Raw genomic sequence first — 71025 nt, forward strand, 5'->3', positions numbered from 1 at the left:
TTTAGAACTTGGGGCCAGGCTCTGTAAAAGGGCTGGTAAGAGGCAAAGCAAGAACCCCGGCCAGTCAGAAGGAGCCCTCTGAGGCAGGGAAGAGGGATTTCTGTGGCTGCCTGGGCACAAAGCCCAACCTCATCACCTAGAGAGAGAGAGAGAGAAAGGGAGAGGGAGAGAGAGAAGGAGAGACTTGGTGTGTCTGTACCTAAGAGCTGGTTTGCCTGGTGGGAATTGTCTTTGCACATATCTGCCTCTCTGCCTACTGACCTGCTCATAGCAAGGACCCTGGGCAGAATGCTGCCTCCGCTGACACATCCCAGGTTGCTGGTCCCCACTGCCATGGCCTTTGGAAGGGGCTGGCAAGCTGAGCAGCCCTGGGTGCTAGGCCATGCCCGGAGGATTACCTGGCACTGCACTTTGCACCCAGTTTCTGGCATTTACTGCAGATAATGTACTGGGAGCAGAGGGTAGAAGGGCGACCCAGCAGAGGCAGGTGGAAGGGGCTGCTTAGACGCTCAGCCTCTCCTGGGGCCAGTGCTAGGAGGTCAAAAGGCCAAGGGCCCCAGATCTGGGACCAGTCACTTCTCTTGCAGGCTTAGCTCAGGAAGTCACCAAGACACTGCCCTGTGAAGTTATGTTCCACTCTGGGCCAGAACCTGATTGCTGCTCCACAGGAGCCACTCTTCCTCCTTGTGTGTTGTAGGGGGGTGCTTACTCTACCCGAACAGGCTCGAGCCCCTGACAGATGTCTGTGGGATGGAGAAAGACCCAGCCCAGAGGGCAGATCATTTGGCTGCCCCGACTTGGGAGAAGAATCAGGCCTGGGGCTATGGCTAGTCAAGGAGTGCAAAGGAAAAAGAATTAGGAACTCAGTGAATGAAGGTGGAGAGAGCAGGGGCTAGGAGCAAGAAAAAGCCCAGGCAGGAAGAGAAGAGAAAGAGCCACCTGGTGGCCAGGCTTTGGAACTGCAGGGTGTCCCTTTGGCTGGGCCAATCGACTTTTTTTTTTTTTAGTTCCCCATGCTCCTCGGGTGCTGTGCTCATAGGATGCGGTGACCTTTTGAAATGGCCCTGATCTCTTAGCCTACTACAGTCAGGGACATCCAGCAGGCACCAGGGAGAGTTGATCCAGGTTTGCAAAGGAAGGGGAGTGTGAAATCAGGTAGGGCAAGGGGCTCTGAATGGAGAGGGCCATATGGATGGCAGGAGCCGGGCAGGCCGGGGTCTGTCCTCAGATCAGCGATTTTGAGCCAGGGCTTCGGTGGGCTGAGAGTCCTGGGATGGTGAGGGTGAGCTGTGAGACAACACTGGGACTGGGAAGAAGGGGTCCTAGGTTACCGTAGCAGTAACCAAGTTCTTAGCCCTCCATTCCGATCCCGAGCTCAGGCAGAGTGCTTGGAGCCCAGCAAACCCTCTCTTCACAGATTCTCTTGCTTCCCTTTCTCCCATGTGCTCACAGCCAGAGCTGCAGAAATGACCAGGTGTCATGGATTGAATTGTGTCCCCCCAAATTATCTGTCAACTTGGCTAGGCCGCGACTCCCAGTACTGTATGATTGTCTACCATTTTGTTATCTGATGTGATTTCCCTATGTGTTGTAAGTCCTATCATTATAACGTAATGGGATGGATTCCAAAACAAACCCAAACCCTATGAGATGGATAAGTGGCAGTTATATTGATGAGACCTACAAGATTAGACAGTGTCTTAAGCCAATCTCTTTTGAGATATAAAAGACAGAAGTGAGCAAAGAGACATGGGGACTTCATACCACCAAGAAAGGAGCACCCAGAGCAGAGTGTGTCCTTTGGACCTGGGTTCCTGCACAGAGAAGCTCCTAGTCCAGGGGAAGATTGATGAGAAGGACCTCCAGAGCCGACAGAGAGAGGAAGCCTTCTCCTGGAGCTGACACCCTGAATTTGGACTTGTAGCCTACTAGACTGTGAGGGAATAAATTTCTCTTTGTTAATGCCATCCACTTGTATTTCTGTTATAGCCGCACTAGATGACTAAGACACACCAGGAAACTGGGTTTTAATGAAGAGGCCTGATGCTGTGGATACTCTCCTGTACAGAGCAGCAGAGAAGGGATGTGGCAGGGGCTGAAGGGAGGGTGCTTGCTCAGCCTCCTCGTCAGGTGACTGTACCACAGGCTGTCCAGGAAGGCCTCCAGTGCCTCATGGGTAGTGGAAAAGCTGCTGGGATGAGGTCTTCAGACACTTGCATTTCTCTTCTCTCTCATGTGTCTGTTTAGTCTCAGCTCCAGACGAGGGCATGGCAGTCTGGAGGAGAGAGATGGGACGGGGGCAGGGGAGGGTGCTCCAGAAATGGGGCAGAAAGGTGGGTGGGTAGGGTTGGAAAAGGAACATTAAGCAGGAGCAGGGAGCACAGAGCAGAAGCCAGCTGTAGGGACAAAGAGGAGGTAGCTGTCAGTTCAGGAGACTGGTGTGCAATTTACAAATCCGGATTTATCCACAGTACTTGCAGTCTACACCAGCATACCCCGGCCTGGACCATTGTCCACAGGGGCTCCTAGGCAGCCTCAGCTTCTGTGCTCCAGGCCCCGAGCTCCCACATGCACCTTTCTGAGCCCGGCTCACTAGCCCTCCACACTGTCTGGTCTTGCCATCCTCTTCATGGCCAGCTAGTTCCCACCTCGATGCCTTTGTTGCACCATCAGCCCTTCTGCCACATCCTTTCCCTTTCCCTACTAACTTCCTCACTTCCTGTCACTTCCTCAGAGAGCTCATCTCCAGAAAGCCTTGTCTGCCCTACTCCACATTCCCTCAGCAGGCCCATAGGGAGAAAAATAAAAAGCCCATTGCCCTCAGGTCAATTCTGACTCACGGTGACCCTATGTGTGTCAGAGTAGGACTGTGCTCCATAGGGTTTTCAAGGCTGTGACCTTTTGGAAGCCTTTCTTCTGAGGTACATCTGGGTGGATTCAAACTGCCAACCTTCCAGTTAGTAGTCAAGCATTTAACTGTTTACACCACCCAGGGACTCTGAGGGCAACAAAAAGGGCCCCAGTTTGGAAATGAAGTATCCAAGGTCTCACGGTGCAGAAGCCAGGACTGAACCTTCTAATACGTACCCTGACCCAATGCTCTTTTCCCTGCACCACGTTGGGCACAACCCGCCTGCCCTTATCCTAGGGTCCCTAATTGTCCTTTGGGACTCTGATCAATCCCGGAGAAAAGTTACCTCTACTGTGTGGTTGGAGACTTGGCGGCATCAAACATTTTCTTCCGGCCTTCCATTCCAGACATGGCCTCCACGTTCTTCCGCCAGTCGCCCACCTCCACAGGCCGCTCCTGTAGGCAGGCAGCACACATGTCAAGACTTACCAGGCCCTCCCAGCACAAGAGAAAGTGGGTGCTAGAAAAGTCCACGTCTTCAAAAAAGTAAGATGTTGAAATACCAAATGCTTTGTTTTATATATGTACTTGTTGTGTGTTGTTTTTTGTCATCGAGTCATTTCCAACTCATGGCAACCCCATGTGTGAAAGAGTAGAACTGTGCTCCACAGGGTTTTCTTGGTTGTCATCTTTATGGAGGCAGATCACCAGGCCTTTTCTCCCGCAGCACGGATGGGTGGGTTCAAACCTCCAACCTTTTGGTTAGTAGTCAAACACAAACCATTTGCACCACCCAGGGACTATACAGAGATAGAGAGACACTATATATATGTGTGTGTGTGTATATACACTTATGTTTATATATACTTACCACAAAAAAATAATTAATTTAATTGAATTAAAAAATAAATTATTTTTTTAAAGAGAAAATCTTGGCCCCCCTACCAAGCTGGTGAGGTCCTAGGACTCAGCCAGGGAGGTGGACATGGGTCAAGCTGAAGCTCAGCAGGAAGGAGGACACTGAGTATGCTGGGAGTTCTGGATAACGGTTGTGGGGTTCCAGAGCAAGTCCACCCTATGCACCACACTCCGACCTTGTCCCCATGCCCTCCACCACTTTCCTGGGCTGCCACTCTGCAGCTCAAAGCCACCTTGTCCAAGAAGTCTTCCCCGTACTAATTGGACTCCTTTTCCATTTCATACTGCCCGGCCCAGGTCTTCTCTTCATGAAGCATCTTGGGCCAAAGACTATGTCTTTCACCCACACTTTTTACAGGGCCTGTCAGTTCTGGGCACACACATTATAAGCTCAGCCAATCTTGAGTGATTTGTTGCCGAGTGAGTGATTAAACTCAGTTCTCTAATTTCAGGGCTCAGGTGTACCGATAACCATGACAATGTGCTGTCTTCCTTCCCCTGTAGTGGCAGAGGGCAGTTGTCTCCACAGTCACCCTAAAGTTCCCACCCTCTTCATACTAGGTACTGGGTTCTCACTTATTCACTGCTCTGGATTTCTTTGTGTCCCAGTCTCCCCCTCAGACTGGGAGCTCAGTAGGGAAGAGAGTGAGTCTCTGTCCCCCAGGACAAAGTGATAAGACTTTATCTTTGGTCTCCCGGGGGTTCTAGAATGTTCTGACTGTCAAGCTGGCCTCTAATAGGAGCCCCTGGGCCTGCCCGAGGTTGTGTGAGGGGTGACAGGTGAAGGCTGGTGGGGTTAGGGGGTGAGAGGCTCTGAGGAGAGCCACCCTCACCTTCTCCGTGTCTTCCTTCTTCACAGACTTGAGGTTGGCCCGCAGATCCATGGACACCTTGTGCTTGGAGCCCAGCAGGGCCCGCAGCATGGCGTCGGCCGAGACACGGACCCGACGCAGGGGTGGGCGCTTGAACTTCCCTCGGAGGTCCAGGACCTTCAGCTTCAGGTCCTTAATCTGCAGGTGGGAAGGGACAAGGGGTTACAGGAGGAGGAACCAGCTACGGGGCAGCCTTTCTGGAAATCTCAGACTTCTAAGGTCCAACCAAAGACAGCCCCCAAGAGCTAAACCCAAATTCTCCAGCCTCTAGGCTAGACTCTCTAGGACACTCAGGCCCACCCATCGCCTTACACATAGCCACGCATTTGTTGATAAACCAGTAACTAAGTAAATGGACAGAGCACAGTGGTCATCCTGTCTCTGTAGCCAAGAATCACAGAGGCAGCCCCAACAGGCTCAGTGCATTTGTGGTTTAGAATCCCTGTTTGGAGCATGGGGCTGCTTCCCCTATGGCTGCAGCCCCGTTCCTGTCTCCGTCAGTCCCTCCTCAGTCAGCCCTTGGAGCAGCTCATTGCAGGCACAGCCTCGGTCCAGCTGGTAGGTAAAGCTCCAGGCCTAGACTTCTGGGTGAATTTCCAGGGTGTGATCTTTAGAGGGAATTCTGGGGAGATTTGTCATCCTAGACATCGTCATCCCTGATGAGAAGACGTGGGAAGGAAGGAAGTGGCTCTGGACCCTCCTAGCCCCTACTCACTGCTTGAACAAATGCCCAGAAGCAGCAGCAGCAGCCCTGCCCTGCTTTGCCCTGCTCTGCCCTGCCCTGAGCAGCCCCACCCTATAGGAGCGGGAGCCTGGATGCAGCTCCCAACCACTGGAGTAGGAGTCAGAAGACCAGTTCAGTCCCAGGACCGCCACTGTGTGACCCAGGCCAAGTTGCTTAGGCTCTCTGAACCTCAGTGCCCTCATCTGCGAACTGCAGATAACAGCAGGTAGAGAGCACACAGGTACGTAGGGAAGATCAAAGGGCATAATGCTCATGAAAGCACTTTGCCAAGGTAAGAAGTTATTAACAGGCTTATGATTATTTGTATGGGTGAATAAAGAAGGTGGCTTCTGTTAGACTGCAGAGCCCACGTGCTAGGTAGGGAGGAAGTCTGTGCTTTTCATCTGTGTGATTACACACTTTCTGCCCATCTCCAGTCCTACCAAAGCTCCCTGGTAATTGGCTGCTTCCCAGACCCAAGAGAAGGAGGGGACCTGGCTCCCAGCTGACATGTCACTGCCCACCCCCACCCCACCCAGACATCGCCCACCCATGTCCCTTCCCCTCCTTCAGGCTCACCTCCCTGGTATTGTGGAGGCATTTGGCCTCAATGTCGTATCTTTCCTCATCCACCACCTCCACCTTGGCGTGCAGCTCCCGGCACAGCTCCTATGGGGATTGATCAGGCAGGAGTGGAGAAGAGGGGAAGGGAGATACTCGGTGTCCAGCCTGCTGTTTCTGCCTCCAAGCCCACTGCCCTTGGCCCTCCTCCACCATCCCCTTTTCAAGACCTGTGCCCCTGAAAGGAGCTGACAAACTCATTCACTCTGCGGTTCACAACAGATAATAACTCAGAAAGTAAGCCTTTTCTTTTCCTTCTGAATGTACTTCTTTACTTTCTTTTCTTTTTTTGAAGTTTCTTTATGATAAAAGTAGTATAAGTTAAATGTAGAAATTTTGAGAATTATGTATTAAACAAAAATAATAGAATAAGAACCACTAGTAATGCCACGTTCTGGAGAGAACCGTGGGTGATATTTTGGTCTCTTTCCTACCAGTCTCTTCTCTCCGTAGCCACTGGCATTTAAACAGATGCCAGCGTCTTAAAACATTAAAGACCTGTCTCTAGAGAAGGCACGGGGCAAGGGTTTGGAAAAATGGGACCTCCCAAGTCCTTTGACTGGTCTGGTATGAAGCCAGGCCCCTGGCTCTGCCCCGCCCCAGACAAGCTGCTTCACCCCTCTGAAGCTCACGCCTTGCTCCTGCAAGGTGAGATCAAGCATCACCCACCTCACAGTCTGCTGTGAGGATTAAATGAGATCATGTGAGGAAAAAGGGGTGTTATGGGTTGAATTTTGTCTCCCCAAAATATGTGTTGTAAATCCTAACCCCTCTTCCTGTGGTTATAATCCCACTTGGGAATGGGTTTTCTCTGGTATGTTAATGAGGCCATATCAGTGTAGGGTGTGTTTTAAACCAGTCACCTCCGAGATCTAAAAAGTGTAGATTAGGCAGAGAGGCAAGCAGAGATGGGGGAAGAGACATGCCAGGCCCCATGAAGATCACCAAGAAGCCAAGGAACAGAGGCTGAAAAAAGACAGAGACCTTCCCCTAGAGCCAGCACCCTGAATTTGGACTTCCAGCTACCTAAACTGTGAGAATATAAATTTCTGTTTGTTAAAGGCCACCACTTGTGATGTTTCTGTAGAGCAGCACTAGGTAACTAAGACAAGCGCCTTGTAAATTACAAAGCATTGAGCAGTGTGAGTTCAGGCTCCTGCCACCTGGTCCCTGGGGTCACCATATGGAGCCCTCCCCTGCCCCAACCCAGCCTGCCAGCTCACCTGCAGGGCGCTGAGGGACAGGCCTCGGGTCTGCAGTGACGGGATGCGCTCAGCCAGGTAGCGCACCTTCTCAGCCTCCTGCTCTTCATGCTCCTGCTCCCAGCACTCCTTGGCCTTGGCCAGCATCAGGCTCTGGGCAGCACAGAGCCCTGTGAGAAGGGGCCCAGGGCTCTCGTGGGCCCCACCAGCACCAGGGAAGGAGGGGAAGGTGGGCCTAGGCTGGGCCGGCTCTGGCCTCAGCTGGCTGTGCTGCTCCATGTTCTCACATTCATCAGGGCCTAGACCAATGAGCCCTGGGAGCATGTGAATGAGCCGTTTGCTAAGTGTGGAAGCGCATACAGTGGCTGTGTGTGAACAGCCACTGAGCGGTCACATACGGCATTTCTCTGACCCTGAAGCTTTTTTTTAAACTCCTGGTCCTCCTCTTGCCCACTTTTTGTCTGTCTTATCCCCAAAAAGATCCAAAAAGGGAAACTCTTACCCAAATACAGCAAGTCCCTTGGCCACCACCACTCCTCTGAGTATCCCAGACAGGCACCAGGACCCCATAATTTGAGGTTCTTACCCACTGGCCACCTGTGCCTGGTCACTGGCTCCAAGCAACAGCTAGGCTCCCTCTTTTGGCTCCAGCCCCAAACTGGCATCCTTGCTCTGGTCTCCTTTGTCTTGTCTTCACCCTCCTATGCTCCCCTCTTCAGCCCCTCAGAGACTGCACTGCATCCCCTGTGCCTCCCACTGGACAGCCCCCCAAAGCCAGACCCTGGCCTCACCTTCAGCAGGAGTTTGCGGGAAGCAGTGATCTTGGGTTTTCTCTGAGGGTGAGAAGGGGAGAGGCATGGTTTACACACTGAGATGCAGATGCCCCATTGCAGTTTTGCTTTCCCCACGACTCTAGAGCTCATGAGCCACCTCACTGAACCATCAGTCAATGGGAACCCCCTTTAATATAAGCCCCAGCAAAACAGTTAGAAATCCACTGGTTATAGAAAAAGAGCACAATCAAGTCTCACTGGGAACCTCTGTGCCAAGTGTCCCCTCCAACAGGGCTGCTAATTCTCCCTGCCCTGTCATTCTTGCAGTCCCCAGTCTTGGGTGTGCACAGGCTGTGTTCTCAAAGCCCAACTAAAGCTGGAGTGTGTAGGATGGCCAGAATCAGGATTATCTAAGACCTGAAGGGAGTCTAAGAATGCCTCTGCTCCCCCCTCAATGTTCAGCCATTAAGCAAAATGGCCCAGTGGGTGGGATGGCCATCCCTTCTCACCTTTCAAGTATGGCTTTCCACAGGACTGGCTCGAAAATGGTCTCCCCAGTACAAGGGAAAGATTAGTCCAAAGGACTAATGGACCACATCTACCACGGCCTCCACCAGACTGAGTCCAGTACAACTAGATGGTGCCTGGCTACCACCACTGACTGCTCTGACAGAGGTAACCTTAGAGGGTCCTGGACAGTACTGGAAAAAAATGTAGAACAAAATTCTAACTCAAAAAGAAAGACTAGACTTGCTGGCCTGACCAGAGACCGGAGAACCCTGTGAGAGTATGCTCCCCAGACACCCTTTCAGCTCAGTAATGAGGTCACTGCTGAGGTTCACTCTTCAGCCAAAGATTGAACAGGCCCATGGAACAAAACAAGACTAAAAGGGCACACCAGTCCTGGGGCAGGGACTGGAAGGCAGGAGAGAACAGGAAAGCTGGCAATAGGGAACCCAGGTTTGAGAAGAAAGAATGTTGATGTGTCGTGGGGTTGTTAACCAATGTCATGGAACAACATGTGTACTGTTGGATGAGAAACTAGTTTGTTCTGTAAACCTTCATCTAAAGTACAATAAAAAAATTAAAAATTTAAAATGGTCCCCCCAGATCTGAAGAGCTTCTGGAGTAGGTGAGGGTGAACTGGCTCAGTGCTCAGCAAGGGTCAGAGTGAGGAGACGGGTGCAAAGTCATGCTCAACTCCACTATGGTCCCAGCTCCAAGACTGCCTTCACAGTGATGTCATGCACTGGGCACCAACTACCTGGACCCTGGGAAGCCCCACCTCTAGAATCTTCATGGGAGGTTTTTATTCTCCTGGGAAATTTGCTCAGCCACTGGGCATCTCCCTGGTCCCAATCCAAGTGCTGTCCTTTCTTCAGATGCCTATTCCACCTCCACCAGGCTGAAGACATACCCAAGGCAGGGGCACCCCAAATGTCACTTACCTCACTTCAGATGTCCATCACAGGAAGCATGGGAGGAAAGAGCAGAACACAGAGTGAGTATAAATGGTATTGTATATGTAGCAGAGGAGCCATGCAGACCAGCTTCTGGTGGGGAGGGGGGAGGAAAGTGCACAGGAAGGAAATCAGGCAGGGTAATGGGGGCAGGGGACAGGGGGCCAACTTGCCGGTTCTGGCAAAATAGAATAAAAACTCAACGGCCCTTTAGGCTTCTGGAAGTTGAGAGATACTGGTCATTTTACATGTGGAGAAGGGTGGCAGAAAGGTCAGGGAATCAGGGTTTTGTCAGCTCAATGTAGGGTTCAAAAAATCCAAAAGGTTCCATCGCAGGTTTATGGATAAATTTCCAAAGTCTCGTTCATCTATTGGGTCAGTGTTAAATCACAGCCTGGCAGCATGCAATTCATTGGATCAGTGCAAACTCCAAAACACGACCAAAAAGTTCTTCCCCAGGTAACCTGGAAGTGTGAGTTGGGCTCAAAGTCTGGGAGCGGTGTGGCAACATTGGGGAAACCACCAAGTGCAGACCCAAGCCCACAGGACTGTCCCTGTTTCAGGAACTGGCCTACTGGGGAACAGCTTCAGGGTTGAACAGAATGGTGCCTCCACTCTGGGGTGAAGTTCCTGGCAAAGAAACTTGTCTTCCATGAGTATTAGAAGGAGGGTAGAACTACTTACACTTCCGGCATGGTGGCGGTGGGGCAGCACCTAGAGGGCACAGAGGAAGCATTAAGTGGGAAAGTGATAACTCTGCCCCCCAGCCCCAACCAGTTTGGCCTAGGGGCTGTGTCGGCAGGCCAGCCTGGAAGAGAGAGTTAGACGGCAGAGAAGAAGAAATGAGATATAACAGATTCCAGCGGAACAGGATGGGATGTATACCTGTCCATTTATTCTTCCACTTATTCATTCACTCATTCCCTCATGGCCGAGAAAAATCCTATAAAGGCAAAGAAGCGATATAAGAGCCAAAATGGCTCTGCTGGGCAGGTGTGGAGAGCAGGGGTTGGCAAACTACAGCCAGCTGCTCTAATCTGGCCCACAGCCTGTTTTTGCTTCCAAAAATAAAAAACCTACTGCTGTCAAGTTGATTCTGACTCATGTAACCTTGATTGCCTGGTGTGCTCCCTGAGTGGTGCAGATGGTTTGCGCTCGACTATTAACCTAAAGGTTGGTGGTTCAAATCTACCCAGTGGCACTGCAAAAGAAAGGCCTGGAGATCTGCTTATGTAAAGACTACAGCCAAGAAAATCCTATGGTGCAGTCTACTCTGTAACACATGGGGTTGCCATGTTTTTGCTCAAAGCATTATTGAAAAGAGAGGGAAAGTGAGAATATACAACAGAAAACTTATGTGACCTGCAAAGCCTAAAATATTTACTATCTGGCCCTTTCCAAAAAATTTTGCAGGCCCCTGTTGGGAACAGGATGGAGTCCTAAGAAAATAAGATTGGAAAGTGAGGGTGGAGCCCACTCATGAGGGCCTAGAATGACAGGCTGAGTTTAGACTTTGTCCTGTGGCTAAAAATGTGTGGTCATTGCAGGTCTCAGAGAGAAGGACCTGGAAGATAAATGGAGCAAGGTGGAAAGTGGAATAGCATTGGCTGCCATATGGCACGACTTCAGGGGGCGCCATTCACATACCATGCACTGCAGTTGTGCCCAGGGGGCGTTATTCACATAGATGACAATGTGACTCGCACCTCCTAGGGTAAGGCAAGGGGGAGACTCTGGACAGAGGAGGTTAATAAGCCAGGAGGCAGGGCAAATCTGTGTTCAACTCTAGTCTTTACCTTCTCTGGGCCAATTGTTTCCTCTGCAAACCGAGGGGCTTGATAAGTGGTTTTCCACTTAATATTCAGCTCTTGAACCCTTTATTCAAGTCAAATTGTACTTGGAAACAAAATAAATTCAATCAATACGAGCAGACGGCACTGGTGGAAGGAGGTCACCATCAGATTCCTGTGGTCCACTGTGAAGACTCCTGGCCATGGAGGTTTTGGAGCATGTTTGAAACTCTCTGACCAGCTGATACTTGGGGCCCCTTCTACCTCTGACAGTCAGGGGCACAGGACAAGGAGGTGGCCCTGAGACTGCAGAGCAGACATGTTCCAAAGCCAGACCTGACTGGCCATCTGCCTGGGCCTGGGCAAACGACGTTCCAGTGGGGCGAAGGGATTGTGCAAAAGCCCAGGAAGGGAGGGGGATATGTGGGGTGGTGAGCAGGTGTGCGGAGAGTAGGACAGGAATCCTGAGCTGGCTCATGAATTGAGGGGTGGGGACACCAGTGTATGTGGGGGAGGGAGGAGTATGGAGCTCAGGGTCAAGAGTTTGACCTTGGTCCAAGACCCTGGTTCAGCACAGAATGTAAAGGACACTTGTAAAGTCCCTACCAATAATTTTATTCCAGAGCCACCCCCTTCCTCTTCTTTAATTCTCTCCTGACCTTTTGTGCCCACGAAGCATCCTCTCCCATCCCAATGAGTAAGCAGGGCTCTGGCCACCTCTCTGGAATCTCCCGCCCTGTCAGAAAGCCTTCCGGGCCATCACTCTGCCTCTGCTCCCAGGGAAGAGCGAGGCCTGGGGTGGGGAGGCAGAGGGGGGATGTGACCCCAGAGTCTCAGCTGTCACCCGGAGGCATAGAGGGAGAGGTATGGAGACAACTCATAAATTCCTGAGATGCTTGGCTGAAATTAGACTTTATAGCCAGCTGCTGGCTCTTCCAAAGACGCTGGAAAAATCTAAACAGAAACACTAGCTGGTGAAGAACCACCCCCAGGTCCGGCTGTCTCTCCCCCTCCTCCTCCCATAGTCCCCGTCTCCAGAGGGCACCTGGTCTCAGCCCAGTGGGTCTTCAGGCTGTTTCCCTGGGATGTATCCCACTCTTGCTGGGCATTGGCCACACTTACACCCCCTCAGACAGCCACCGTCACCAGTGCAGGACCCTGCCTGTGAGGCCAGTCCAGGTCCCCTGCCAAGCTCTGGGCCTGCTCTCCTGCCAGCCCCTCTGACAAATGCCAGGCCAAGGGGTCCCACACCAGGCAAGAGGCCCCAGTCTGTGCCCTGACACCCCCCAGACAGGTCCCCTTGACAGGTCTCTGGAAGACAAGCAGGGGCCTGATAAGAAGCCAGGAGGCAGATAGCAGCAAATCGGGGCTTGGAGAGCCAGGATTCCATCTCCCCCAGAAGCAGCAAGTAAGGAGATAATTAGAAAACCCACAGATGAAGGGACAGAGCAAAGAATGTCCTGTGGGTGATTCAGAGCTACACTCTCCGATCTGGGAGGCTCTGTGGGGTACAACAGGAATATAAACGAGACTATCAGACTGAGGCTGTATGTGTGTGAGTGATTGTGTGAGAGTGTGTGTACGTGTGAGAGACAGGATGTGTGTGAGAAACAGTGTGTGTGAGGAGCGTGTGTGAAAGAAAGCACGTGTGTGTGAGAGAGAAGAGAGTGTGTGCACACGCGTGTGTCTGCGTGTGTGTGTGTGCGTGCGTGTGTAAGGAAAGGAACAGATCTCTGCAAACCTAATGATCAGGAACACAAATTTCTAGTTAGGCTCATACTCTTCCCCCTGCTCCTCCCCGACCTTGAACCCCAGTCAATGGCATCCCTGTCCTCCTTGACTGTTAATGAGGCTGGACTCCTGAGAGGAGCCCCTGTGGCGCAGTAGTTAAAGTGCTCGACTGCTAGCAGAAAGGTTCAAACCCACTAGTCGTTCCACTGGTGGAGAAAGATGAAGCAGCCTGCTTCTGTGAAGATTTACAGCCTTGGAAACCCTATAGGGACGTTCTACTCCATTCTATAGGGTCGCTGAGTTGGAGTCAACTCAATGGCAGTGGGTTTGGGTTTATTTGGACTCCTGAGCCTGTGGGCTGGCTGCCACATCTATGCCTCCATGTTGAACTTTGAACAGGAAAGCCTAATCTCAGAACCTCTCTGGAGTTTTGGCTCCTGAACCTGGTGGCAGGTGCTACCTTTAGCCCCCAACACTGATGGAGACCCTGAGCCTCACCCCCACCCCCACCATGTATCACACTGCAGATGCTGCTCTAACTTAGGCGTTCACAGACTCTCAGGCTCCTAGTCCAAGTACTGGCCCCATCTGCTTCCCCATCTTCCTCCCCTGCAACAACTGCCCACCCCTCAGAGCCAGGGGCTGTGAAGAAGGGTCGGCCCCTCGCCAAGCGGAGCTGGCAGCCTGCCCTCCCCCACTCTTTTCCTGCTGTACGGATGGGTGATCAAGGAGAGTTAAAAGTGCCCCTCAAACACAAAGAACAAAGAAGCAAGATGGTCCCCTCCCTCAGCAGGGTGTCTGGTCCTGCCCCCAAAACTCCCCCAGAGCTGGGCACACTGGAGCTCTTCTCTTCCGGTGCATCATCGCTCTTTTCACGGCTCACCAGGCTCTTCCTAAACTTCCCAGTGCAGCCCTGCAGCCCTGCTCCCCAGTGCCGCCCCTCCCCCAGGGTCCCTCTCCCTCCTCGAACCCCGTGGGCAGCCTGGTGCAAAAACATAATCCGCTAGGCTCTACCTTGGGGCTCCTTGTGGAACTTTGTGGAAAATTCTGTTCCTGGCACCCCAGTCTTAAAATGGGAGACAGCCAGGATCTCTGTTGCCCATGTTTCCCGTCAACCCTGGCTTCTCTATCCATCTGGGTTGGGGGAGGTTCCACCACAACAGTTTTGCAGAAGGAGAGATACCACTGTGTGGGAACAAACACTTTGGGAGTATTTTAGGAACTCTCCAACGACAAACCCAATAGTACCAGCCAGCTATGTCTTTTTCCATCTCCAAGATCTCGCTCTCTCCAACTTAAACTCTAATCCCCTATCCCATCCCCTTGCCTGGGATTGGCCTGGGTCTGAAGGCCTGGCTGCAGACACTTACCTTGAGCAGTCGTGGTGGAGCTGGGCTGGCCTGTGTCTCGCAGTCGACTGTAGACTGAGGGGCAGCGCTCAGGGGAGGCTATGAAAACTATGGCCAACAGCAACTGGCCAGTAAAAATAGAACAGACCCGCTGCCCCCTCCACTGCCCCTCCTCCCCATCACCCCCCTCCCCCACACACACACCTCACAGTGCAGACACACACTGCCATGCTCATGATAGGCACACAGGCTTGAAGACACACGTCTATGTGGTCAGGAGCACGCACAGATCCTGTGCACACGGAGTTAAACCAGCTCCTGCCTGTTGTTGTTGTGCCATAGAATCCATTTCAACTCATAGTGACCTATAGGACAGGGTAGAACTGCCCCATAGGCTTTCCAAGGCTGTAATCTTTACGGGAGCAGACTGCCACATCTTTCTCCCACAGGGCCGCTCATGAGTTCAAACCGAGCATGGAATTATTGAGTCGCCAGGGCTCCTAGCACTCACCTAGGGAGGCTCAAAAGGCAAAGAGAGGGTGAGAATGAGGAGCCAGACCAGATGGGGGACTGAGCAATGATGGGACCCAGGGAAGGGGAATGAGGTCAAGCAAGAGGCTTTAGTGAGGGTATTAGGAGGTGTGGAAGGGGAAGGCAGGGACTGGGGGAACTGTCACGCTGACCTCCTACCTCTTACAGAGAAATATGGACATCAGGCTAACAGCTCATTGTGCACGGATTTGTGTGGCTCTGGTACCCTTTGGGGAGGAGGACGTCTGGCTTTGGGGAGTGATAGGAGCAGTGCTGTGGGCTGACTCCAGTGCGTGGTCCTGGGGCTGGGCTCAAGTTGGGGCAGCAGCAGAGCCCACCTTTCCACGGATGGAAGTCTGAGGGTCTGCAGACACTCTGCACCCCCTCCAGGTAGGTTTCAAACAATCCTGAGTCCCATGCCTGGAACTCAGTGAGACTGATTCACCTCCTTTGTCTCCAGCCATCCAGCCAGATGCCGATGAAGTCAGGAGGCTGGTGCCACTGGGGCTGCACCTGTTTACTGAGTATTTTTAGGATCATTGATGAACACATAATACCTACCTTGTAGTCAGAGAAAGACAATGCCTGCTATGTTAATCCTGTGGCTATTATAGTCAGTCATCTCATGGCCATGATCCCAGGCTGGGGCAGGACAGGCAGGACAATGACCCCTCTTGGAGGCCAGGAAAAGCCTTGTAAGCAATGGGGGGTCAGGGAGCTCTGGCCATGCTCCCATCTGATGGGGGAGAGGGTCAGTGGGCAAGGGTGTCCTATGGAGACACACCCCCAGCAGCCACAGAGCAATAAAGGCCCTACCCTCTGGACACTGACCTTCTGGGGCCTAATGGAAGTTGCTCTAATGGGCTCTGGTTGGGGCAATGCTGGGAAGCCTCTGTGCAGGAAATCTACTGGGGACAAAGAATAGGCTGGCAGGGTCTGGGCAGTTATGGGGCTGGCGGGATAGGATTCTAAGTGGAGGGACTGGTGTGGAAAACAAAGGCAGGCACCAGCCAAAAGGAGCAGCTGGAGACAGAGGAAGAATTTGGGAGTCTGTATTGTGAGCCTATTTGGAGTTTGCATGACATTGCATTGGCTTATTGTGTTTATAATGCATACAATAGCTTTCTTACCAAACTTTAATATCCACAAAAAAGGAATTTTCTACATGAATCATTTGCTTTTTGAAAAGGAAAAGCAGAGAGTAGATTGACAAGCTAAAAAAAAAGAAATATTGCTGTCAAGTCAATTCTGACTCATGGCAACTCCATGTGTGTCAGAGTAGAACTGTGATCCACTGGGTTTTCAGTGGCTGATTTTTTCAGAAGGAGATTGCCAGATCTTTCTTCTGAGGCACTTCTGGGTGAACTTGAACCTCCAACTTTTCAGTTAGCAGCCAAGTGCCTTAACTGTTTGTACCACCCAGGGAAGAGTAAAAGAGGGTCAAGACAAGCCTAAAATTGGTGACCAGGAAGTTCACAGCAAGGGATGGAGAGGATAGTTCACTCAAAGAACCCCTCTGGCAGAGGCAGACCTAAGGTATGCAGGTATGGTAAACACCCTGGGTGCCATTTGCGGGGGGGAGGGGCACTGAGCAGTTTCTATTGACCATCGAGGTTTCCATCGCCAGCTGTGAGAGATCATTCAGCAAGTTAAAGCTAACACTTTCGTATTTCTGAGCCTCTGTGGAAACCCTGGTGGTGTAGTGGCTAAGTGCTACAGCTGCTAACCAAAGGGTCAGCAGTTCGAATCCACCAGGTACTCCTTAGAAACTCTATAGGGCAGTTCTACCCTGACCTATAGGGTCACTGGGTTTGGTTTGTTTTTTTTTTTAATGGGTCACAGTAGAGCCCTGGTGGCATAGTGGTTAAGTGCTACGGCTGCCAATCAAAAGACTGGCAGTTCAAATCCACCAGCTGCTCCTTGGAAACTCTATGGAACAGTTCTACTCTGTCCTGCAGGGTCACTATGAGTTGGAATCGACTTGACAGCAAGGGGTGTGGTATGTGCGTGTGTATGGGTCAAGGTGGAGCTCTGGTGGCATAGTGGTTAAGAGCTTGGCTGCTAACCAAAAGGATAGCTGCACAACACCACCAGCCACTTCTTGGAGACCCCCATGGGGCAGTTCTACTCTGTTCTGTAGGGTCACTATGAATTGGAACTGATTCGACGGCACCGAACAACAACTTGGATTAAGGCAGGCTGTGTGATCTCGCTGTGCTGAGTGTAGGAGAAGAAACTAAAAAAAAACGACTTTGAGCACATCATAGACCAATATTCACCGGTGAAAGCAAGGAAGGTGCAGTGGTAATTTTCATGTAGTGCCATAATGTGTTAAGTAAAAGATTAACGAGCTTGATTTGTATTTGTGAGCTGATATCACAGTACAGTTATCTAAGGATGGGTGTCAGAAGTTTGGACAGGGGAACAGAGGCGTGGCAAGGGGGGCAAAGGCGGACACTTGACCCTGGGGATGCCAGACAAGGTGCAGAATGACATTCGGAGGCACCACAAATAGGAAACGCCCATGACTTAGGCAGATGGACAAGAGGGGGGAAGGTGTTGCTGCTGACTGGTCGCAGCTGTCAATGTCTATTCATCTTGAGATTGAAGAAGCGCAACTTACAGATTCCCCCGGGGCACTCTTTACGCCTCTGCAGGGGCACAGTTTCAGTGCTTGCCATAGGCGCTGTTTTCCCAGACACCTCTGCTCCTGTCTGCCGCAGACATACAGAGTCGCTGACGCTGAGGCTACTGACCCTCAGACCCTGTTGGCAGAGTGAGGTGGGGATCCCTCCTCCCAGGTCCCAGTGTCTGACCATCCACTTCATTCCTCCACATCCTGTGGCTTCCAGCCTCCAGTGCTCCACCCTCACCTGCAGGCCCCAGTCCAGGTATGGGGTGGCAGGGGGAAGAAATGGCTTTGCCTTCAGGACACAGCCATCTCTAGGGATCGCTCTCAAATGTGGCCATCAAAGGCAGGGCTGCTCATTCTTCATAATAGCCAAAAGGTGGAAACCAGAGAAGATTCCATCAACAGATGAATGGATAAACAAAATTGGTACATACATGCAGTGGAGAAGCACTCAGTCACAGAGAGAAACCAAGTTCTGATGCACACTACAACATGGATGATCCTTGAAAACATTACGCAGGGTGAAATAAGGCAGAATAGGAAAACGTGAGAAGACAGAAAGTACATCAGAGGTTACCAAGGGCTGGGGAAGGGGGAATTGGGAGTTATTACTTAGGGAGCACTGAGCTTCTGTTAAGGGTGATGGAAAAACTCAGCAACAAATAGTGAGGATAGCTGCACAACACACAGAATGTAATTAATGTCACTGAATTGTACATGTGAAAAATGGCAAAATGGCAAATTTCTTATTTTATATATACTCACCACAATTAAAAAAATGAGAAAAAGTGCAATTATTTCTTCACCCTGTCACTGTAGGACAGTTAATCCAAAAGTCTACTGAAACCAAGAGATGTTTTCCTTGATGTTACATAAGAGGAGAACAGGAGTCCTCTGAAAACTTCAAAAGTTCACATTTGTATCTTGATGACTGAGTTCAGGTCTTCAAACAATAAAATCAAGGATTATATTTTCCTATGAATAAAGAAAAAAGAATTTTTTTTAAAGAAAACATGGAGGAAATGCTGTGAAAAGAGTCTTGCAAGTCTTGGTGGTCTGGTACTCAGACACAACTCAGAATATCTGGCCAGTCAGAAAAAATGAGAAAAAGCAGGCTGTTGTGCCCTGTTGCCCTTGCACCTGCCCCAGCCTTTCTTCATGTGTGGAGTGAGCAGAGGCCTCTGAAGCCCACCCTTAGGGGCTCAAGGATCTCAGCTGAGGAAGTCACAGTCTGGCCGCCCCCCCACTGGCTTGGCCCCTGTGCGCCTCTGCAGTCTTGTTCCTGCCCTCCTTGCTTGCACTTGTCTTCCCCTTCTTAGTGCACATCTGCCAGGGGTCAGATCACCACTGCCTACTCTACCTGTGGCGCAGGGGCAGCTGTCCCTAGAGCTGTGAGGCTGTGTTCAGCACAGAGGCTCACCTGGCCAGAGGACCCATCCCCAGACCCAGCCTCCCACAGCCCTGTGAGACCCCCTAGGCAGAACTCCCTGTGCTGGACTGAAAAACGGCCCCAAAAGATATCCACATCCTGTTCCCAGGACCCTGTGACTATGTTACCTTATATGGCAAAAGGAATTTGCAAATGTGACTAAATTAAGGAAGTCGAGCTGGGAGCTTGTCTGAGTGGGCCCAATGTCATCACCAGTGCCCTTATAATAGGGAGGCAGGGGAGTTAGGGTCAGGGAGAGAAGGTGTAAGGGCTGGAGCAGAGGTTAGAGAGGAGAGAAGACGCCATGTTGCTGGCTTTGAAGATGGAGGCTCCAAGGAATGCAGGTGGCCTCTAGAAGCTGGAAGAGACACGGAAGCGATTCTCCCCTCAAAGTCTCCAGAGAGAGCCAGCCCTGCCAGCACTCTGACTTTAGCCCAGCATCTTAGTTTCCTAACAAAATATATTACAAGCGAATGGCTTTAAAGAATGGAAATGATTTTCTCACAGTTCTGGAGACTAAAAGTCCACAACATGGTCTCAGCTGTGTGGGATTCCTTCTGTGAACCTCTTGCTTAGTTTCTGGTGTCTGCCAATGATCTTGACGTTCCTCAGATGTCATCTGTCTTCCTCTGTGTGTGTCTGTTTCTACTCTGATGCTTTCATAACTTAGGGGTCTCTGGTATGACTTCATTAACATAACAAAAGAAAACCTCTATTTCCAAACAGGGTCATATTTCCAGGTACAGGGGTTAGAATCTCAACACATGTTTTTGGGGGACAAAATTCAATCCATAACACCCAGTAAAACTTCTGACTTCCAGAATTGTAAGATTATAAATTTGTTTGTTTTGAACCACTTAATGTGTGGTAATTTGTTATAGCAAAATACATAGCAGCAATAGGAAAATAATATACTCACCAGCCCCTTGTTGAGCCCTGGGACTTCATGGTTCAGGCTGTGCTTGGGGCTAGCCAGGAAGAAGTGAGCTTGGGTGGTTCAGCGAGAAGAACCAGGCTCATTCCAGTCTCTTCAGGGCGAGGGGTCCCCACGGGCAGATCCTCACACTTCCCCAGCCAGAATCCAGCCCCACCAGGGCCTGGCCTTCCCGAAAGCCAGTTCTGATCTTGCTGAGAGGATCACAGGATGTCAGAGCAGAGAGGCCTCAGAGACCTCCAGTCAGTCATTATGCCAGTGAGGAAACCGCGGCCCAAAGAGGAGAGGCCACATGGTAAACCAGTCAGGTGTCCTAGCCGCCAGTTCAATGCTCCCACCACACTGCCCCTTTAAGCAGTCACTTCCCTAGGATCAGCTTTAGCCCAATCCTAATCTAAGCACAATGCCTCCCTGTAACCCTAAGAGAACCCCTGTCCCTGCCTTTAGCTCTCAGAGAGCCTCCAATGGCCCAGAAGTGCTGTGTGGGACTTGGAGAATGGCGCCCCCTCCAGGTGGATGCAGGTATAAGGCTTGATCAGCCAGGTGTGGCTCAGCCAGGTGTGGCTCAGCCAGGTAGGTGCACTTGTGAGATGAACAATCTACAGGGCTGCACCTGTACTAGAATCTCCATCTCCTCTCTAGTCTTTCATTTAGTTTGCTGAGGTAGCCTCCTGCCCTCTTTTAATTCACTTTGCATGACTCAGCCTGCAGAGCTGACTCAGCTACACGGTGTCCTCTCTGAGCCTTGGCTTCCTCATTTGTAAACAGGGTTAGTGGTGTACAGTGACCTCGGGGTGGGCCAGGCTTCCATGGGAATCTCCCCCCAGGACAGGAGACCCTGGGTGGTACAAATGGTTAACACGCTCGACTGCTAACTGAAGGGCTAGAGGTTTCAGGCTACCCATGGGTGCCTTGGAAAAAAGCCCTGGTGATCTACGCCCAAAAATCAGCCACTGAAAGCCCTGTGGACTACAGTTCTGGTCTGACACACACGGGGTCGCCATGAGTCAGAATGGCTGGACAGCAACTGGTTTACGGATAGGCCGGGGACAAGGCAGATGGCCTTCCCTCAGCCTCTTTTAAGGTCCAGAGGGGGTTCGAGGTAGCCTTGACCAGAAGTCAGGACCTCAAGAGAATGGCCTGTGACTCTCAGTTCAACAGAAAAGTGATTGGACAATTCCCTGGAGAAGAAATGAGAGCCAGGGCTTTGCAGATCTAGGGAGGAAGGGGCAAACCCAGGAAAGAGAAAAGGATTCAGGGCAGGGGTTAGAAAAGCCAAAAAAAAAAAAAAAGAAAGAAAACCAAACCCATTGGCTTTGAATCCAGCTCATAGCGATCCCACAGGGCAGAGTAGAACTGCCCCATAGAGTTCCCAGGGAGCGTTTGGTGGATTCAAACTGCCAACCTTTTGGTTAGCAGACATAGCTCTTAATTAACCATTACACCAGCAGAGTTTCCTAGAAAAGCTAAGGCTTAGCTGAAAGAAGGCCTGGAGGGGTTTCCAGTCTCTGGTCTCTCTGGCTTCTGGCAACATCCTTGTCCCCTCCCAGGGCTTGGGAGCCACCGGACAAGAAAGGAAGTGTCTGGCCAGAGGACTAAACCTTGCAAGGCCATGGGCTGTGGAGTCAGGGACCCCTCACCTCAGTGGCTGATGCCTGTCCACCCAGGCTGTCCTGAACTGTTTGGGAAACAGAGGAGCCAAAATTAGCAAATGACAAGGCCCAGCAGTCTGGCTTCCCAGCACCCCGTCCCGCCACAGGCCATCCCCCACTGCTCAGGGGCCTCAATCACAGCTGACCATGAGCCCCTTCTCCATCTTTCCCCATCCCCATCTTAAGCCCACCAGTTGTTCCAGGGCCAGGTTTCCTGCAGCTGAGTTCTGAAAGACAGCAGGGCTAAGGGCTAACAGGCCAGAGCAGAGGAAGGAAGAAAGAAAACGAAGTGTAATCACCTCTCAGTTTTCTGCCACAAATTAGCCTCACCATCAAGGTCTGTGACTTTAGAGATACAGTATAAAACCAAAAAACCAAACCCATTGCCATTGAGTCAATTCTGACTCATCAGTCCTATAGGACAGAGAACTGCTCTATAGGGTTTCCAAGGCTATAAATCTTTAAGAAAGCAGACTGCCACATCTTTTTGTCACAGGGCAGCTGGTGGGTTCCAACTGCCAACCTTTCAGTTGGCAGCCAGAAGCTGAGCACTTAACCACTGTGCCACCAGGGCTCCTTAAAAAAGCAAACAAATCAAGTCAATTCCAACACATACTGACCCTATAGGACAGAGTAGAACTGCCCCCTAGGGCATCCAAGGAGTGGCTGGTGGATTTTTTTTTTTTTTTACCTTTTGGTTAGCAGACAGACACTTAACCACTGCGCCACCAGGGCTCCCAGAGATACAGCATAATGTGGTGAATTAACACACAACCTTGGAGCCAGGCTGCTCGGCCACTGACTAGTAGTAACACAGTCATTAGTGTCAGAGATAATAATAGTGCTTACCTCAGAGGGTTGCTGTGAGGATTAAATGAAGCGATGTGTATAAAGGGTTTAGCAAATGCCTGGCACAAGGCAAATGCTCAACAAATGTTAGCTATCAGTATTAATATCTCATGGACAACTCACAGTAACCCTCTGATCCAAAAAACCAAACCCGTTGCCGTCGAGTCAATTCCAACTCATAACGACCCTACAGGACAGAGAAGAACAGCCCCATAGGGTTTCCAAGGAGCAGCTGGTGGATTCAGGCTGCCAACCTTTTTGTTAGCAGCCCAGCTCTTAACCACTCTGCCATCAGGGCTCTGTAATCCTCTGAGGTAGGTACTGTTATTAACTGCATTTTACCGATGAGGAAACGGAAGCTCAGAATGGCTAAGCCCAAGGTCCCACAACTAGGAAGAGGAAGAGCTGAGATGAACCCAGGTCTCCAGTGCCAACGCCAAATACCCATGCTCCTTAACCAGCCCTTACCTTTGACATCTGGCACACAATACCTAGTTGCCATCCTTACAACTTTTCTCATCTGCAGCCAGCACTGTGATTCAGTCAGGAATTGGGAATGGACCAGCCTGGTACCCTCAAAGCTCCACATAATTCATTCCAACGTTAAAAACTGTAAGCAAATGCTTTGAATTATAGGTTCTCCTACATATACCTAGTGGTAAGAGGTTTGGCTGCATAGCCACAAATGGTGTGAACTGCTATTTTCAGTGCCGAGACACCTGGAGAAGGAGACCCTTCCCTCCCCACAAGATAGGCCCAGGTGGGGCCCATTATGGGGCAAAGCTGGAAGTGCAGGGAGAGGGGGTGAGGGCAGTTGTGAGTCCCAACAGGCTGGGTGGGTGAGACCCTGTGGCCCTCAGCTTAACACTTGTGTTTCTCACACACTCTCCTTCAAAGCTTCACCCGCCTCCCCACACCTCTGACTTCCTCCCACGCCCCACACCTTCTGCCCAAACCTGTTGCTTCACTTCTTCCTTGAGCTCCCTTCTCCCTGAGCTCAGGACTGCCCCACCCTGAGTCCTCCATGGCCCATCTACTTAGTCCCTCCTATTGCTCTGGGGCTAGGATGGTGGGGGGAAGAGGTGGCGAGCTAAGACTGCTCCCACTCCTGCCCTCACCCCTACCACAGGCACCCTCTGTGCAGTCTGCTGAGCCCCCACACCGCAAAATCTGGGGCCATGTCTTGGTAGGTCCCCGAAGAACTGGCTGCCTCTCCAGAAATCCCCATAATAAGTAGGTGGGGATGGGGGTTGACCCTGTGGGGCTGGAAGAATGTGGGGGACAGAGGTGAGGAGTGAGCTAGCCAATCGGTGTGGTTCCACCCTAGAAACAAATTCTTTCAAAATGACTTGTTGAGCAGCCAGCCAGGTCTCTGCACCTCTCTCCCAATTTTGCCTCACCCTACCTCTGCCATGCCCAGCTGACCCCTGCTAGCCTCTGTGTGTTCAGCAGATCTCTCCTGCCAAACCCCAGCCTGCCCTGCCACTCTGCCCTGGCCACAGGAGTCTAGTTACCGTTTCCCAGTGCAGACCTTGTGTTACAGGGCAGGGCTTCCTAGCTCAGGACTAAGCCCTGCTTAGGTTCTTACCTTCTTCTGACCGAGAATGACCAGGAGAGGCTCAGAGGTTCCACACAAACAAAGGTTTATTAGGGACAGAGTAAAAGGCTCTCAAGGGAGAGAGGTTTCCACCTACACTAGCCTCCAGCCTCTCACTGGACAAAGGATTCCCTAGGGCTCATAAAAGTTTTTAGGTGGGGGGAAAAAGGCATTATCTTTATTCATTAAATGGGTGGAGAGTTCTAGGAGAAGGGGAGGGGTTATGCAAATCAAATGCTCCCGCAGTTAGAATTCAAGATGGACTTCCTCGCAGAGGTTGCTGGAACTAAGATGGAGTCTGTCACAAAGGCTGCTGGGATGTCAAACAGGACTTATTCTGGGATGTTGTGCATGCGTGATGCCTCTGGATCTTGGTTCGTGCCCCAGCGAGGGTTCCCTATTCATGTTTGTCTCATGTGGAAGGTTATTCATAGGCCACGTTGATCTTTACTGTGCGTGCTCTGCACCCGGTGAGGCCTTGAAAAACAACTCAGAAGGATTATCAGTGATTTATAGCTGGTCAGCCACACAGGGCCTTCAAATGTAGTTCCTTATCTTGTCTAAGGGAAACCCTGATGGCGTAGTGGTTAAGTGCTATGGCTGCTAACCAAAGGATCGGCAGTTTGAATCTGCCAGGCGCTCCTTGGAAACTCTGTGGGGCAGTTCTACTCTGTCCTATAGGGTCTCTATGAGTCGGAATCGACTCGACGGCACTGGGTTTGGTTTTGGTTTGGTATCTTGACTAAGCACCTAGTTTGTTAATCACAAGTAGTTTTCAGATGCCAGCAGCAGAAGTTATATGGTGGTCTGCACTTCGTTTTAGATTCACAGACTATTTAATTATAGCTGGTCAAGCACACAGGGCCTTGAAATGTAGCCGTTATTTAATTCAGCCAGCTCCATCTCTTCCCTATCTCACTTGTGGGTTTCCACTTCTGCACCTTTGAGCTTGCAGGTTTCCAAAGCAGCAAAGTTACTCCTGTCAGCTGATGTGACCTTTCCTTCCCAGCCCTGCTGAAAGCTACCTCTTCCTGAAGGTCCCACAGATCTCTCCTGCACAGGGTTTTTTTTTTCTCTCTCTCTCTCCCTCCCTCCCCGCCCTCGTAGCCAACAAAGAATGTTTTCTTTTGTGTTTAAACCTTTTCTTGAGTTCTTATAACAGTGGTCTCATACAATATTTGTCCTTTTGCAACTGTTTCATTTCACTCAGCATAATGCCTTCCAGATTCATCCATGTTGTGAAATGTTTCACAGATTCATCATTGTTCTTTATTGTTGTGTAGTATCCCACTGTGTGAATATAAGACAGGCGGCAAAGGCCCTAAGATCGCAGGATGCCTGTTTGAGAAATAGAGAAGACACTGCTATGGTTAGAGGAGAAACAAGAGAAATAGGCTATGCTTTATCAGGGAGGTAATAGGAGGTTGAGTGTGGAACCTAGAGACTTAGTAAGACAGAGAACAGAGAGGCCCCCAAATCTGCAAACAAAATAACAAGAAATAGGCCAGGGCGCAGAAACAAAGTCATTCTCCAGAACAGAGAGGCCGGGTATCTAAAAATAGCCCGCAAACTTCTTTAAAGTTGCATTTCAGAAGCAGCTGGAGAAAACCAGGCCCCCGGGACTTGCACAGAACATCCACCTGTGATCCCTGTGTGACCTTCCACCAGGGGCAGTGAGGGGCTACAGCCCCAGCCAGGTCGAGCCTGGGGAGTGGGAGACTGCGCAGGTGTGACACCCCATAATAAGTCCTGCCCAGAGGCCTCCAGGACAGGAGCCATCTTGGAAAGCTGCATGCGCCTTAGTTAACATACCCCCGCCTGTGTCTCTGAATAAACATGAATCTTTTCCCCTCCCAAGAACTTTTAAAAACTCGCCCGTCGTTTGTTCTGTGAGATGAGAGTAAGCGTTGCTCTAGGCCCTCCTTTGTCTCCATTTGCAAGCCTCTTCAATAAAGCTTTGCTCGTGTGGAAAACTGCTCATTCTTGACCAGTGAGAGGCAAGAACCTTATTCCAGTAACAAATATACAATAATTTGTTTATCCATTCGTGTGCTGATGGGCACCTAGGTTGTTTGCATCTTTTTGCTATTGTGAACAGTGCTGCAATGAACATGGGTGTGCATAAATATATTCATGGGACAGCTCTTATTTCTCTAGGATATATTCCAAACAGCGGGATTGCTGGATCATATGGTACTTTTTTTTTTTGGAGTTTTATTAAAAACTGTTCAACGTGGTCAAAAGTCTCATCTGTTTGACTGAAGTTCAATGGTCCAAACTATGAGAACTTTAGGAGCTTCAAAGCTAAACAAAACATAAAACAAAGAACTGCCACAGGATTTTTTTTGTCAGAGCCACCACCCTCTTGGTTTTGGACATTGCCTCACCTGTCTTTTCAGGTGTGCAGTTTTACCTTCCATCTGAGAAAGCTGTCTCAGGGGCCAGTAATGGGACTTCCATTTCTATCCCCTCAGGATTCAGGATGGTGCCCCCAGACAAACTTCACGGAGCATTGGAATCCCCTGGAGGGCTTGTCATACACAGATGTTGGGCCCCACCCCTGGAGCCCTGGTATCACAGTGGTTACAACACTCGGCTGCTAACCAGGAGTTCAGTGACTGGAACCCACCAGCCTCTCCTAGGAAGAAAGATGTGGCAGTCTGTTTCCATAAAGATTTACAGTCTTTGAAACTCTATGAGGCAGTTCTACTTTGTCGTTTAGGATGAGTCAGAATCAATGGGTTTATGGGCCCCACCCCAGAATGTCTGATTCACAGTCTGGGGCGAAGCCCAGGATTTGCATTTCGACCAAGTTCTCTGGCGTTGCTGCTGGTCCAGGAACCTCTGTAGTTATTGTCGCTGTTAGCTGCCGTCAAGTTGGCCCCGACTCATGGTCACGCACAACAGAAGAAACGCTGCTCAGTCCTGCATCATCCCCCTTGCAGATCAGACCATTGTGGTCCATCAGGTTTTCATTGGCTGATTTTTGGAAGTAGATCACCAGGCCTTTTTTCTTAGTCCATCTTAACCCGGAATTTCCACAGAAACCAGTTCAGCATCATAGCAACACAGAAGCCTCCACTGATGGACAGGTGACAGCTGCACATGAGGCGCGTCGGTTGGGAATTGAACTCAGGTCCCCCTCATGGAAGGTGAGAATTTTACCATTGAACTGCCACTGCCACGTGTATATCAATTAGTATATGGGTTGGCATAACTACAGGCTATCAATTAGAAACAGGTACCCCTCTGGGAGGACACAGCCCTTCAAATAAACAGCTTGACTTCAGTCTGTGCTCACCCCTCAGTAGGTTCCCTTGAGTCGGGCGCACACAGCCCAGCTGAGGCAGGCAGCCTCAGAGCCCAACCTTTCTGAGAAATACCTGCTCTGACTTGTCCACCTACACTGAGCAAAATAAGCTGCCCCTTCTTCTGAAATTGTCCTTGACAAGATAACCGCAGATGGCCTCAACCAGCCTCTGGGTGGAGACTTAACATCCTAATGAAGAAAAAATCATCCCTTCCTCCATCCTGGGGGATCAAACCCTTTGTCTAAAGAAAATCCATAGTCACGCCCAAGCCCTGAGCACCTGCGGGAAGGTCAATCCTGAATATTCATAATGAATTTATATTTCCTTGTCTGCTCTTTGTGAAAGCCCACTTCCCTGGGCTGCCTACAGCAGTCTTAGAGACAACAGCCCGGATTGCTCCTTTCCTTCTACAATGAAGTAAAGGCGTCTTTCTGATCTCCCTCCTTGGCCTCTTGTTTATTGGCTGTAACAAGTCACCAGGGGCAAAACCTGCGATTTTCACCGGCAACACAACCAATAGGTGCCCAGCTATCTGGCCCATCTCCTGCCACTGACCTGCATACATCCCGGCCTCCCAGAGAAAGCTGGAGGTCCCGGAACACCCAGCCTTCCATTCATTCATTCATTTATTCATTCAGCCACACCAGTGGCATCACTGTGGGAGGTGCGGACCACACCCCCTGACACTGTCAGGCGGTGACACCACATTGACCCCAGGGTCCACCGCATGGTCGGCGGCGTCAGGCGGGAGCTGCCAGGGAAGGGGCCACCAAGGCAGTGATGTCACTAGGGTTGATGTCAGCCGTCACCCAGTATGGTAACGCGTCACCACCACCCCACTCCCATCACCCACCAGTCAGGGTGCAGGCTGCCTCCACCTTGGCCAACGGGAGAGGGGAGGAACTGCAGGAGTCACGGGGGGGCGGGGCCGGGAGGGGCGGGGGCACGCAGGGCAGTCTTTGGCCCTGCCATGGGGGAGGTGACACCATCAGTTACTACACTGGGTGACATCAACCCTAGTGATGCCACTAAGCCACACCTTATGGAGGCTCCCTGTGTCCCCAGCACTGTCCCAGGTCCTGGGGGATACAATAGTGAACTTGGAAATGTGGCTGCCAGGCCTGGTGGATGGCCTGGGGCACCTGGACACAGCTCTCAAATTTCCCAATGCTCTCTTTGCTTCCTCACTGTTGGTTCTGCCACGTAGCAGATGGTGAGGGACAGAAATGACTTCGTCAAAGGGATGAACTTGGTCCCAGGGCTAAGAGAGAAGGGTGAGTCAGTGGGGACAGAATCCCAGCCTGCTATCCTTCCCTGGTGCCAAATCGGTATCCCCTGCCCGGCTTCCCGGGCATGAGACGCGTGTGCAGGGCTGCCTGTTCAACACTGTCGCTCAGGCATCTACAAGCCCCCACCCCTCACTGGTCCCAACTGAACCCAGAGTCCACCTCTCCAGTGGGCTCCTCATTCTCTTCTCTGCATCATAAAAAATGGCACAGCCACCACCCTCAGCCAAACTGGAAATCCAGGGCCATCCCCCTCCGCTCCCCCCTCACTCGGGAGGTCAGCTGAAGGCCAACTTCAGTCCTGCTCCCCTCAGGGGTCTCCCTGGTCTGCCCTCCTCCACCGACCCAGCCACCATCTCTGCTCAGACCACTCACGTTTAGCTGCTCTCACCAACATCTACAGGAGGGTCACCCTCCCCACTGAACCACCTTTCTAAAATGAGAACATGATTAGGTCACTCCCCTAGGTCGCCCATTTTCTTTCCTGATTCCACTCCTCCCCCAACCCAGCCTCCACACTCCCCTGACTCCAGCCACACTGACTTGCTCACAGTCCCAGAGCAGCAGAGGCTTCTCAGAAGGCCCTCCCCGCCCACCATATCGCAGGTTAGCTGCCTCCTGCCTCCTCCAAGTCTTACCGGAGCACTCACTCCTCCAGGAAGCCTGCCCTGACCACCTGGCTGAATTAAGTGCCCCTCCACCAGCCTCCACAGCCCTGGTGCTTCCCTCTTTTCTTCTACGTAATACACGATAGCAAAGTCAACTATTTTCTAATCTGGGAGAAACTCATGTGCTGTATCCTCAGTGCCTAGCACAGTGCCTGACACATAGTAGGTGTCCAATAAAATTTTCATTGAATAAACAAATGAACATCAAGGAGAAGAATCTTCTGATCAGAGGCAGTGCAGAAAATTGCCCCTCACAACTTAGAAGGGGTTCTTTCTCCTCGTTGTTGTCGTTCGGTGCCGTCGAGTTGGTTTCAACTCATAGCGACCCTATAGGACAGAGTAGAACTGCCCCGTAGGGTTTCCAAGGAGCAGTCAACCGTATTTCTCCTTGGGGCTCTGAAATACAGTGGGGGAGCTCATGGTGAAGGACACAGGGGTTGGAAAGCCACCTAGTTCAAGTTCTTGGCATCTACAGTGTCCGGGCACCAGCTCCCCTGCCCCCCCCACACCCAGGGAGGAGCAGCCACAGCCACTAGCCGACCTTGACATAGGTGATGAACCACTCTCCCCCCCAACAATGTGTTCAGACATATATAGAAACAACTGGGCAGCTGGCTTTTGTTGATGTTAATCTTAGCCCCTCAGAGGTCATGATGGACTATGACCACCCCTTCCAATCCCTGCCCAGGCTTGGCCTAGAATGTCAGACGGAAGCAGGAGCCAACACAGCCCTGCCTTTGTTTCTGGTAAACACTATACCGCTGCCCCTCCTCCCCTCCCCCACCTCCAAGCCCCATACCTCCACCAACTCTAGGCCCTCTTTCTTCACCTCTCTCACATTCCTGCCTCCACCCCATAACTGTTTTTCAGAAGCTTTTTTTTTTGCGGGGGGGTGGAATTGACCAATCAGGATGCCAAATGCCATTCCTTTCACACTCTGGCCAGGATGTAGTCTCCAGAGCTCGGCTGATATTATGTATCTCACAAAGCTATTGTAATGATTACCCAACGAAAAACCAAACCCACTGCCATCTGACTCAGAGCGACCCCATGGGACAGAGCAATATCAATGGATTTTAATGTAACAGTATGAAAACTTCATCCATATGGTTTCAGATTCTGCATTGCAAGTTGTTGTTGGGTGCCATCAAGTCAAGAACTGACCCATAGGGTTTTCTAGGCTGTAATCTTTATGGGAGTAAATCGCCTGGTCTTTCTCCCATGGAGCCATCGTGTGGGCTTGAACCACCAACCTTTCAGTTGGCAGCCGAACTCTTAGCCATTGTGCCACCAGACAAGTTTTGGTATAGTACCCAAGAAGGATACCCACAATTATCTGAAAAGGCTATTGAAATACTCCTCCTTTTCCAACTGCACACCTGTGTGAGGCTGGGAATTTTTTCATACACCTCAAAGGAAACGCATTACAACAGATTGACCAAAGAAGCAGGTATGAAAGTGCAGCTGCTGTTTATTAAGACAGACATTAAAAACATTTGCAAAAGTATAAAACAATGTCCCTCTTGTCACTAGGTATTTTTGTTTGTAAAATATAGTTATTTTGACAAAAACGTGTCATTTATGTTAACATGTAAAATGAGGTGAGTATCGTAATTATTAAATGAATTCATAAGTTTTTTTTTTTCAGCTTTCTCAGCTTTAATTTGTAGTATGTTAAATACTGACAGATATAACCCACTGAACTATGGTTTGGTTTTAAGATGACCGCAGGGAATATTTTTGGTTTAAAGTTTAAAGATTATCTCAGAGCAATAGTTTTAGGGGTTCATCCACTCGCCATGGCTCCAGAAATTCTAGAGTCCGTGAGAATTTGAAATTCTGGTCTGCATTTTCCCCCTTTTGATAAGGATTCTTTATGGAATCTTTGATCAAAATGCTCAGTAATGGTAGCCAGGCACCATCCAATTCTGGTATCTTGGCAAAAGGGGCAATTGTTCAAGGAGACAATTAGCCACACATTTCATATCCTCCTTCCATTCCTGACTCTCCCTCTTCCTCTGTTGCTTCAGGTGAATAGAGAACAATTGTGCCTTGGATGTCTGCTTGCGAGCTTTTAAGATCTCAGACACAACACAGTGAAGTAGGAGGTAGGTCAGAAGCACTAGGCACGTTATCAGGCCAATTAACTGGAATGCTCCAGGAAACCATGCCCTTGAGCCTCCAAGCCAAGGAACCAAATCCAGTGAGGTGTTTGCTTGTACCTAAGCGGCCTCAGCAGCTACTCTTTTTTTTTTTTTTTTTGCCATTGTTGTAAATATCTCTATCGCATAATTTTTACCAATTCAACTTTTTACAAGTGTACAATTTATTGACAGCAATTACGATAACCAGCTGCGCAACCCTACCCTGAATCAATACTATTTTTCCACCACCGTTAACACCCCTTTTCCACCCTACCTCTGCCCCTGGAAACCACTAATAAACTTTGATCTCCATACAGTTGCTTTTTCTTGTTTTTTTTTTTTAATATATAAGTGAGGTCATATAATATTTGTCCTTTTGTGTTTGGCTTATTTCTCTCAGCATAATGTCTTCAAAGTCCATTCATATTGTAGTGTGTACCAAGACTTCATTTCTCCTGCTGGCTGAGTGGTATCCCACATTTTGTTTATCCATTCATCTGTTAATGAGGGTTTAGGTTGTTTCCACATTAGTGTACAAGTCTCTTTTTGAGTCTCTGCTTTCAAGTCTACGAGTGGAATTGCTGGGTCGTATGATAGTTCTGTTGTTCGTTTTTTGAGAAACTGCCACACTCTTTTCCACAACGGCTGTACCATTTTGCATTCCCACCAGCAATGGATAAGGGTTCCAATTTCCCCACACCCTTGCCAACTTTTGTTATTTCCTTTTTTTATCTTAGCCATCCTATTGGGAGTGAAATGGTATCTCATTGTGGCTTTGATTTGCATTGCTCTGATGGCTGATGACACTGAGCATCTTTTCAGGTGTTTGGTGGCCATTTGAATGTCCTCCTTGGTGAAGTGTCTATTCAAGTCCTTTGCCCATTTTATAATTGGGTTTTTATGTCCTTTTGTTGTTAAGTTTTATACATATTTTGGTTATGAGGGTCTTGTTAGATATGTGGTTTCTGAAGATAGTCTCCCAATCAATAGCTTGTCTTTTCAGAGTCTTCTGATGAACATAAGTTTTTAATTTCTATGAGGCCCTATTTATTCACTTTGTCTTTTACTGTCTGTGCTTTGGTTCTTATATTAGATAATTCATAGTTGAAAGCTAGGCCTGACAGATGTACCCCTGGTTACAGATTGTTATTATCATGTTTTAAATTACTATAGACTATAAAGTAAAAAGAAAAAATATTTTTAAAAAATGTAGTTCGATTTTTATTCTTTCAAATGGCAGCTAAGAACAGCAATCACAAAGAATTTTTTTTTTTAGTTTTATTGTGCCTTAGGTGAAAGTTTACAGATCAGGTTAATTTCTCACTCAAAAATTTGTACACATATTGTTTTGTGACATTGGTTGCAATCTCCACAATGTGACAGCACTCTCCCCCTTTCCACCCTGGATTCCCTGTGCCCATTTCGTCCAGTTTTCCTGTCCGTTCCTGCCTTCTCGTCTTGCTTTTGGGTGGAAGTTGCCCATTTGGTCTTATATATATACATTCTGGGTGTGTGTGCTTTAGATGAAGGTTTACAGAGTAAATTAGTTTCTCATTAAACAAAACACAATGTTTTGTGACATTGGTTGCCAATTCCATGACGCGTCAACCCTCTCCCCTTCTCGACTTTGGGTTCCCCATTACCAGCTTTCCTGTCCCCTCTTGCCTTCTCATCCTTGCCCCTGGGCTGGTGTGCCCATTTAGTCTCGGATACGTGGTTGAATTACACATATTATTGTTTGTTTTATAGGTCTGTCTAGTCTTTGGTGTAAGGGTGAACCTCAGGAGTAACACGTGGGGCCATACTGCAGAAGGAACAAAATAATTAGGGTTAGGGTTAGGTTTTTCCAGTCTTTGTTAGACCAGTAAGCCTGGTCTTTTTTTGTGAGTTGGAATTTTCTTCTACATTTTTCTCCAGCTCTGTCCAGGATCCTCTATTGTGATCCCTGTCAGCACAGTTGGTGGTAGTAGCCGAGCACTGTTTAGTTGTACTATCCTCAGTCTGGTGGAGAACGTGGTAGTTGTGGTCCATTAGTCCTTTAGCTTTCTTTGGTGTCTTTGGTTTTCTTCATTCTCCCTTACTCCAGATGGGGTGGAACTAGTGGAGTATCTTAGATGGCCGCTCACAAGCTTTTAAGATGCCAGATGCTACTCACAAAAAGTAGGATGTAGAACATTTTCTTTATAATTTATGCTACTGAGTTTATGCCAATTGAACTAGATGTCCCTCAAGACCATGGTCCCCAGTCCTCAGCCCCTATAATTTGGTCCCTCAGGGAATTCCATAAACCCTGGTGGCATAGTGGTTAAGAGCTACGGCTGCTAACCAAAAAAGTTGGCTGATCAAATCCTCCTTGGAAACTCTATGGGGCAGTTCTACTCTGCCCTATAGGGTTGTTATAAGTCAGAATCAACTCAGTGGCAATGGATTATGAAGCCTCCACGACCTTGCCTTGGTCAAGCTGTGCTGGCTTCCCCAGTATTTTGTACTGTCTTACATTTCACCAAAGTTACCACTTATCTATTGCCTATTTAGTGTTTTTCCCTCCCCATCTCTTCCCTCCTTGTAACCATCAAAGATTGTTTCTTTCTGTGTGTAAACTTTTTCATGAATTTTTATAATAGTGGTCTCATACACTATTTGTCCTTTTGTGATTGACTTATTTCACTCAGCATTATGCCCTCCAGATTCATCCATGTTGTGAGATGTTTCGCAGATTCATCATTGTTCTTTATCTTGCGTAGTATTCCATTGTGTGTATGTACCATAGTTTGTTAATCCATTCATCTGTTGATGGGCACTTAGGTTGTTTCCATCTTTTTTGCTGTTGTGAACAATGCTGCAATGAACATGAACGTGCATATGTGTATTCATGTATATTCCAGGAATATATTCCTCTCGAATATGTTCTTAGAAGTCTTGTATATTTGACTGAACTAAGACGCACATTTTACAGGTGTGTTACTGTTTGTTTTATAGGTCTATCTAATCTTTGTCTGAAAAGTGGGCTTCGGGAGTGGTTTCGGCTCTGAGTTAGCCAAGTCTCCAGGACCCATAGTCTCGGGGATTTTTCCAGTCTCTGTCAGACCAGGAAGTCTGATATTTGTTTCTTTAATTTGGATTTTGTTCTTTATTTTTCTCCTACTCTGTCTGGGCTCTCTGTTGTGATCTGTCAGAATGTGGTGGTGGCTGAGCACCACCTAGTTCTGGTCTCAGGCTGGCAGAGGCTCTGGTTCATGTGGTCCTTCAGTCCTTTGGGCTAATATTTTCCTTGAGTCTTTAGTTTTCTTCATTCTTCTTTTTTCCAGATGGGATGAGACCAATAGATGGCCGCTCACAAGCTTTTAAGACCCCAGATGCTTCTCACCAGAGTAGGATGTAGAACATTTTCTTTATAAACTGTGTTATGCCGATTGACCTAGCTGTCACCAGAGAAATTTTTAATATCCAAATTATTGGTGTGTGCGATTGGCCATAGCTATGAGCTCTGTGGATTAATGAAATGTCTCTGAAATGACAAGTTAAGATTTTTCATAAGGAATTCCATGCAGCAGTTTGTGGAACTGTGATTTTTATTTCAGTCCTACCCTATGTGTGTCTTTGTGTGAGAAAATTTTCACATTGGCCTATCAGGAACTGAAGTTCTATTCACAGGAGCTCGAGCTGAAGTTGTCCTCCTTGCCACCAGAGGGAGCACTTGCACGCACATGTGTGTTCGCTTGTGCATGTGCACACATTTGAGAGAGACAGATAATGTGTCTGTGACTTGTGACCTACTGATGACGCATATGAGATCACTTGGGTGTGAAAACTTTGGAGTGACTGACCTAAAGCGAATTTCCCCTCTCCCCATTCCAACCCCTCCCCAGACCCCTCTCCCAGGTGATAAACAATCAAGTGTTTCCAGTCCTCAGGCTCTTACCCAACTCTGAAGGTACTCCGTGTTCACAACAAGATCACCTGGATCAATTCCTGTGCTAAAGCCTGGAGGGCAACATTCGTCCAGTTTTCCTGTCCCTGCTTTCTTGTCTTGCTTTTGGGTAGAAGTTTTATCTGACAGAAGTATTTTGTAATGCAGTTACTGTAACCCCAAGGTAGCTGCTTTGAAAGTGATTATCTTTCCTAAAGTGAGGTCTCCATCCAGCCTAGGGGTTTTCTTGAGGGTTTAAGAAAGCCGTTAGGTGGTTCTTAACTTCAGAAGGGTTAAGATTTTCCTCTGAAAACTTTTGCAATCCATAAACGTTCACACGCATCATTCCAAAAGCCATAAACTTTGACATATACACCAATCCCAGGGAGCTCAAAGGCCCTCTGAAACCCATTCAGGGACACACATTGGAAGAGGGGGCGAGGCCTGAGCCTGTAATGTGTTCTTGGCTTTCTCCAAGGACTTTGAGACATAGGTTCCTCTTCCTGGGAGGGGGCACCTGTGGCCCCTGCTCCTCTCTGGGCGTGGCCAAGGGTTATGCTGAGGAGGATAGAGCTTGAGAAGGGCAGAGAAAGAGCTTGAAGAAAAGACTGCCGACATGAGAGGGTGGTGTGGAGCAGGGAATGAGTGGACCGTTTTCCGACGCCTCAGAGGCAAAGGTTTGAAGAAAACTATCCCTAGTGTGTCCACTATTTAGGGATATTGAAGTTCCCAGAGTACCTTGTGGATGCCAGGGAGCCAAGCTATTTCACAGCCTGTGACAAATCGATATTCATTCTCACCAACACCTCTACCTCAGTCACCTCAGAGTAATTCAGAGGGTGTAGCCTGCGACGAAATGCCACACTTGCTGTACCTCCCTGTTACCGTCTCCCCTACCTTGACAAATGTGAATTCTTCGTGATTCAGACTAAGATCCAGATAGAGGGGAAACCTTCATTTCCTGCTTTGTTGCCCATGTGAATAGATGAAATCTCCCCCAAACATTCGTAATACACGCAATAAGATATGTTTTATTGTACTGCTGAAAAGGTACTGGTGAACTCTCTCAGAGAGGACTTAAGAAAAGCTTCACAGAGGTGGCAGCCCCTGAGCTAGATTTTATAGGAATCTTAGAAATTCATCAGGCAACCAAGGAGAACAAATCCAGGGAGCAGGCTGAGCAACAGCACAGTGGCATGAAAAAGCACAGGGTGTTGGGGAACTATAATCAGTTTGCTTTTACTAGAGTATGAAGGGCTAGACCAGGCAGTGGTGATGGGAAGAAGAATCTAGACAAATTTCCTGGCTTGGTCAACAGAATTCATGTGGTGCCTTAAACTGAAAACGGAAATATGTCACAGAGAAAGAGTTGGTTTGGGATAAAAATGATGAGTTCTGTTTTGGACAGATAGAATCACAGATGCTTGAGGGACAGGCAAGTGGTGATGCCTGGAAATTGGTTAGCTGGATTACCTGGTATTGAGCTTAAGGGGGAGATGGTGGCTAGAGAGGCAGTACTGGGAATCATCAGTTTATTGTGGCAATTAAAACCACAAGAATGGATGAGTTCACCAGGGTGTGGAGACAGAAGAAAAAAGGAGGGAAGATGAGGGATGGGGAAGAAGAAAAAGAGGGTTGAGGAGGAAACCCTGAGGGACAGCCCCCAAGGTACATCAGCATGTAAAAAGAAGGCCTCCAAACACCAAATCCATTGCCCTGGAGTTGATTCTGACTCATAGCGATCCTATAGGACAGAGCAGAGCTGCCCAAAGGGAAGCAGAGGAAGGGAATTCAAAGGAGAGAAGAAGAGACTTGGGGTTGGACAAGACAAGAACAACGGCACAGAAGTCAAGGGAATACAGAGTCCTGGGAAGGAGGGGTTTATAATCAGCAGTTACAAAATCCTAGAAGCTCACTCCTCCAACTGTGTTCAGCAATTGGAAAGTCTTTGGTGACTTGGAGAGAGTGGTTTCAATTCAGACATCTAAATGCTCCCATGCCTCAGGGCTCTGGCCTTAGCAGAAAAAGAAAGGTGTTCTCTCTAGAGACACTGGATCAGATGGCATTGGGACCCAGGGACTCGAGGCACACTGAGGGCAGGGGCTTCACTCAAAACAGGAGGATTAAGGAACATTCACGAATAGGGCTGGGACGTACACATCCCTTCCACTTTTGTACTGAGAACCCTGCAGCCAGACTCTTATTCTCAACAGGAGACTTGAGGATTCTGACCCAGGGAAACTGACCAGCCCGTCATGGATTGAATTATGTCCCCCCAAAATATGTGTCAACTTGGTTAGGCCGTGATTTCCAGTATTGTATCGTTGTCCTCCATTTTGTGACTGTAATTTTATGTTAAAGAGGATTAGCGTGGGATTGTAACGTCACCTTTACCCAGGTCACATCCTGGGGTGTGGCCTGCACCACCTTTTATCTCTCAAGAGATAAAAAGGAAAGGGAGGTGAGCAGAGAGGGGGAAACTCAGACCACCAAGAAAGCAGTGATGGGAGCAGAGCCGCCTTTTGGACCCGGGGGTCCCTGCGTGGAGAAGCTCCTAGTCTGGGGGAAGATGGATTAGAAAGCTGACAGAGAGAGAAAGCCTTCCCCTGGAGCTGATGCCCTAAATTTGGACTTTTAACCTACTTTACTGTGAGGAAATAAACTTCTCTTTGTTAAAGCCATCCACTTGTGGTATTTTTGTTATAGTTGCGCTAGATGACTAAGACACAGCCCAAGAGAATTCACCCATGTGGGTTCCTGAAATAAGCTTAACCAATTGTTCTACAGTTAGACAGTGAGACAAAAGTCCCGCTCACACACAGAGCTTCCAATCGGCTTTTCGGTGCCTCAAAATCATATGTATAAATAGGCATTTAAGGATCACCAGATATTTTAGGAAATCTGCTAACCTGAATAAAAACTAAAACAGATTACAAAGCAAAGCAAACAGACAGTGCAAGGAACAGAAGAAAACTTCAAACGCTATGGTTAATATTGCTGGAGACAGAGACGATATTGCATCCATGAAATGGGAAGATAATACCTATAAAAAGGGAAAGGAACACCCAGGAAACGAAAAGAACCCTTGGAAGTTAGGAATATGACAGCAACAATAGCACATTCAGTAAAAGGACTGGACAATAAAGTTGAAGAAATCTTCCAGAAAGTACAAAAAAAAAAAGGATGGAAAATAGATGAGGAAGCATAAGAAAATTAACGAATCATCCGAGAGTTCCAATACTTTGTTATTTGGAGTTCCAAAAAGAGAGAGCAGAGTCCTTGGAAAGGAGATAGTTGTCAAACAAATTACACCACAATCCCCAGAACTGAAGGCTTGCAGCTCACCAAGTACCCAGCGCTATTAAAAAAAAAAAAAAAAACTCAAAAATCTCACTAAGGTGCAAGAGACAAAGATATTTAAAGCTTCCAGAGAAACAGGGGCAGGCACAGAAGATGGAGAAGCTGAATATCTTTGGACCTCTTAGTAGCAACACTGGAAACTAGAAGACAATAGTAAAAGGTTCAAAATTCTAAGGGAAAATAACTTCCAAATACAATACTGTATATACCAAACCAATTAATTGCAAACGTAGAAGAAAGACATTTTCAAACCTGCAAAGTTTCAAAAACATTTGCCTCCCTTGCCCTTTTTCTCAGGGAGCTACTGGAGGTCGTGCTTTGCCAAAATGAAGGAGCAAACCATGAAAAAAGGCGACATGGGGCCCAGAAAGTAGAGAACTCAACAGATGAGAGGTAGAGGGGATTTCCAGAACAATGAAAGCCATCAAATCCACTGCCATCGAGTTAATTCCAACTCATAGCGACCCTGTAGGACAGAGTAGAACTTCCCCATAGCATTTCCAAGGCTGTAAATCTTTAATGAAGCAGAGTGCCACATCTTTCTCCCTCGGAGCGGCTGGTGGGTTTGAACCACCGACCTTTCAGTTAGCAACCGAGTACTGTAACCACTGAGCCACTAGGACTCCCTAATGAAAGCCACCAGGGGTCCGTACTGAAGAAGGAAGGTTCTAAGATCACTAACAGACAGATATGAGACCCAGACAGTGACCAGTACAGATTAGAGCAGAGGGTGTCTCCCTGCAAGAAAAAAGAAAAAGATGAGAAGGGCAGGGGAGAAGAAGGGAGGGGAGATGGAAGGAGAGAGAAGTGTTATTAGATTCCATCCTGGGTTTGCAGGGGGGGCACAGGAAACTGTTGTTTTCATTTTTGAAGATTTGTGGTCCTTTTTTCCTTTCTAGACTATGTCCATTTGTTATCTTAATAAAAATGAAAATCATATCATAAAAGAGAAGCTCGTGGGCATATGTGAGGAAGTGCAAAGTGAGTCTGGATTTTTAAACTCCGTAATAAGTAGGGCAAAGAGCTGAGGCAGACACAGGGCCAAGGGAGCCGTTGAAGAAAAAAGAGCGAGGCTGAAGGGGAAAAAAACAAACCCAACGGTTGCTGTAGAGCCAGGGCCGACTCCGGGCGACCCGAGTGTGTCTGAGTAACGCCGCCGCCCGCAGGGCTTTCGGGCTGAGTTTTCAGAAGCAGAGCACCAGGCCCTTCTTCTAAGGCGCTTCTGGGTGGGCCTGAACCACCAACCTTTCAGTCTGAAATTGAGCACTTTAACTCTTGCACCACCCAGGTACTCCACTGTGAAGGAGGCTGTAAAGAAGGTAATGGGAACAGACAAGAGAAGGAAAACTTAGTGATGTGGGGCGGTCAAGAGCACCAGCTGAAAAGGGACAGGGTCCCAGAGGCAAGAGGGAACAGAGGAGTAGATAAACCGGAAATTTGTAGGGGATCAGAAGGTTGAGGGGGCCCATATCCAGGAGGTCTCAGCTTTCTCACAGGCTAGAAGGTGAGGGTGTTTGCTGAGATGCAAGAAAAGTGGGGGCTGGGTGGGTTAGGGTGGAGGACAATGAAGGGTCCCCTGCCCACGTTCCTCTGGGGGCTCCTCTGGCTCAGGGTACAGGCAAAGAATATCAGTCCAGAAACCAAAAATGATGAAAAAGTAATTTAAGGAAACCTGGCAGTGCAAACTGTTAAGCACTTGGCTGGTAACTGAAAGATTGGCAGTTCGAGCCCACCTGGGGGCTCCACGAGAGAAAGACCTGGAGATCTGCTTCCATAAAGATTACAGACAAAAAGACCCTATGGGGCAGTTCTATTCTGTTACATGGGGTCGCTATGAATCAAAATCAACTCCTGGGCACCTAACAACAACAACCACCCAACAACAGCACAAAATCAACTCCTGGGCACCTAACAACAACAACCACCCAACAACAGCAGAAAAATTTAAATTTCATCTGTAGTCTCCCTCCCCTCCCAAAAGTAGAAGAAGGAATTACAACCATGGTGTCTGACCATCTCTATCCCCCCGGATCTCACATACACACTGAGCAACTGTTCCCCGCGTCTCTGTCTCACCCCAGCTCTTGCTCCCCAAAAACCCTCTTCCAGCGTCCACCCCTACGGACAGTGGTCCTCCTGACTCAGGGTCCCAGAGCCTGAGGGGTGAGCAGGACAGGGCCTGGCTCAACAGAGGTGCCAGCACCAGGAAAGGACACAGCGGTTGTCAGAGGCCATCTCAGACGGAGGAAAGGCATAGACAGGAGCTGAGAAAGAGGGCAAGCCTCTGAGCTTCACAGCCAGGCAGGCGTTAGCTAGGCTTGGAAGGATATACAGGATTTCAACAGGTAGACATGAGGAGGTGTTGGGAGCGGGAGGGAAGGGCAGAAGAAACTGTTCGAACAAAAGATTGGAGAAAAAAGCAAGTCTCTGTGTGGTCAGAGCTTAGAAGAAGCAGGAGAGGAAGGATGGAATCATTTGGGAGGTCCTCGAATACCAGATACAGAGGTCTCCAGGTGGTGTAAACAGTTTGCACTCGGCTACTGACTTAAAAAAGACCTGGTGGAGCAGTGATTAAGAGCTCGGCTGCTGACCAAAAGGGCGGCAGTGCGAATCCACCAGCCACTCCTTGGAAACCCTGAGGGGCAGCGCTACTCTGTCATATTGGGTTTTTACTAACCTCAATGTTGGCAACTGGAACCTCCTCAGTGGCACCATGGAAGACAGGCCTGGTGATCTGCTTCTGTCAAGATTACAGCCAAGAAAACCCTAGGGAGCAGTTCTATTCTGTAACACATGGGGTCGCCATGAGCAGGAATCAGCTGGATAGTGACAGGTGTGGTTGTTTTGTTGAATAGCAGATATACAGTGTGAGCGCCCCCTACAGGCAGTGGCATCCTCTCTGATTGTTCACAGGAGACGCGGGATGACCAGACCTGACTTTTAGGAGAGCAGCTGTGGGGCAGACTCAGAGCCCACAGCCACTGCAGGCAGAAAGGGAGATTGGGGTAACCCAGGTGAGCTGCGGTGATTCCTGGCCCAGGGCACACACCTGATCTGGTCCAGTTTCCTGAGGGACCTCAGCACACTCGTTCACACCGTTGTGTTAACAGCAAGGTCCAGCTCCTACCTCCCCCCGAGGGTTTTTAAGTGTTGAAAAGAGCCTGGTGGTGAAGAGACTGGGATTTGAGGCTTTCTGACTCAGCTGCTAGCTCACTGGGTGACCTTGGCCAGTGACTTAGCCTCTCTAAACTCAGGTTGCTCACCTGTAAAATGGGAACAAAGATGCCAGGTTCATGGGATGGTTATGATGATCAAATGAGACAATATATGTGAGAAGAGCCTTTACGAGTCATGAAGAACTACAATGGCCTTAAAGTGAAAAAAGGGGATGGACTTGAACCTCCAAGGTTTTGGTTAGCAGTCAAGCGAGTTAACCGTTTGCACCCCCCGGGATAAGTATTAATATCACCATTTCAAGGAGCGAGAAACGCAACTTGTCAGGGTGAACACCCTGCACCCGACAGAGCCAGGTTTCAAACCCTCTGTGTTGTGCTTTCTGGTGGCTCAGTGATTAAGAGCGACAGCTGCTAATCAAAAGGTCAGCAGTTTGAATCTACCAGGTGCTCCTTGGAAACTATGGGGCAGTTCTGCTCTGTCCGATAGGGTCACTATGAGTCGGAATCAACTAGGCGGCAACGGGTTTAGTTTTTTTGGTATGTTGTGCTTCCATGCCCCTGCTTTTAGCTCTATTATACAGTGCTCTCCAGTCCACACTTCTCATTTCATAGGTAAGGCCCTGAGGCCCAGAGAGGACTCTCAGTCACCTAAGGCCACACAGATGTTAGGCGATGTGCCCAGGCTGAACCCTGGCCCTGGACCCATTTGTTTTTTTCACAACAGCCCTTTCCTTCCATAAAGTGTCCGGCCTGCGTTGTGCCTTCTCGCCTCACAGAATCTCTCTCCATTCTTCCCAGGGTCCTGGGAACAAATGGGGTGGGGGGGGTGGGGAGCTGGAGTTGGATTCAACACCCTGGAAGCCAGAGTCAGATTGCCTGTTGTTAAAAAGCTCAGCTGGGGCACTAGGATGGGTGTGTGCAGATCAGACCACCAGGGGGCGCCCTCTCCCTCCCCGCACCGTACATGTCCCTGCCCACAACAGACCGGGAACGCCTCGCCAGCCAGCCAGAGTGGTCCAGGAAAAGGCGGAAAGGAACAATGGGGTAATTGATGCAAATGCACCATGAAAGACAAATTGTTCAGATGAAGTACATTCCTGCTCCTGCCAAACGCCCAGGGTGTGTGGAATTTCAAGGAAAAGTTGAGTGTTTGGGCTGTCCAGCTGGGACCCTGTGCCTCCCGGACCGGCTTCCTAGCCTGGGCTGTGCCTCCCTTCACGGGAATGCAGCAGCCTTGGCTGGCCTGGCAGGAGCCTACCCTGGCAGGGGGTTCCAGGGAGGTGGTGGAAAAGGTAAAATGATGGGAGGAGGGCTCTACTAGCGAATGCTAACAGGGCCCTGAAGTCAGCACAAATAGGACCCTGACTCCCACTCTTCAGATGGCCTTCCAGTCTCCTGAATCCACAGAGCTTTGAATTAACTTCCCTCAGCCCGGCCTCCCATCCCACTCCCAGAGCTGGTAGGAATCCTGGAGCTTCCTCTTACTCCCTGGGTGGCCTCAGGTAAAGCCTTATATCTCTTTGAACCTTTGTTTTCTCATCTGTAAAATGGGGGTAATCATCTCTTCCATTTATATCCCACAGGGTTGCTGTGAGAATCAAATAAGAAAGGTCTGGAAACCTCAGGACTTCTGTTCCTTCCTGTTCAAACCAGGCCACTCCTCAAGCTCCACCAGAAGCCACCCTGGGCAGCCAGCCAATCCCCTACCTCCCCCAGGCTCCAGAAGCCCAGAACTTACTGCTCTGCTCCCTGGAGACCTCCAGGTGACCCTGGCCCCAGCACTGGCTACAGCCCTGCAGCCTGAGCTCCCAGCATCCCCCCACCCCTCCCCAGGATCTGAACTTCCGACCACCCCCCAAGGCCAGGGAGGGTGGAGCAGGCTGGGAAGCCAAGGTCTGCACAAGGGCCCCTTGTCCAGCTGGGCAGGCTGGCACCCGCCTGTCCTGTCCCGAGGAGTCGCCTCTCTGGGACTATTGTCTTTCTGTTGTGGCCTGGGGGAGGGGTGGATCTCGGCCCTTCAGGGCCCGGCCAGAGCGGCCAGGCCACACCCCAGCCCAGTCTCCCACCGTCTCCTGCAGCGCTCTGACTGGAGGTGTTTTGTTTTATTTTGGCCATTGTTTTATTTATTTATTTTATCGTGATGAAATATACATAACATAAAATTTGCCGTCTTAACTATTTTTAAGTGTACAATTCAGTGACATTAATTACTTTAATTAATTCACAATGTTGTACAACCGTTACCACGGTTTATTTCCAAAACTTTTTCAACACCCCAGACAAACTCGGTACCCCTTAAGCAATAACTCCCCCCACCTCAGTCCCTGGAACCAATCTACTTTTGTCTCCACGCATTTGCCTATTCTAGATATTTCACGTAAGTAGGACCATAGAGCATTTGTCCTTTTGTGTCTGACTTGTTTCATTCAGCATGTTTTCAGGGCTTATCTGTGTATCAGAACTTAATTCCTCTTTATGGCTGAATAATATTCCACCCGCTGTATATACCATGTTTCGTTCATCCATCCATCTGTTGGTGCACTCTGAGTTCTTCTGACTGGAGGTTCTGATGTCTGCCTCCCACTTTACACCAACTCAGACATTTGCCAGCTCTTTTCCTGCAGCCTTCCAGGTAGGCAAGCACTACTGTTAATCATGGTCCCTCTGGCCCCTGCCTCTGTCCCCTTCAGAAAAAACCTCAATTCCCAACCTCCATCTTCACAACCCCCTCCCATCCTTGCCCCCTCACTGTTCACGTTAAGGGAATTACTTAATAATTCATACAACGCGCTGGTCCACATTTAGTACTCAGCCTCCCCAAGTCATCTGGGAAAGAGATTCAAAATTCTTAAATTCTGGGCCCTGCCTTTCCCTTTTTATCCCCTTTCCCTCCAGTTTGGCCTGCTTCTTCCACGGCACCTTTAGCAATGATTTACTGCTCTCCCCTGGCTAGTTCTCAGGCCCCACAGACCTGGGTTCTAATCCTGGCTCTAACACCATATAACAGCTGTGCAATTTTGAGTAAATTACTAAACCTCTCTGGATTCTCCATTTCTTTATCTGCAAAGGAGAAAGAATAATCTTCGCTCCAGGCTGAAGGGAAGATCAATAAGATAGTGATTATGAAAACTGCATGAAAATTTGTTACCAGGCCACACAGCCACAAGGTTATTACTATCATTCACATGCTAATGGGCGATGTTTCCACCATCTTGGAGATAAGGATGTCCTCCTTTTCCAACTTCTTAGAGACTCTAATGAAGGGCTCTGAACTGTGTAATGCCTTAAATTTACTAAGCATTTTCACCCCTTTCAAATCATTAGAACCCTCCCAAATGGATGCTGAAGCTGAAAGAAGTAGGGAGGAAGAATAATTTTCAACAGCCGGAACCTTCCAGCATCTGTCAGGTCATTAATGGAGAATTTATTATTTGCCAAAGATAAACAAGGTCCTCGATCCCTAGACACTGAGAGTCTACTGAATAGAGAGCTAAGTAAACATAGATTTCAGCAGCTCCGCCCTGTGGGCTGTTTCGGTGTTTCCAGCTGGTCCACGGCCCATCCCAGAGTCCAGTGTAGTTTGGGTCTGAACAAAGGCCTTTTGCATGTGAGTGATGACCAGGGAGGAGGCCCGTGCGCCCCAGGCAACACCCTTCCCATTGTGGTCCTCCACAGCACACCAGGGTTAACCAGGTCCAACCCCTTCCTGGCTCCTGGCAGGATGGGCAATGTAAGTTCCTTCATGAACAATGCTGGGGCTGCTTACCAAGGACTTGGTTACGTTTTACCAGGATCGCACGCTTGAGCAGAAGCTCTACTTGGACCCAAAGAAGCCCCCACCCCTCCACAGCTCAGGCGAGGGAGTGGTCAGCAGGCCTGGAAAGGGTTAAGCCCACAGGACATGCCTGGGACCCAGCTGCTTCCATGGGTGGGGGATTTACAGCCTCCCCCACTGTGGGGCCACCTCTCCGTGCTGGGAAAGATGCTTTTCCCCAAAAGAGAAAAAGAAGAGTCCTTGCTCTGAGGCCAGAGTCCCCTGTCATGCAGCCAGGGCCTCCCACGCAGACGCCAGCAGGGAGGAGGGGCCCGGAAAGAGGAGCCAGGGGATGCAGGAGGTGGCAGGGCTGGACTATACATACCAGGATGGCCAAAGGCGGAGCTGGCCTCATCTCACTTGAGGACAGTAGTTAGTGGCAGAGAGGCCGTTGGTGGTTCAATGGAGAATTCTCGTCTTCCACGCAGGAGACCCAGGTTTGATTCCCGGCCAATGCACCTTATGGGCAGCCACCACCCATCTGCCAGTGGAGGCTTGCATGTCACTATGATGCTGAACAGATTTCAGCGGAGTTTCCAGACTAAGACAGACGAGGAAGAAAGGCCTGGCAATCTACTTCTGAAAATCAGCCAGTAAAAACCCTATGGATCACCATGGTCCAATCTGCAACCAACCAATTATGAGGATGGTGCAGAACCGGTAGCGTTTAATTCTGTTGTGCATGGGGTCTCCATGACTCAGGGCCCACCCAACACAACAACAACAACAATTAGTGGCAGGGAAATTGGTCTAGGAGTTCAGACTCCAGGCTTCAATTCCTAAATGAAAAGATGATGTGGTACCACTCTGTTCCTCAGTTTCTCGCCTTCTGGGCATACTCTCTGTGGTAGGCTGAGTAATGCTCCCCCCACCACCCCGCCATGCCCTGGAGCCCTGGTGGCACAGTAATTAAGAGCTTGGGTGCTAACCAAAAAGTCTGTAGTTCAAATCCACCAGCTGCTCCTCAGAAAACTTAAGGGGCAGTTCTACTCTGTTCTGTAGGGTCACTGTGAGTCAGAATTGACAGAACAGCAATGTCCCCCCCACCCCCACCCCACCTATGTCACCAAAAAAAGTCTATGTCCTAATCCCTGAAACCTGTGAATGTTACCTTGCATGGCAAAAACCTTCCAGATGTGGTTAAATTAAGGATCATGAGATGGGGAGATTATCCTGGATTATCTACAAGGCCTGTAAGTGTTATTACACCTGTCTTTATAAGAGGGAAGCACAGACAGATTAAAAACAGAAGCGGATGTGGCAATGTGACCATAAACGCAGAGATTGGAGTGATGTGGCCACAAGCCAAGGAATGCCAGTGGCCACCAGAAGCTGAAGAGGAAGGAGCACAATCTCCCCTAGAGCCTCCAGAAAGAGCGCAACCCTGCCGATGCCTTGCTTTTGGCCCAGTGATGCAGATTTAGGACTTTTAACTTCCAGAATGTCGAGAAAACAAATTTATATTACTTTAAGCCAGCAAGTTTGTGGTAACTTGTTCCAGCTGCCACAAGAACCTAGCATGTCTCCTTGCCTGAAGGCTGGAGGCCTTTTGTCCTTGGGAAGTGCTTGCTTGGGAAGTGCCTCTGATTACTATGTTGTGTTGGAGAATTCCTTTGGCATCTTCCCTGCCGTGGCACAGCACTTCTAATCAGCCAACAATGTCATTCTAGCCTCAGAACATACCAGGATGAAGATCCTGAGAGAGGACGTGCTATTCCTGTGCTAAGCAGTCCAGCCAGGAGAGGTCAATGGCCCAAGTGGGAGACAGTAGAATCCAGCTCTTCCCTATTCCCAGCTCTTAGATTTCTGGGGACTCGTGTGGCCTCTAAGCCCACTGGACTGTGCCCCGAGCACCTTCTCTGTGCTGGTCGACCCCGTCCCACAGCCAGGGTACTTTACTGACTGCCCGTAGTCAGTGATCTCAAGATGACCTGCCTCTACTTCTGAAAGGCAACGCGCCAAGTCTGGGGAGAGATGGATGGGCCCTCCTGCATCCTCCCAGGCTCCTCTGGCCTCATCACTACCTTTTACTTTGGAAGCCCCCCAACCCAGCACTGGACACTGGTAGTGGGTACTAACAGCAAAGAGGAATTGCAGACTTGCTCACACAAATTCCCAAGCAACCGTGGACTGTCTGCTCCATAAACTCACAACTGGCCCAGAGGCATGCATACCCCAGTCAACAGCAGAGGGCCCTGGGTGGGAACGCTGGTCTTTCTAATTCCAGACTGGTGTTAAAACTGGGACCCCGGCTCCCCATGGGAAGGACACTTCACTTCCTGGGACCTTAATGTTAGCGTCTTTAACCTATCAGAAAATATTCCCAGCTTGTCCGATCTCACAGGAATGTTGAGAGAATACCAGGAGGTATCACAGTTGAACGTTCATCGAAGGTCATGTTGGGGAAAAGTTACTAAAAAACAAAATCTATCCTCAACCCAGAAAACTTCTGCACAAAAATAGAAGAGAAAGAGAAGTTTTATCATGGAATAAGCAGTAAACCAGGATATGGTGCATCACAGGCAATCCACTAGAGATCGCAAAAATAGAAAGGAATCTGACCCTTTGTATCGCTAAACGGACGCAAGCAGCTACATTCATGTTTTCAAGATAATTTTCTAAAACCTTTCTGACTGGTGGCTACATAAATTCATGCTAATCTCCTTCCAAGAAAAACAGGTAGATGGAGGATTACTTGAAATTACATTCCAAAGCTGTGGTAGCCAGAACCTTAAGGTGATGTCCTAGATCTGCATAGTCTTCAAAAAGACATAAAGATTTTATAATTACAAATGAAAGTGAATTCTAAAATAATAATAATAGTGGAGGAGGGACACTCCTTATTTCTTTCAATTTGTTTTTGTCCTTATAGTCGGTGCCCTGGATGGAAACACAAAGGGTGATGATGAAGATTGTTGCTATTGTTAGGTGTCATGCAGTCGATTTCAACTCATAGCAACCCTATAGGACAGAGTAGAAATGCCCCATAGGGTTTCCAAGGCTGTAACCCTTACAGGAGCAGGCCATCAGGTCTTTTCTCCCATGGAGCCGATGGTGGGTTCAAAGCATTGACCTTTCAGTTAGTAGCCTAGTGCTTTAACCATTGCACCACCAGGGCTCTTTCTGACCACCCCAGTGAAGTATAATTAATAGATGCTGTAGGCTCTTTAAAGTTGCGCTCTGAGTTCAGTGTGCCTGTAGGCGCTGTCTTGGTCAGCCTGGAAGCCCACCTTCCTCACAACAGAGAGTCAGCCAAGGGCTTCCCAGGCGGGCCTGGGCCAGACTCCTGCAATTCCCTCCTGGCTTGGCCAGTGACATGCTCTGTGAACTCAGACAAGTTATACAACTTGCCCTCTGTGATCTGGCAGGGGACAGGGGCATTTATGTGTGTGAAGGGCTCTGAGCCGTTAGAATGGAGTCTGGTTAGCAGTGCTGGTAGAATTAATGACAGTGCAGCAGACTCTAATAACAAAGGCCTATTGATGGCCTGCTCTCTTCCATCCTCTCTTCTAACTGGACACCAGGGAGGAACTGAGAGAGTGAGAAGAGTGTAGCATCCAAAGACAGGGGCCTGAACCCACTCAGTGCTCCTTCCTGGCTGGAGACTCTCAGGGACCTGCTTTAAGGTCTCTGAGCACCCATTTTGCCACCTCTGAGGATACTCATCTCAAAAGGATGTAAGACTAGCACAGTAGGTGGGATTTAGACAGCACACAACAAAGCTTAGCTACAGGTTCCTAGGTGGTGCAAATGGCTTGCACTTGTCTACTAACCTAAAGTTTGGTGGTTCAAACCTACCCAGCAGCACCGTGGAAGAAAAGGCTGGCTGTCTGTTTCTGTAAAGATTACAGCCAAGAAAACATTATGAAGCAGTCGTACTCTGTAATGCATGGGGTTGCCATGAGTCGGAATCAACTCAACAGCAACAGGTTTGAGTGTTTTTTGGTAATGAAGGCTAGGAGCAGGTATTAGGTGAAAGTACCTGGTGAACATTGCTAATTTTCGTTGTTAATTACATGCAGTTTTCTAAGTGGGGATTAACAAAGCAAGGTTGCTGTGAGAATTATTACACTACAATAATTGTGAACATTTATTGTGTACTGTCTATGTGCCTTATCTGTTTTACAGGCATTATCCCAATTAATTCTCACAACGATCCTAGGAAGTAGGGCTACTCTCATCCCCATTAGAAAAAAAAAAAAAAAACACCAGTGGAGTAAATGCCAACTGACAGCAACCCTATAGGACAGAGAGAACTGCCCACAGAGTTTCCAAGGCTGTCATCTTCACGTAAGTAGGCTGTCACATCTTTCTCCCACGGAGCTGCTGATGAGTTTGAACCACCGACCTTTCAGTTAGCAGCTGAGTGCTTTAACCACTGCTCCACATAATTTGCCCAAGTAACACAGTTAATATGAGACACAGCAGGGATTCAAACTCAAGTCTGTGGTTAGAGTTCTAAGTTTTAAACTGCTTACCCTAGCACCTTGACCTGGGTGACATGGTACACTTAGTAGGTAGTATGTGCCTAACAGTAGGCATTTACTAACAAGTAACTATCTTGTCATTGTCTCTCATCTGCCCTTTTTCTATCACTGCTCTTCAAGCCCTCACTACCTTGACTTCTAATTGATCCCCCTACTCCCCAGTCCCCCTTCTCCAATGCACCTCCCACACCATCACCCACACACCATCCTCCTAAGCACACTGCTCACCACCCCACTTCTCGGCTCTCCCCTGGGAACCCAGCCAGTCCACTTAAGAATTATCCTGATAAAAACAATCAGAGACACAAGCAGATTTAAATATCCAAATGTCCATCATAGCCTTACACAGAAAAGAGAAAAAATTAGAAAGAACATGGGTATCCAACAATAAGAGATTTGTTTATTAAATAAATAAAAGTAAATATAACAGAATAAGGAGCCCTGGTTGTGCAATGGTTAAGCACTCAGCTGCTAACTGAAAGGTTAATGGTTTGACCTACCTAGCGGTTTCAAGGGAGAAAGACCTGGTGACCTATTTCCATAAAGATTATAGCCTAGAAAACCCTACAGGGAGGTTCTACTCTGTCACATGAGGTCACTATGAGTCAGAATCGACTCAGCAGGCACTCAACAACTATAACAGAATAACATACAGCTACTAAAACAATGATTTAATGGCATGTCCTCATAAGCACAATACATGAAAAATATATGAAAATTCAGACTACAATTAGAGTACATATAGTATGACCCCAAGTGTGAAAAACAATTATATATTATATATAACAATTATATATTACACATGTCACATATCTTCATAGAAATTGTAAGAGTAAAATTAAATTTCTCAGTTTTCAGACTTGCTGGAACCTCTGAAAACAATAGTCCACAGATCATTACCCTGACTTGTCTTAACATTAGAACTCAAAATCTCCCAAATTTTCCAAAACCAAATCACATAGAACCTTGTCTTGGATGGTTGCTTAGTAAAACATTTCAAGTAGAAGAAGCAGTTCTTTCTCACAAAGATAATCAGTTAATGGTGTAAAAGAGTTTGCCTTGATCAGATATGAATTGCTCTCCCAACAATTGTTCCATATGTACCTAGTTATTTGTAGCCTACATCTGCCCTGACTTTGATTAAAAACAAAAAAACTCAAACCCATTGCTGTCGAGTCAATTCTGACTCATAGTGACCCTATAGTTAAGAGTGGAACTGTCCCATAGGGTTTCCAAGGAGTGGCTGGTGGATTTAAACTGCCACCTTTTGGTTAGCAGACTTTGGTTAAGCCTATGCAAAACCCTCTTTTTGGTGGGCATTCTCAACTTTGAGTGGAGAGTGCTTCCCAGTTTACAAATTGTGATAAGAATAACCTTCAACCATTTTCTTAAAGTTTAACTCCATCTTCTATTAATTTTGACAGAAACTTGGTGTCAGAAGTGGGATTTGAAGGCATTTTCCTCTGGCCTCACGTTTTCCAGCAGAAACAGGTAAATAATACCCATAGAGCATTCTTCTGCTCAACTTGTTCTTTCCAGACTTTTTGGGGTCACCAGAAACTCTTCTCAAATTCTGAGCTCCATGCCTTTGTGTTAATGCTCTTCAAAACTGATTGAAGTTATAAGGGAGACTGGGTCTCTAGGAAGCCTACAAGGACAAGGGAGGCTGGGTTTCTAGAAAGCCGACAAGATACAAAGTGAAACTAGGTTTCGCTTGGTTGGTTTGGAGGACTCTTGCAGCTTTTCTGCTATAGGCATTTTAGCTCTGAGAGCAGAACTTTCAACCAAAAAAGAAATGGAATCCTTAAAATCAACCAGTGTTGGACTTGGAGCCCCTATTTCAGGATGCCGGCTAGGTATATGAACAAGAACTATAGGCCATAAAGCTCCTTGTTTTTAGAAAAATAGACTGATCAAACTGAAGATAATTTGGATTTTCAGTAGCCGAAATGGGAAGTTTTTTCTTTGGAAAAAAGATAGTTTATTTAAGAGAAAAATTAGAAACTTTACCAAAAATTAACCAAAACCAGTGGAATGCATACTTGGATTGGTATGCTGAAACTCAAAAAAGGCAAAATGAGAGTAAAATTACATCTCTCAAAGACTCCTTGCAGAAAGCTAATGTGAAACTTACAATGCTAAAAAAAAACTTACAATGCTAGAAAAGGGGAAATCTTTTTCTGAACCTTTGCTGATTATGCTCCTCCACTGCCTACAGTTCCTTCTCTTTACCCTTCATTATCTATTTTCTCTGGTATGCATAAAGATGCTAAAGGTTTATCTGAACTCCTTTTCTACGAGGAAAAAATTATACCATAAATGCCTATTAAGATAGCACCTAGTGAAATGGCAGGAAAGTCGCTGAAGTTACTTATACCCCATGGATCAAAGATGAATTAAGAGTGATTATAAAAGAATTTCCTCAGCCCTGTGGTGACCCAGAAACACAGAGGAAATCAGAAACTTACTGTTTATTGTATTTAGAAATCAGACTCAGTAGCTCAAGCCTATTCAAATTGTCTAAAAGCCATAGTGGCAGCTGCTTTGATTGTAGAAGACTTCTTCAGTTCAGTCTCAGGTAATTCACTAATTTTAAAAGTCCCTCATGCAGTAGAGGAACTATGACAAGATTCTCAGACTCAGCGTTTTTCAGCAGCAAGGCCGACTGCATATGAATTATTTTTATTAACTCCTTCCAGTATCCAGATTAAACAATTGTGTTAGTTACCTCGTGCTGCTATAACAGAAATACCACAAGTGGATGGCTTTAACAAACAGAAGTTTATTTTCTCATAGTAAAGTAAGCTAAAAATCCAAATTCAGGGTGTCATCTCCAGGGGAAGGCTTTCTCTCTCTGTGGGCCTTCTCAACAATCTTCCCCCATACTAGGAGCTTCTCTTCACAGGGACTCTGGGTCCAAAGGATGCACTCCGACCCTGGCACTGCTTTCTTGGTGGTATGAGGTCCCCCTCATCTGTCTGCTCGCTTCTGTCTATCTCAAGAGATTATCTCAAGTCACAATCCAGTCTTGCAGATTGAGTCCTGCCTTACTAACACAACTGCTACCCATCTCCCTCATTAACATCACAGAGGCAGGATTGACAACATACAGGAAAATCTCACAATGCTGGAAATCATGGCCCAGCCAAAGTGATACACACATTTTTGGAGGGACATAATTCAATCCATGCCAGTGGTGTAATTCATTAAATCCAGATTCTTTGTTGCTTTTTCCTGAAGATGGTGATCCATATGATTGTGTACAATTAATTGATCAATTAACTATTCCCAGAATAGATCTCAGGAGCTCTCGTGGCACAGTGGTTAAGAGCTAAGCTGCTAACCAAAAACTCTGCAGTTCGAATTGACCAGCCACTCCTTGGAAACCCTATGGGGAAGTTCCACTCTGTCCTTTAGGGTCACTATGAGTCAGAATCAACTCAACAGCAATGGGTTAGAATAGATCTAAAGGAGACCTCATTAGAAAATCCTGACTGTGTATTTTTTGTTGATGAATCATATGCAAAAAATACCAATGGTAAATATGAAGCTGTCTATGACATTGCCAATAAATTTGAATCAATTGAGAATGGTCCTTTACCTCAATTTACTTCTGCACAGCAAGTTGAAATATACGCATTGATCCGAGCATGTCAAATAGCAAAAGACAAAACTGTAAGCATTTATACTGATAGCAGATAAGTTTTGGGAGTAGTCCATCATCTTGGCATGCTATAGGAACAAAGAGGTTTTTTGAGTTCAGTTGTAACTTCCATAAAAAATGGCCTCTTAGTTAAGGGATTAATAGATGTTATTCAATTATCTAAAAAAAAAAAAAAAAAAAGCAATAATCAAAGTTGAAGTACATACAAAAAAATCGAGCCAGAATATCAAGGAAATGCTTTAGCCGATTATTATGCAAAATTAGCTATAACCGCATTGGTTGCTAGAAATTACCCTATGATACTTAAAGAAAATTCTAAATCTGAATACCTTTTAGAAATCATAAAACAAAAGCAACAGAATGCCTCTGAAGAGGAAAAACAACCTTGGATAAGTATGGTTGTACACTTAATGAAAACAATGGATTGATAGAAGGAACCCAGTGCCATCGAGTTGAGAGTTTTTGATAGAAGGACCAAATAAAAAAATTAGTTCTATTCAACTCTTTAAAGGATCCTTTAATTAGAACTTTGCACTCTCTAACCCATCATGGAATTAAGAAAATAGTGCAAATTATGAAAAATTACCGGTGGGGTGACTTTCCCCAGGTGTCTTAGGCTGGGTTCTCTAGAGGAGCAAAACCAGTGAAGTGTACATACGTAAATAGAGAGAGAGAGAGATTTATTTCAAGGAAATAGCTCATGCAATTGTGGAGGCTGGCAAGTTCCAAGTCCGTGGGTCAGATGTCAGACTGGAAGCTTCCCCTGACTCATGTGGTTCCAGGGGCTGATGAACCCAAAATCAGCAAGTCAGACAGCAGGCTGTTGGTTCACAAGGCTGCAGGAGCTGGTGAATCCCAAAATCTGCAGGTAAATGGCAAGCTGTTGGCTCATGGCCCAAGAACCAGAGGTCAGAGGGTGACTAGTTGGATGCAGGATTGAGAGAGTGCAAGCTTTGCTGGAACATCCATATATATTGGATACAGGCCACACCCCCAAGGAAACGCCCCTTTCAACTGATTGGCTGCTCCCATCAGATCACAAAATGGAGAATGATTATATAATATCTCCCAAACTGCTGAGAATCATGGTCTAGCCAAATTAACACATAACCTTAACCATCACACCAGGAATCTAAAAAATCTATAATCAATGTGTTATTTGTTTAATGATAATCCAGGAAAAACTATCATCACAGATCCTAGGAAGCATCCTCCACCAAAAGGACCTTTTGAACATTGGAAAGTGAACTTTATACAATTACCTCCCTCTATGATTTTTTTTTTTTTCTTATGAGATAACATTATATTCTGGCTATAATTTGTATGTTCTCTAATTGGTAGAAGCATTTCCCTGTAGAAAAGGTGGCCATGGTGAAAATTTTTGGAAAACATTTTTCCTCTTTGAGGAATTCCTAAGGAAATATCAAGTGATAGAAGAATTCATTTTACTGGGAACATTATTCAACTATTAATGAGTATATTAAAAACCAATTGTCATTATCATTGTACCTATCATCCCAATTCTCAGGAAAAGTTGAAAGCACTAATGGAAAATTAAAAGCTGCTAAAATCACAGAAGCCACAGGACTTTCTTGGACAAAAACCTTGCCTCTGGCCCGTATGGCTCTGATATCTACCCCTACAGGAAAACATAAATTAACCCCTGTGAAATTATGACTGCATGTCCTATTGTCTTTAGCTATTTCTCATTAAACCCCTCTCCTTTTGGAAATTTTGATATGTTACAATACTGTAAATGGACTATGCAAGAAAATTTTAAGTGTTGCGTTTTGTTGTACATAGGGTCACTACGAGTCGGAACCGATTTGACGGCACCTAACGACAACAAAAATGCAAGAAAATATTCTCAATAGGTTAAGGATGCCTTCGATGTAATCACCACTACTGGAAGAATGAATTTACACCCAGAACCAGGAAACTGGGTTTATTGAAAGTGGTTTCAACGGAAAACTGCATCGAAGTCTCGCTGGAAATGGCTTTACCAAGTGCTGTCAACAAAGCAAACTGATGCAAAATTACAAGGGATTGACCCTTGGATTCATATTTCACAATTTAAGGGAGCTCCAGCTGAACTTTGGAACTCTGAATTAATGGGGGACTTAAAAGTTAAATTTACAAAACAATAATGATTTTTTAATAGTTTCGTCTTTTCTTTCATCTTTTCCATTTTAAAGATCATAATTCCTTTGTAATATTAACAAGAAAAATGGCTGAAGCTATCTATAAAAAATATATATATGGAACTAATTGTTGGGCACGTGCTTTTACTCCCATAAGTTCTCAAGTGGGAATACCTTTAATGGTGTTCCTTTAAGTGTACAAGAATTATCCTTCAGAGCTCATCTAAGGCATGAACACTGCATCTCATTTTGGAAAGATTCCTCTATAACAACTAAAATTTCTGACCGGAAATTTGAAATATCTGTGGGGACAAAAGGAATCTGGCATTTCTCCTGAAATCAAACAGATGGATACTGTATGGGGGAAAGCATTTGTTCCATTTCTATATGGGAAAATTCTTAGTACTATAATGATACTGGAGTAGAATGTGAAGGAAAAATGTCATTCAAAAATACTATATGATTTTTATGTAACTCAAATACACACCATCAGGAACCGATGGTACTGAAGGAAGAAGTCCAAGCTGCTCTGAAGGCATTGGTGAAAAACAAGGCTCCAGGAATTGATGGAATATCAATTGAGATGTTTCAACAAACAGATGCAGCGCTGGAGGTGCTCACTCGTCTATGCCAAGAAATATGGAAGACAGCTTCCTGGCCAACTGACTGGAAGAGATCCATATTTATGCCTATTCCCAAGAAAGGTGATCCAACCGAATGTGGAAATTATAGAACAATATCATTAATATCACATGCAAGCAAAATTTTGCTGAAGATCATTCAAAAACGGCTGCAGCAGTATATCAACAGGGAACTGCCAGAAATTCAGGCTGGATTCAGAAGAGGACGTGGAGCCAGGGATATCATTGCTGATGTCAGATGGATCCTGGCTGAAAGCAGAGAATACCAGAAGGATGTTTACCTGTGTTTAATTGACTATGCAAAGGCATTTGACTGTATGGATCATAACAAACTATGGATAACACTGAGAAGAATGGGAATTCCAGAGCACTTAATTATGCTCATGAGGAACCTTTACATAGATCAAGAGGCAGTTGTTCAGACAGAACAAGGGCATACTGATTGGTTTAAAGTCAGGAAAGGTGTGCATCAGGGTTGTATTCTTTGACCATACCTATTCAATCTGTATGCTGAACAAATAATACGAGAACCTGGACTATATGAAGAGGAACAGGGCATCAGGATTGGAGGAAGACTCATTAACAACCTGCGTTATGCAGATGACACAACCTTGCTTGCTGAAAGTGAAGAGGACTTGAAGCACTTACTAATGAAGATCAAAGACCACACCCTTCAGTATGGATTACACCTCATCATAAAGAAAACAAAAATCCTCACAACTGGACCAATGAGCAACATCATGATAAACGGAAAAAAGATTGAAGTTGTCGAGGATTTCATTTTACTTGGATCCACAATCAACAGCCACGGAAGCAGCAGTCAAGAAATCAAAAGACGCGTTGCATTGGGTAAATCTGCTGCAAAGGACCTCTTCAAAGTGTCGAGGAGCAAAGATGTCACCCTGAAGACTAAGGTGCGCCTGACCCAAGCCATGGTACTTTCAATCACATCATATGCATGTGAAAGCTGGACAATGAATAAGGAAGACCGAAAAAGAGTTGACGCCTTTGAATTGTGGTGTTGGCAAAGAATATTGAATATACCGTGGACTGCCAAAAGAACGAACAAATCTGTCTTGGACGAAGTGCGGCCAGAATGCTCCTTAGAGGCAAGGATGGTGAGACCGCGTCTTACGTACTTTGGACATGTTGTCAGGAGGGATGAGTCCCTGTGAAGGACATCATGTTTGGCAGAGTACAGGGTCAGCGGAAAAGAGGAAGACCCTCAACGAGGTGGATTGACACAGTGGCTGCAACAATGAGCTCAAGCATAACAACAATTGTAAGGATGGCGCAGGACTGGGCAGTGTTTCACTCTGTTGTGCATAGGGTCGCTATGAGTCGGAACCGACTCGACGGCACCTAACAACAACAACAAATACACATGCATATGGGAAGATGCTGGTTAAATAGCACAAGGGTGTTAGGACCAGGGAATTGTTATGATGGATTCATCCCTCCTTTTGGAGTTTTTATATACTGGTTATGTTATCTGATGTATTTCCCCCTGGTGTTTATTCATGGTTAGTGTTTAAAGGATATTATTTTGTCTGTGATCAAAAGGTTTATAAAGCTCTACCCTCCAAGTGGACAAGGCATCTGTCGCGTTGTTTATGCAGTACTTCATGTTTCCTTTCATGCTAAATTACCACAAGGGAAAATTTGTAATATTGAGAGCAAAAACAGAATTGGAAACCAATGATAAAATATTATAGGAATTAATGAAGAGTTATTCAAAGAGGGCCACTTACTGAAAAAACTTTAATTGGGTGTTCTGTAACTGCAATAGTTCCTAGAATAACAGGGGCTGGACTAGCTTGTGTTGGAAGAAAAATTATTAGGTTACAAAAGGTATTAGACAAGGTAGCCCTAGAGTTAGGAAAATCTATTAAAGATCTAAGATTGGCTATATGACCAATAACTGAAGAACTGTCTGAAACCAGAGCCATGATTTTACAAAATAGGCTTGTCTTCGATTACTTGTTATCTTCTCAAGGTGGCCTCTGTGCCTTAACTAAAGAACATTGTTGTGTTTATATTAATGACACTCAAGGTGAGGTTTTCTGAGATGTTGTGGCAGTGGAAGTTTACAAAAGAGCCATTGTTGATATTGCATATGTGAAACCTGAAACTTCATGGGACTTATTTTCTTGGTTTAGAAAGATGGGGTGCTGGTTTGGTGGAGCTTTTCAGATAATTGGCTTAATAATTTTATTAGTATTTTTGTTCTACCTCCTAGTTTGTTGCATAGTCCCTGGGGTCTTAAAAGGTTGCAAATGGCCATCTAAGATGAAACAATTGGTCTCTATTTGTCTGAAGCAAGAAAAGAACAGAGAAAACCTTGATTCAAAAGAAGAATTAGACAATATGTCTAAACAGTCATATGAAACATCTTGAGATCAGAAGAACTAGATGGTGCCCGATTATACATATTGAACTTTTTGATCAAAGATTCTATAGCAGAATCCTGACCAAAAGGGGGGAATGTAAGAGAAAATTAAATTTCTCACACATTTCAAACTTGCCAGAACCTCTGAGAGCAACAGTCCATGCATCATTACCCTGACTTGCCTTAACCTTAACTGGACTCAAAATTGCAAAAATTTTCCATAACCAAATCACATAGAACTTTGTCTTGGATGATCGATTAGTAAAATATTTCAAATAGAAGAAGCAGTTGTTTCTCACAAAGATAATCATTGGAAGGCATAAAAGGGTTTGCGTGGCTCAAACATGAATTGCTGTCCCGAGAGAGATGTAACTTCTTGTTCTGTACCTAGTTATTTATAACTTACATCTGTACTGACTTTGACTATAACAACTTATGCAAAACCCTTTCTTCAAGGGTACTCTTAACCTTGAGTGGAGAGTGTTTCCCTGGTTTGCAAATCATAAGACTAACCTTCAATCATTTTCTTAAAATTTAACTCAATCTTCTATTAATTTTGACAAGATAAATCTAGAAGAAAATACACTCAAAATGTTAAAGATTATCTCTCAGAGATGGGAGCATGGAGGCGATATTTATTTTCTTTTTTATACTTCTCTGTCATTTCAAATTTTTCTTCAGTGACCGTATAATAACAATTTTTTAAAAAGTGGAGTGTGTGCATGTTCGTGTGTATGTATAACGGAGGTTTTGTGATGGGTTCCCACTACCTGCAAAAAGAATCCCAGACTCCGTGGCCAGCATTCAGTGCAGCCCACTTCCTCCTCTAAGCTGTTTGTCACACCTCCACGTTCTGGGCACATATATTTGTGTTTTCTGCCTGGCCTCACCTTTTCCACCCCTGGCATCTTTGCTTAGGCAATTTATTCTAGCTGGAACACCTTCGCCCTCTCTCTGATAGAATTCTATCCTCCCTAACCACCTCAAATCCTCCCTGTATCCCCCGTCTCAGCTCTGTTCTCACCTCACATGGCCCTCCTTTCTGGTGTGGCCTTCTCTATCTATCTGGACTTGGGAGTTCCTTGGGGACAGGGTCTAGGTTGGATAGGCCTCTGTACCTGTGTAGCAAATAGTAGGTGCTTAACAAAGCCCTGAGGTTGAGCTGAATTAAATTGCAGTTGGGGTCTATAGAGACAGAGCTGATTGGCAAGCCCTGAGACATACCTGGCTCTATTTCCTCCTCACATCTTCCATCTGAAGATGGAGGGAAACTCTCACAGCGCCTGAGTCAGGGCTGGGTGATGCCCCTGGGCCAGGCACAGATTACCCAATAAGCAAGGCATGCACAGGCTTGTTGTGCTTACTTATCTGTAGTGCATAATTTCATTTGTTTTTCTCGGCATCAGTGATGTGGTAAAACCCATGTGAAACTGTACACTACAGATTAGTAAGTAAACACAATTAAGCCAGTGCATACCTTGCTTACTGGTTAATCCACCTGTGCCCTAGGCCATGGCACTCCTTACCCATAGGATTAGACTCTGACACAGACCTGTCAGTGGGGGCAAGTGTTGTGGGAAGAGATGACTGGTGAGATTAGGAGGATGGGGGACTCGAGGCTTTCTGTCTCGGGGACAGGGATAAGGTGACCAACCATCTTGATTTCCCCGGGACTGAGAGGTTTCCCAGGATGCAGGATTTTCAGTGCTAAAATGAGGTGAATCCCAGGCAACCTGGGATAGCTGGACACCCTAGCAGGGGGTGAGCCCTGCCTGCGGGCCTCTGGCACCCAGGCTGTTGCCATGCAGGGTCGTATCTGCTGAGTCCTCAGCCCTTGTCCCTGCAGGGTGGGGCAGCCCTGTACCCAGGTCCTGAGGCAAACCCCATCTTGGGCCTTCATTCTGAACCTGGTACAGCAGTTGTTTCCTGGTGCTCTCCTTGCCCCTTCCCTCCATTATTCCAGGCCATTCCCACCTGGACCTTGCTCCCATGGGGCATCCACAGATTCTCCCAGAACCCAGGACAGCATCCCTGCGGCCTTTCCTATAGTTAGACCCCACCCTTGCTTCAGGGTCTGGCTCTATCACCTTCTCCCTGAAGCCTCCCCTACTCTCCAACCCACTGACTATTCTCTTCTCTGCCCCAGCCTGGTACCCCACTCCTCAGTGCTTAATCCTTGCTGGTAATCTCATAGCCGAGTTCCTTTCTCCCCAGCTAGAAGGTAGGTTTATTCGTTCATTCATTCAGAATTAATGTTTGGTACTGTTAAAACACCTACCTAGATTCCCAGTGACTGAATCCTACCTTCACCATTTATTAGCTGGTGTGTGGCCCTTGACAAATTAACTTGTCTGGGTCTCCGTTTTTTAATTTTAAAATGTAGAAGTCATAATGATAGCACCTACTTCACAGGGTTGTTGGAGCATGATGCGACTTAATAATTGTGCAGTGCTTGGATCAATGCCTGGCACAGAGTAAGCACTAAACACTGTTTGCCATTATTATTAAGATACTCTGGAGCACCAGGAATATACAAAGACAAGTCCAGGAGATGGCTGTCTGGTGGGACAGGCAGACAAGTAAAGCAGCAATTGCAATACAGTGTGACTAATGGAGGAGCTAGGGTCACACAAAGAAGGGAGCAATAACTCAGCCTGGACTGTAGGCAGAGCAGTCAGGGGAAGCTTCCCAGAGGCAGTGGCCAGAAAGCCCAGCCACCCATTCAAGCACGTATAGGCAGCGGATTATATGCAGGGGCCCGCGTGTGGGGAGTGCAGGATGGACACTAAAGCCCTGATGGAGGAGAGCAGGCGCTTTCAAGGCACTTGGACTTCCTCCTGTTGCAGTAGGGGAAGCCCCTGGAGGTTTTAAGCAAAAGAACGAATTGCATTCTGGATGGAACACTCTGGTGGACGGTGGTGGGCAGACTGGAGCAGGGAGGATGGAGGAGGCCAAACTGGGTCTCACCGGGCAGCCTCTCAGCAGCCTGGCACACAGCCGGACTCACAGCCTCACCAGGGTCCTTGGACCTGGCTCTGGTGGGACAGCTGTGCATGGTACCCATATACCCCAAATTCTGGGCAAAGCCAGCTTTCAAGCTCATACCTTAAAATGACCCCTAGCTCTACCTTCATTTCCTGCTGCAACTCCAGCCCATGGACTCTAGTTCTGGCTCTTTCCGCTCGTCTCTGTTCTCAACCTTGAAACAGGCCCACTCTTGCCAAAGCCTCAGCTCCCAACCCCAGCTCACCCTGACCACAGTGAGCCCATCCCTTCTCCCCCTGGCCTCTCCCCACCCTGGCCTCCGCAGACTGCCAGTTGCTGGGCTGGAACTTGTCCCATCTCATTTTCCCATCCATGACTCATGTATGGGGTGGGGTGGGGGTGGGGGTGGGGCCAGGGCTGTGAGGGCCGGGAAGAGACAGTGGCAGCAGCCCCTCCCTGGCCTCACAGTGTCCTCAGAGCCAACTGAGCAAAGTTTTTCCATCTCATGCCTGTCTGCTGGCACCATCAGGGCCTGTTTGTGCCCCCGAAGAGGCCTTGACCCTACTTTATGGCCCCACCAAGCAGGCCTAGGATGAAGGCCTACTCTCCATCTTTGGAATTTGGAGTCACCAGAGCAGTGAGGACAGCCCTGAACCCAGGAAACAGGGTCCCATGACCCCCGCAGAGGTCCTGGTGGGACAGCTAGCCATGGCACCCATACATTCCCCAGCTCTGGGACAGGCCAGATTCTCAGCTTATGCCCATAATGCCCTGTTGTTCTCTCCTCACTCCTCTCTGCTGCAATTCCCCTGCTGAGGGCTCTGGGAGCCCTCAGGAAGCTATGGGGCTCTTACAAGTGGCAGTAACGATCACCCCCATCTCGGTAACAAAGGCGTCCTGGTGGTGCAATGGTTAAGCACTTGCTGCTAACCGAAAGGTTGGCGTTCATACCCATCCAGCAGCTCTGTGGGAGAAAATACCTGGCCATCTTCTCCCATAAAGATTACAGCTTAGGAGACCCTATGGGGCAGTCCTACTCTATCACATGGGGTCATTATGAGTCAGAATAGGCTCAATGGCCCCTAAGAACGTCTCAACAACTGCCACCTAGGTGAGGGTCTGCTCTGTGCTAGGGGCTATGCTGGGATGGGCGGTACTCTCCTTGCAAAGAGAGAAGCTGAACTGAGCTTGGGTAGGAACCAAAGCATTCCTGGAAGCAACGGGACTGGGTGCTGAGAAGCAAGGAGCACCAGGAACCAGAGCCAGCCTCCTCCTCTTCCCTGCGTCTGCCCCCTGCCTTTGACATTTGACTCTGGCTATGCCTGCCTCCTGAAAAAAAAACTGCCCTTTGCAGCTAAGCCTCAGAATGATCTGTGCAAGCACGGTGCTGAGCAGGGGCGGGTAGTGTCTACATTCCCCAGCTCCTCGTGGCACAGCTCAGTCGCCACCACTTGGCATTTATTTAGCTGCCCACTAGGCTCTGGGCTTCTCGGGGGCAGGGGTCATGTCTTTCATCTCCACATCCCCAGTGCTAAGCACAGTGGAGGGCCCATACGAGGCATTTAGTCCATGCTTGCTGGAAAAGTAAGGCCTATCTACTCACTGACACTCCCCGATTTCTGGGTGCCTGGGTAGCTCATTTCTTTCTTTGACGGAATCCCTGCCATCAGTCACCTTTGGATTATAAGAGCAAGGATTCTATTTTCAGGTTGCTGTTTTATAGGAGCAATGGGGAAGCTAAACCTTCCCCGTTTACCTATCAGCTTGAATGAAGGAATGACAAATACCACCTCCTTTCCACCACTTCCCATTTAAGTGCTGTCCTTCTCCCCATCTTTCCCCCAAAGCCTGACACAGACATCGTCACTTGATCACAGCCCAAGTTGAGCCCAGGTCTTTCTCAGCACAGCTCAGAACTGCCATGGAAGGGATTTACATGCTATGCTGGGATTAAGCTATGCACAGGACAGCCGTACAGCCTAATGAGGTAATAAATGAGCGATTTGTAAAAAGCCCCTTGTAAACTGCAAATTCTTATTGAGTTGTGAGACGTGTTTCGCATATCAGACGAGGAAGACGTTCCTTTGGAAGCAAAGGAATCTCAGGGACCAAGACACAGGACAGAGAGGTTTTGATTGGAAAGGAGGAGAAATTTGGTGGGGAACAGGTTAGAATCACAAAGGTTGTTACTGAGACTTCACATTTTTGAAGAGGCCCATTTGGCCTCCTTCCAGTGAGAGTCTCAAGTAGACCATTGCTTTGCAGCAGAAACGGTCAGATGTGAGTGGACAGTGGAGGAAAGACAGAGTGAACTGCTGACCACAACACAGAGAGATCTCAGGGGTCATCTGATTGGCAGTTTTTGTACAACTCAGGGCAGCTATTTCTCTGTGCCTCAGTTTCCTCCATGCTGAAATCATTCCCTTTAAACATTCAGCAAGGAAGCCTTACTGTACAAGTATATAAAGCCCGAGTGTACAAATGGTAGAGAGCCCCTGGGTAGTGTAAAAGGTTAAGGTGCTCAGCTGCTAATAGAAAGGTTGGAGGTTCAAATCCACCCAGAAGCACCTAGGAAGAAAGGCCTGCAATCTATTTCCCAAACCGTCAGCCATTAAAACCCTGTGGAGCACAGTTCTACTCTGGCACACATGGGGTCGCCATGAGTTGGAATTGACATAACAGCAACTGGTTTTTATCAATGGCAGAGGACAAGCTCTGCCCGGAAAGCTGAGCCACCTCCCAGGATGGCAGGGACAGGACATCCTTCTGTGGAAAGGCATCTCTAGGAACTGAATTGGTCAGTGTGACACCCCTCAGTCCAGACCCTCTGGTCCCTCTTCTTTAGGCCACTGAGGTCATTTCTACTGGGGTCGCAGTGTCTCCCTCACCCAGGCTGGAGATTTTGGAGCGGGCTGTGAACTGGAAAATCATGGAGACAGAGCCAGGAGAGAGATACTCCTAGCGCTGAGTCTTTGTGGGCAAAGAATTTCACTCGGCAAACAGTGCAGCCACTGCCCTTCGCAGTTCATCTTCATTTTGGAATAGGCATGAAATGGTAACGGCCAAGCCCTCCCCCACCCCCTCCCCAGGCCCAACACCACAATGGGGGAAAGATGGACAGGAGGTGGGGGAAGAAGTGTGCAAAGAGGGGGCCTGGATGGATGGGGGTCCCAAAAGGACCTAAGCAGCAGGAGACCCCCAGGTGTGGGCTTCAGGCCCGTCAGCTCCCTCCCCAGAGATAAGTCCTAAAGTGTTCCCAGGGCAGCCCCTCCTCTGGGTGCCAGGCTGGCTTCCTGAGTCCTGAGGCATTGGCTTAGTGCCCACAGGGGACTGCATTCCTCCAGGCATGGCACAAAGCCTGAGGGATAACAGCAGTCTGTAGGGCCACCAGGGGAGGGGGCTTTGATGCCAGCTTTCCATCACCATATACAAGGCCAGGCACATGGCTAGGAGGCCCTGAGCTGTGCATGTCCTGAGAGGCTGAGAGTGTCCCGGGGCTGAATCTTCATCCTCAGCCCTGCATGGCCTTCTGCTCTCCTGCCCGGGCTCCATCCATTCCTTCAGCTCCATCGCCTCCTCCGCATGTCCATGGCTTCTGCCTCGCCCAATGGAGCAGTTATGCCCATATGAGCCAGAGAGGCAGGGAAACTGGCAAGAGAGAAGAGCAGTCAGGGCAGGGACAGACACTGGGGTAAGGAGGATCTACTATGTATTCAGTGTTTTACATCAGTTTCCCACATCAGGCCAAACATAGAAAATAATATTTGGCAACACACTGTGGTCAGTGAAGGAGTCGGCTTCCTCCCAGCCCCCTGAGGACTGAGGGATCACTGTGGGTCAGTTCTCAGCACAGCAGATCTCAGCTAAACTCACTACAACCTGAGATGGAGTGAACAGGACGGGTGTGTGGCACAGATGGGGTCCCCAGGCTCAGGAGAGCCCTCTACTTGTTAAAGAGGAGAAGATACAGGGCAGGGAGAGTGAGGCAAGGTAGGGGGTGGTAGCAAAGGGTGCTGGGGATATAGGTTTGCACTGAAGAAATTAAGACTAGAGTGCTATAAGTTCTCCTCACTCCTGGGCCTTCTGGGGAGTAGCATCTGGGGAAGAGGGCACAGGGCTGGGAGCCAGGGCTTCTAGGTTCTATTCCTGGTCCCTCCCCTGGGCCTTCTTGACCACAAATCTGCCCCTACCACCACCTTCCTTCCACCCTAAAGAAAACAAAAATCCTCACAACTAGACCAATAAGCAACATCACGATAAACAGAAAGTATTGAAGTGGTCAACGATTCATTTTACTTGGATTCACAGTCGATGCCCACATGAGCAGCAGCCAAGAAATCAAATGAGGTATCCCATTGGATAGATCTGCTGCAAGTGTTGAAAAGCAAACATGTCACTTCAAGGACTAACATACACCTGATCCAAGCCACGATATTTTCAATCACCTCCTATGCATGCAAAAGCTGGACAACGAATAAAGAAGACTAAGAAAGAAGTAATGCCTTTGAATTGTGGTGTCGGCAAAGAGTATTAAATATACTATGGACTGCCAGAAGAACGACTAAGTCTGTCTTGGAAGAGGTACAGCCAGAGTGCTCCTTAGAAGCGAGCATGGTGAGACTTGGTCTTACATACTCTGGACATGTATGTAATCAGGAGAGACCAGTCCCTGGAAGACGTCGTGCTTGGTAGAGAGGCAGCAAAAGGGAGGAAGACCCTCAACAAGATGGACTGACACAGTGGCTACAACAACGGACTCAGACATAGCAACAATTGTGAGGATGGCACAGGACTGGGCAGTGTTTTGTTCCGTTGTACATAAGGTCACTGTGAGTCGGAACCGACTCAACAGCACCTAATAACAATAACACCTCCTGCCCTATTGCTCGAGGAGGGTTAAGACATTACAAATAACAAATCATGACCCCATCCTACACTCTCCCACCCTCCCAGTAGAGCCAGTGCCTCACCCCTCCTCCAGTCTCTCCTCCCCTGTCCCACAGGAGTCTTGGTGGGCACTCAGGTGCAGGAGGACATGCTTCCCTGCCCTTGGCATTGGTTGTCACTGAGGGCTCTGGCCTGTCCCAGCCACCCTCCAACTTTCCCATCTCCCAACAGCTCAGCCCCAGGACCCCAAACCCGTGGACAAGAACAGGTAGCTGGAGCCCCCATGCCGATCAGCCAAACCCTCCCTTGAGGCCCCATCTGAGCAGCTGGGACTCCTGGGTTCTGTTCCCAACCCCTTATGACACCTTTGCTAACTGAGGAATACTGTCTTTCTTCCTCAGTTCCGTGCTCAAATTCTCCTATGACACATGTTTGTCCTTAACAGGAGGAGGGAGCAAATTCGGCCTCACACCATTCATCCCCCCCCACCTTTGGTTCCCCAGCTCCCAGATGGCCATGGCCCAGAAGCCCTACCCTAGATGGGGGTAGAGAGAGGCCTAGCAGCCAGAGGCAATGTGCAGCCAGCCTCCCTCCACCTCAGTGAGGACCGGGCCAATCTGTGGAAGGCCCATTCCATTCTGCAGTCTCCCCTCCCAGGGCTCTGGGCTCCCTCTCAGACACCTGGGTCACATTCAAGCCCCTCCTGAGACCTCAGCAGCCCACTGACCAGGAGAAAGTAGCCAGTCCTGCTGTATGCGCTTGAACCCCAGGCCAAGCCAGGCACTTAAGGTCTCCAGTGCTCTGACTCCTGGGCTCCCACCCTCTGTTGGGCCCAGGAACCTCCCTCGGATAGTCAGGCTTTTCAGGTAGGGGTGACGGGGTAGTCCTGACTCTCCCTATCGGGGAAAGAGGAGGAGAGAGGGAAAGAGGGCTCAATCTTCAGAGGCTTACCTGGCATGACCTCTGGACACCGCGGTGGTGGGGGGCATAAATGAAAGATGGTAGGCCTGGCAGTTAGGACACGAGGGTCCCAGTCCCTAGGCTCTGCCGGGCCCGCACTGTCTGGATGGCCTGCTGGTTCTTGAACTTGACCAGGCCCAGGGTGATCTGGGCGTTCCAGCCGGGGTCCTCGAGGGGACCCCGGAAGTCGATCTCTCCGCCGCCCTCGGTCACCAGCGTGAAGTAGATGTGGCGCCCGGTGCTCTCCACGCACTCCACGGCCTTGATGCTGGCGAAGCTGAGCTCCTTGGGCCGGCCGCCGGTGCCCTTGGCCTCGAAGAGCTGCAGCCCGCGCTCGGTGAGCACGCAGCGCTTCCGCTTCCACAGCTGCAGCAGCCCGCCGCTGCGCTTCTCCAGCACCCCCTCCTTGAGCACGGTGGCCGCCGCCGTCATGGGCGCCCCGAGGTCCTCCCGGGAAAGCTGTAGGCTGCGGCGGGCGCGGCGCCCCTCCGGCTCTCAGCGCCGAAGGCTGGCGCCCGGGGTCGGCTGGCTGTGCCCCCTGCCCACTTGTGCCCTGGCTGCCCGCCGCGCCCGCACCTCCGGCCTCGCGCTCCTCGGCTGGGCCGGCTGGGGCCCCTCGCCGCTCGGCGCCCGCCGCCCGCTTCAGCCCACGCCGGCTCCTGCGTGCAGCTCGAGCCGCCCGCCCCGCCTCTGCCCGGTGCCCCCGCGGCTCGGCCCCGAGCTGGGCTGCCCCTCGCGCCGCGCTCCCTCGCTCGCCGGCTCCCTGGGCTCCGTCTGCGCGCCGGGCTGCCGCTCGCGGGATGTGCCCTTACATGTTCCGCCGCTCGCCTCCTGCGCCGCCCGCCCGCCCGCCCGCCGCGCATTCCTGCCCCGGCCGGCCCTCCCCGGGGCGGGGCCGCAGCGGGGGCTCGGTCACACACTGGAGGCGCTGGGCGCCGGGCGAGGGGGCTGGGACGGAGAGGGGAGCCGCTCACCCCGCAGCCCTGGCCTTCTGGCCCCCCGTCTGCCGCTTCTAGGAACCGCAGCTCCCCCCCAGGCCTTGGACGAAGGCGGCGGACCAGCGGGGAGGGAGGATCTCCTGGATGAGAGGGCGCTCTGCTACTGAGCCGGGTGGGCTTGTTCAGCCGGTGCCGCTGCACCGGCTGAGGCTTGCTTAGTGGGTGTCAGGCAGCTGCGGGAGGCGTTCTAGGCGGGAGTCTTGGCCCCTAGCTTCTGCCCCTTTTTCGAGCTTGGCCAGCTCCCCCTTGCCATTGTGCAATCAGAAAACGAAAAAGATCGTGGGGCTGGGGAAGGGAGGCGGTCACCAAGCCTGTGCTGCCTCCCTCCCCTTCGGCCGATTTCTCTGTGCAGGGCCCGAGAGAGACTGTCCACAGCTGTCTCTGCTTCGTTGCTCCTGCCTCTGGCGACCCCGCCCCCTCCCCCACACACCCCGCGTAGGAGACACGTAGCGGATCCCACCTGGGGAGAGAGGAGCCTTGAGGTCGCTCAGGGCCTTCCTCTGCTGGGGAGGAGGGAGCCCCCACTTTGGCCTGGGGATGTCACTGCTTGCTGCCCTCTTTTTTTGCGCACACCTAGACTCGACGGCACTGGGTAGAGGGGCGGCTTAGCCCACGCGGCCGGGGTGCCTGGCGCAGGCAGTCCTAAACCAGAGCCCCGCTTCCGCCTGTTGGCTCCCCAAGGCAGATTCTAGGCTTTCTTCCCTCCCCTTCCCTCTTCCAGCTTTCTCCCGGGGAAGGCAATGAACTTTTCCCCGGATACTGAGCTGAAGGGGGATGGGGGGAGGGAAGGTTTCTCTCTCCTTTCTGCCTAAAGACTATTGAGTAAAGATAGGAGCTGTGTGGACTTGGGTTCAAACCGCAGCTCTTCGCTCTTGGTTGCTGTGTCCCGCCCACCTTGGGCAATGTAATTAAACCCTCTCAATTTCCTCTTCTGTCAATTGGGTCAATTATTTGTTCTTATCTCATGGGTTCGTGGTGATGAATAAGCTAGATAACATCTGTGAAAGCACCCAGAAAGGGCCTGGCAACTCTCAGAGACTCAATGTTATGCCCCTTTCATTTCCGTTGGAGGAGGATGGGGAGCTCAGGAGTAGGGCAGGGACTGGGAGATGGCTCTCCTAGGTCTAGTACTGCCCCATCTTGGTCTGCTCCTCCGGACCCACGGTTTCCTCAGGGCCTATTCATCAACACTTTAATAATAGATTATCATGGGACTGATGATAGGTAATAAAAATTTTTTAGTGACGGTAAAAAACCTCTTCGTACCCACATCCTGTGTTTCCATCCTCCTGACCAGTGATCCAGAACCTAACCAGCACCGGGAAGTTCAGGTTGCCGGGGGTGTTTGAAAATGGGGGAGTAGGGGTGCCCTCCCCAGCAACACCAAAGTTGGGGAGTGGAAAAAGGGAGCTCTCAGTTTTCTATTCAGACCTGCAGGAGCACCCCTCCAGGAGAGGGAGTGGGCAGTGCCAAGGGAGAAGAGAGACAGTCAAAACAGAGGGTGGCAGTGGAAGGAGCTCATGTTGGCCACAGCCCTGCCCCTGGGGCTCCCAAGGTCTCAGCCTATCTGCCAACCATGCCTTCTCAGGGCTCCTCCTGCTGTCCCACATAGGGGTCTCCTGAGTACACCAAACCAGCACTGTCCTTCCATGATCCAAAGTTCTCTCCTTGAGGAAACAGGGAAGGAGTCATGAGCCCTGGGTTCTAGACCAAGCTTGGCACCTCATTGTTTTATCTCTGCCACTCCCTGGGTCTGGGACACAGTTACGCTCTCTCCAGGTCCCACTTAACTAACAATTCTAGACGTTTTTAAAGTTTACAGAGGACTTTTACATGTTTTTTTATTCTCATGGCCAATAGTTATTATTGTGCCTTTATTAATGAGAAAAATAAGACTCAGAGAGCTTAAGCAAACTCGATGAGGTCACAAAGCTTTGTAAATCTCAAAGCTAGTGTGAGAATGTGTGTTGGCTAAGAGAACCTACCATCTTTTTAAAAATATATATATATTTATATATATTTTACTGTGTTTTAGGTGAAAGTTTACACAGCAAGTTAGGTTTCTATTCGACAGTTTCCACACGAATTGATCAATGAGGTTACATTTTTCACAATGTGTCAACATTTCCTTTAATTGTGCTCTGGTTGTTCCATTTCCAGTACTCTAGTTTTCCTGCCACTTCGTCTCCTCGTCTTTGCTTTAGATTAAATGTTCACCTTTTTGGACTGCTACAAAGGATTTTTTTCAGCAGAGCACTGATCTAAAGGGTAATATCCTTCATTTTGCAT

The 71025-nt window shown here is 48.5% G+C and overlaps 2 protein-coding genes across 2 annotated transcripts; both read right to left on the bottom strand.

The window, feature by feature from the left end:
* Window positions 1-1941: 1941 nt before the first annotated feature.
* TNNI1 (troponin I1, slow skeletal type) lies at window positions 1942-27955 on the bottom strand. Its single transcript, XM_049858465.1, has 10 exons — window positions 27871-27955; window positions 14313-14399; window positions 11069-11130; window positions 10106-10135; window positions 7980-8021; window positions 7210-7341; window positions 5945-6034; window positions 4603-4779; window positions 3198-3307; window positions 1942-2396 (listed from the first exon to the last, which is right to left on the bottom strand). Exons 1-9 carry the CDS (start codon window positions 27953-27955, stop codon window positions 3200-3202), a joined length of 813 nt encoding a protein of 270 aa, XP_049714422.1. The 3' UTR covers window positions 1942-2396; window positions 3198-3199.
* Window positions 27956-62311: 34356 nt separating this feature from the next.
* PHLDA3 (pleckstrin homology like domain family A member 3) lies at window positions 62312-68416 on the bottom strand. The gene is made up of 2 exons (XM_049858164.1): window positions 67730-68416; window positions 62312-65539 (listed from the first exon to the last, which is right to left on the bottom strand). Exon 1 carries the CDS (start codon window positions 68168-68170, stop codon window positions 67793-67795), a length of 378 nt encoding a protein of 125 aa, XP_049714121.1. The 5' UTR covers window positions 68171-68416; the 3' UTR covers window positions 62312-65539; window positions 67730-67792.
* Window positions 68417-71025: the final 2609 nt, after the last annotated feature.

This window comes from Elephas maximus, chromosome 18 (assembly GCF_024166365.1).
Source record: "Elephas maximus indicus isolate mEleMax1 chromosome 18, mEleMax1 primary haplotype, whole genome shotgun sequence".
Taxonomy (NCBI): domain Eukaryota; kingdom Metazoa; phylum Chordata; class Mammalia; order Proboscidea; family Elephantidae; genus Elephas; species Elephas maximus.

Excerpts from the sequence above, each read along its gene's own strand:
- PHLDA3 (XM_049858164.1), bottom strand. The coding sequence starts at position 68,170 with ATGACGGCGGCGGCCACCGTGCTCAAGGAGGGGGTGCTGGAGAAGCGC.
- TNNI1 (XM_049858465.1), bottom strand. The coding sequence starts at position 27,955 with ATGCGGTGGACCCTGGGGTCAATGTGGTGTCACCGCCTGACAGTGTCA. Across the intron at positions 14,400-27,870 it reads CTCCCACAGTGATGCCACTG|TTTTCATAGCCTCCCCTGAG; the intron begins GTGTGGCTGAAT and ends TGTTGGCCATAG. Across the intron at positions 4,780-5,944 it reads GCCTCCACAATACCAGGGAG|ATTAAGGACCTGAAGCTGAA; the intron begins GTGAGCCTGAAG and ends TCCCACCTGCAG.